We start from the raw sequence: 72089 nt of genomic DNA, 5'->3' as shown, positions 1-72089 counted from the left end.
CCCCAAGTCATCTTTCACTGTACAAAATGGCTAACAGTGCATGCATTATAGAAGGTGGACAGAAACTGCATTTAATGGTATCCTGAGCCAGGATTCTGCAGATTTTGTTTGATGCATTGTGATGTTTGGCAGACAGGCCATTGTATTACCCTCCACATGTTCTACTGGCTAGGCCTGTATCTTCTGCCTGTAAGCATGTCAGATTTATGCTGCTGCCTGCTGTTATGTGCAGCATGCCAAGCAACCCATGCCCCAAGCCAAGATTCAATAGTTGGCACTAGCAACAGCCTGTGCAGATTACCAAGGGCCAGTTGAGTGATGTGCACAAGCATCCAATGGAAAGTGATGGGAAGGGCAATTCCTCCAGGAAGCACATGCAGTGGCGTCTCAACATCACTGTTTACGTGCAGTGCCAAGAGCCTGGTCTCAGTCATCTGTTATTTCTTGAGCCAGCTTCCTCAAGTCTGTAAGCTATTCATTTGCTGTGTTTATAGTTTCAACAATCACCTGGACTTGGACTGCTCATGAGAAGTATGGTATCTTGAGGATTAGTTCAGAGTGTGTTTCCACATGTGGTGTACTGTCAGTGTGATGGTTCCTTTCCCACAGCAGCCAGATCCCAGGATATAAAAGTAAAGTTGGTGATGAGGTACTTTTCATCCACAGTAGGTCTTGCCACACAATCAGATTATGAACAGTTGTTGTTGGTGTTTACAATGGTTTGTTTGGCTTGGTATGTTTACCTTTCTTCCATTTTAGAAACTTGTGGATAGCTGTTGTTTCACTAACTGTATGGTTATGAGTTTCCATAGTCACAGTGCATCCATTTATATGTGGTTGTGGTTGTTATTCCCCATGGCTATTCTGATGCAAGAACTGTCCCTAACTCAAATTTTATAGTTGCAGAGGCTGCACATACAACAGTCACTTGAAGGTGCTTTACAATTGATCCAATCCAATGTATGACACAGCTTCACAACAAGCAATGTTGGTGTCATCAACCAAATTTATAGAATCTGATGTCCAATGGGAAGTCTGGGCTGAGTACTGTGCATAATTATAGGCACACTTTTCTGTGCATATCATTACAGGTATGGATTGCAAAGCACATTTTCTCTCAACTGTGGGTGTCGGTGTGTACCAGTTGTGTTCCAAGCTATTGCTGGATTCTTATCCAGAAAACATTGATTATTAACAGTTAGCGGCACACTTAAATGACTATTTTGAAATGTAAATTCATGTGTCACCTGCTACGTACAAGTTTTACATACTACAGAAGCAACCACACCAATCAAACAGACAGTGAATAATAGAACTTATGGGTCTGATGAATCGATGTACATTCAAGTGTGTTTGTGGAAAGCCTTATAGTGATTCTATGTTGCAAAATTTAATTATGCAAAATATGCTGGACACTAGAGTTTGAGCAGACATCCTACAGCTGCCAAACACTAGCTTAAAACAAGTGCTTCAAATTATAGAGTCACACAACACATTTGACAGAACGCAGGTCGATTTGAACACTCCAGCCATTTCAAACACTGAGAATAATGGTAACCGTCAGTTTCCATGTCAACCGAATGAAGCACAACTAGCCATGCCCAAGCCCTATTTCAGTCAATGTCAAGTCATGCCATCAGCATGCTAGTGCCCTGGCACACAGTGGGAAATCCTATGCACCTTTGGTGTTCAGTGTTGTGTTTGCCAAGCTCTCCAAAAGAAACTAACAGTGTGTTTGCCAGAATTACAGTCACAGCAATCATCAGTAACTCAAAGGTAGTCAAATTAACTTTTTGTAGACTTGCAGATTGCTAATCACAGTGTCAACTGCAACTGGATACCAGGTCTTCAGTTATGCTCCTGAACGGATGTGAATAAACCTAAACTTTATAAACTGCAAACTGTTCTCTCTGTACATTATGGTAATGAGGCTCCAGCTCTAGGTGTTTGTACCTCCTAACAAAATTTCATGATATGATGAAAACAGTATCATTCACATGTTGTGCCCACATGACAGTCAGAATATTTTTGGTATAGGCTACTTTAATTTGTTTGGACTGTGTATTCAAGATAACATTCTGCAACTGAGCTCTTCTGTTCCCCATGACATTGTTGCAAAATCATGTGAGGAGTATGGCTCCTTGTTTCAGGAAGGGCTAAGTAAAGCCTAGGTTTCTCAGGGACAGACCTGTTCATGGAGTCCACTACCAAATGGCGACTGAACTGCAGTGGTGGCAAGATAGTGGCATTATTACCCTCATTTCTGTGAGTCAATGGACCTCACCCCATATGATTACTACAAAACCATCAGGCAGGCTGTGTCTTTGTGCAGATTTTAAATCATCTATTAATCCACAGACAGTTGCAGATTCTTGTCCACTCCAGTGGCCTGATGACCTCATGGATAAATTAGGTGTGGTTGGTTCTTCTCGAAGATTGATATATGAGATGTTTACCCGCAGTTGCCATTAGATAATCACTCCAAGCATTTCATCGTAAACACCCAAATGGAGTTCAATGGCAGCCTTTCAGCTACGCATCTGCTCCACCAATATTCCATTTCTTACACCAGCTGACTGTACCTGCCCCATCAACTCCCAGTCATCTGCACGACGTTGTGGTTTCAGGACGTACTCCAACCAAACATTTAGTAAACCTTGAGTACCTTTTCCAAGAGCTTTCAGACACCAGCCTCTATTGTAACAGGGATAAATGTTATTTGTTTCAGATGGAAATAGAATACTTCAGGAATGTTATCAATGCTCAAGGCATTAATGTCAAAGTCACATTTATCTGCTATTAGGGATCTCCTCACACATCACAATGCAAGTGAGCTACAGACAATAATTGGCAAGCTGACATATTACATTAAATTCATACCTAAAGCAGTGCAAATAGCATTGATACTGCACTGGCTGTGCCAGAAGAATGTCCCTTTTGTTTGGGTTCAGGATTGTCACCACACTTTTCAACAACTTAAGGATTCCTTGTTTAGTGATAGATGTCTCACTCATTACATTCCCAATGAGCCAGCTGTGCTAACGATTGAATGCATCTTTGTGAGAGATTAGAGCATTGCTCACCCACAGAGTAGGGATCTACCTTGTAGACCTATTTCTTTTGCTTCAAAGCTCAGTGCAATTCTAGTCGAGTAAAAAGAGAGGCACTCACTGTTATCTACACCATGTCAAAGTTTAAGCAGGATTTATGCGAGTGGAAGTTCTTCCTTATCACAGACCACAAGGCTTTATGCAGTCCATCAAAGCCTGTTTTACAATACATAGTGCAAAACTTATGGCAGCGAGCACTAGTTTTGTCTAATTACCTGTATGAAATCCTTTACTGGACCACAGCCCAGCATTCTAATGCTGACATGTGAAGATTCAGCTTTTGACCCTTCAGAGGAGTCATGTTGTCAGATTGACATTCAATGTCACAAGAAAATTCAAGGATTTAATATTGACTACTTTTAGATAGCTCAGAGGCTGGTTGCACACTTGAACTCAGAGTGTTATTACAGTAAATTTGCAATGGTTAGCCTCACAGAATGAAAGGTATTCACAGTCCTCTGACTCACCGTTATTTTGTGTTACAGCATGCTCTCTGTTTGGCTTGGTGTTATCCTAATCCATACCGGTAATACCATTCAAAGGTTCTTTAGCTAGGTACCACTGTCCATCATCAGTCATAGATACATAGATCAAAGCATTGACCACCCACTGTGCAGAATGTGCAGTACATCAATCCACTCCTCCACTGTGATTTATTGAATGGCCGCAGCCAAGCAACCCTGGACAATGTCTACATTTGATATGGCTGGCTCTTATTGGAACTTGTTGGGTAGTTGTTAATGATGCGTTCAGCAAATTTCCTTTCATTGTTCCTATGCAGTCCACTTTGATGGAAAGTATGAAGCAGGCACTCACCTATCTTTTGCAATGAACAATTATGTGAGATCTTAGTTTCAGATAATGATCATCAGTTTATTATTGCAGACTTTGAGCATTTCTGTCAAGTTAATGGCATTCAGCATGTTACTACTGCCATGTTCCATCAGCAGGCCAATGGGTAGGCTGAACATTTTGTACAAACCTTTATGAGGCAGATTTAGAAAGTGCATTCCTTGCCCTTTCTGGAACAAGCACTTATCATGTCTCTGTTGCCGTATTGTTCCTTACCACATGATGGAGGATTACCAGCAAAACTCCTTCATGGATAGTGGGATTGCACTCTCCTGCATCTCATGAAACCACTGCAGCAGTCATATGTTCTACCGCAGTACACTAAGTTCAACCCTCAGGACAAAGTATTCTCTCTGGTTTTCAAAAGGGGTCATCACTGGGAAATGGTCATTGTAACAAGTGTTTTGGCAGGTACTTTTACACTGGGCTACATTCACAGCATCAAAATCAGTTGTGTCTCTCTTGGCTGCATAACCCTGCCACAGTTGTTTTGTTCACAGAAGCTGATACTCTTACGATTCTGCAGCACTTGCCACCCTCAACTCCCGCAGGCCCAGCACATTCTCCACAGGATGAGACACTCACGGAAATCAGCATGAAGCCCCCACCATCACCACACATCACTACTCTCTGTCCAACTGCCTTCCCAGATGCCCGATTTGTTGTGTCAGTGGCTCTGCAGTCCTTGGCATCCTTTGTCCAGTTTTTTGGCCAATGTTTCCAGTCACTAATGGGGCACATGCTAGGGTGCAGACAGGACCTGCCACTGGCTACCACTACAGTTCCTGTCTCTTCAGCTGCATCTGCATCCAGACCTTCCCTCCCTGCCATCTCCCTCACAACCTTGCCTCACTCCACTGACCCCACCATCGGTACATGCTGTCACACTACACAACAATGGTGCAGAGGTTTGGAGGGAAGAAATGTAGTGTCGTCCACTGTTACACACACCACACCAGGTAACTCATATCGAGAATCAACAGCTGGCACTAGCAAGTGCCTGTACACACCACCAGATGCCAGGCAAGTGGTACACACCAACTTCCAGTGGAAGATGACAGAAAGGACAATGCTTACAGGAAATGATGTCTCTGCAGCTCTATTTACATACAGCATGAGACCCTGATCTCAGTTGTGTCTTAGATCTCAAGACAGATTCCTCAAGTTCATGCCTGGGCCTGGACTTGGACTGGAAAATTGCTGATTGGACTAGAGTGTGGTAAGAGCTATTATATCTCTTAAAAAAAATGTAACTATTTATTTAGAGGAAACACTCTCCTAGTAAATTTGTTTGTCCTTTGATTTATTGTGATCTGTAACTGATTTTTTGTGAAGTTAGTTTTTACATTTAGCTTTCAAAAAAAAAAAAATTCAAAAGAGATATAATAAGCAAAATAATAAATTTCGTAGGTTGCCAATTACGTATTGTATCTGGTTTTACCGAGCGCCAGGCTCCCTACAAATTACTGTAAATGAATTAGTGTAGTATTACTCAGCTCTGAAATTATTACTGTCACAGGAAATAGACAAGTTTTAATAAAATTATTTCACTGGACTCCTTTAATTAATCTCACTGAATATTTTAACATAATTTCTTCCACTCCGGCTATCAGACACTGTGCTGCGAAAAAATATTTTTAAATATACCGCGTTGTTGTTGTTGTTGTTGTGGTCTTCAGTCCTGAGACTGGTTTGATGCAGCTCTCCATGCTACTTTATCCTGTGCAAGCTTTTTCATCTCCCAGTACCTACTGCAACCTACATCCTTCTGAATCTGCTTAGTGTATTCATCTCTTGTTCTCCCTCTACGATTTTTACCCTCCACGCTGCCCTCAAATACTAAATTGGTGATCCCTTGATGCCTCAGAACATGTCCTACCAACCGATCCCTTCTTCTGGTCAAGTTGTGCCACAAACTTCTCTTCTCTCCAATCCTATTCAATACTTCCTCATTAGTTATGTGATCTACCCATCTAATCTTCAGCATTCTTCTGTAGCACCACATTTTGAAAGCTTCTATTCTCTTCTTGTCCAAACTATTTATCGTCCATGTTTCACTTCCATACATGGCTACACTCCATACGAATACTTTCAGAAATGACTTCCTGACACTTAAATCAATACTGGATGTTAACAAATTTCTCTTCTTCAGAAACGCTTTCCTTGCCATTGCCAGCCTACATTTTATATCCTCTCTACTTCGACCATCATCAGTTATTTTGCTCCCCAAATAGCAAAACTCCTTTACTACTTTAAGTGCCTCATTTCCTAATCTAATTCCCTCAGCATCACCCGACTTAATTAGACTACATTCCATTATCTTTGTTTTGCTTTTGTTGATGTTCATCTTATATCCTCCTTTCAAGACACTGTCCATTCCATTCAACTGCTCTTCCAAGTTTTTTGCTGTCTCTGACAGAATTACAATGTCATCGGCGAACCTCAAAGCTTTTATTTCTTCTCCATGGATTTTAATTCCTACTCCAAATTTTTCTTTTGTTTCCTTTACTGCATGCTCAATATACAGATTGAATAACATTGGGGAGAGGCTACAACCCTGTCTCACTCCCTTCCCAACCACTGCTTCCCTTTCGTGTCCCTCGACTCTCATAATTGCCATCTGGTTTCTGTACAAATTGTAAATAGCTTTTCACTCCCTGTATTTTACCCCTGCCACCTTCAGAATTTGAAAGAGCGTATTCCAGTCAACATTGTCAAATGCTTTCTCTAAGTCTACAAATGCTAGAAACGTAGGTTTGCCTTTCGTTAATCTATTTTCTAAGATAAGTTGTAGGGTCAGTACTGCCTCACATGTACCAACATTTCTACGGAATTCAAACTAATCTTCCCTGAGGTCGGCTTCTATCAGTTTTTCCATTCGTCTGTAAAGAATTCATGTTAGTAATACGCAGCAGTGGCTTATTAAACTGATAGTTCGGTAATTTTCACATCTGTCAACACCTGCTTTCTTTGGGATTGGAATTATTAAATTATTATTGGAGTCTGAGGGTATTTCGCCTGTTTCATACATCTTGCTCACCAGATGGTAGAGTTTTGTCAGGACTGGCTCTCCCACGGCCGTCGGTAGTTCCAATGGAATATTGTCTACTCCGGGGGCCTTGTTTCGACTCAGGTCTTTCAGTGCTCTGTCAAACTCTTCACGCAGTATCATATCTCCCATTTCATCTTCATCTACATCCTCTTCCATTTCCATAATATTGTCCTCAAGTACATCGCCCTTGTATAGACCCTCTATATACTCCTTCCACCTTTCTGCTTTCCCTTCTTTGCTTAGAACTGGGTTTCCATCTGAGCTCTTGATATTCATACAAGTGGTTCTCTTATCTCCAAAGGTCTCTCTAATTTTCCTGTAGGCGGTATCTATCTTACCCTAGTGAGATAGGCCTCTACATCCTTACATTTGTCCTCTAGCCATCCCTGCTTAGCCATTTTGCACTTCCTGTCGATCTCATTTTTGAGACGTTTGTATTCCTTTTTGCCTGCTTCACTTACTGCATTTTTATATTTTCTCCTTTCATCAATTAAATTCAATATTTCTTCTGTTACCCAAGGATTTCTACTAGCCTTCGTCTTTTTACCTACTTGATCCTCTGCTGCCTTCACTACTTCATCCCTCAAAGCTACCCATTCTTCTTCTACTGTATTTATTTCCCCCATTCCTGTCAATTGCTCCCTTATGCTCTCCCTGAATCTCTGTACAATCTCTGGTTCTTTCAGTTTATCCAGGTCCCATCTCCTTAAATTCCCACCTTTTTGCAGTTTCTTCAGTTTTAATCTACAGGTCATAACCAATAGATTTTGGTCAGAGTCCACATCTGCCCCTGGAAATGTCTTACAATTTAAAACCTGGTTCCTAAATCTCTGTCTTACCATTATATAATCTATCTGATACCTTTTAGTATCTCCAGGGTTCTTCCATGTATACAACCTTCTTTCATGATTCTTAAACCAAGTGTTAGTTATGATTATGTTGTGCTCTGTGCAAAATTCTACCAGGCAGCTTCCTCTCTCATTTCTTAGCCCCAATCCATATTCACCTACGTTTCCTTCTCTCCCTTTTCCTACACTCGAATTCCAGTCACCCATGACTATTAAATTTTCATCTCCCTTCACTACCTGAATAATTTCTTTTATTTCATCATACATTTCTTCAATTTCTTCGTCATCTGCAGAGCTAGTTGGCATATAAACTTGTACTACTGTAGTAGGTGTGGGCTTCGTATCTATCTTGGCCACAATAATGCCTTCACTATGCTGTTTGTAGTAGCTTACCCGCATTCCTATTTTCCTATTCATTATTAAACCTACTCCTGCATTACCCCTATTTGATTTTGTGTTTATAACCCTGTAGTCACCTGACCAGAAGTCTTGTTCCTCCTGCCACCGAACTTCACTAATTCCCACTATATCTAACTTTAACCTATCCATTTCCCTTTTTAAATTTTCTAACCTACCTGCCCGATTAAGGGATCTGACATTCCACGCTCCGATCCGTAGAACGCCAGTTTTCTTTCTCCTGATAACAACATCCTCTTGAGAAGTCCCCCCGGAGATCCGAATGGGGGACTATTTTGCCTCCGGAATATTTTACCCAAGAGGACGCCATCATCATGTAATCATACAGTAAAGCTGCATGCCCTCGGGAAAAATTACGGCTGTAGTTTCCCCTTGCTTTCAGCCATTCGCAGTACCAGCACAGCAAGGCCGTTTTGGTTATTGTTACAAGGCCAGATCAGTCAATCATCCAGAATGTTGCCCTTGCAACTACTGAAAAGGCTGCTGCCCCTCTTCAGGAACCACACGTTTGTCTGGCCTCTCAACAGATACCCCTCCGTTGTGGTTGCACCTACGGTACGGCTATATGTATCGCTAAGGCACGCAAGCCTCCCCACCAACGGCAAGGTCCATGGTTCATGTGGGGGATATACCGCGTAGTGGCAGCTAATTGTTAACAGTCAGAGATCACTGTTACTTGCTCCGCAGCAGCTGGAAACATGCTGAATAATTTTCATTAAATATTCTTCTCATAAGATAAATGTGGCGCAGGTTCTTGAAATAACACACGGAGATCACTTTATACTAATATATTCTTACTACAACACAGTTTACACCATTAAATATTTGCAATTACGTTACGACAGAAACAAATGCTAGCACAGCACAATAGCTTGCTTACCTTATTCCAGCTAACACCAGAACGAACAGAACAAAACAGACTAGACAGAAGAATGAGCATTGCATTGTATTTTATACTCTTACAAAGATAGTCACATTATAATCTCATACAATAAAATAATGTCTTTTCTGCATTTATCGATTTATATTGTATATTTTTACAGTTAGTGTTATTACCTTTTGCAGATAAATTAATGTTTGTAATTCATTTTGAGTCACATACAGTCATTTTTATTTATGCTTCACCTCGATAATGGTGAATATTGCAAAAGGGACACTACACGGTCCCCTGGGCTACAAGGAACACACTACTTAATGTTTGGTTCTTGTAGACCATGAGTGTCACTTTTCTTTCGCTCGTTGGTCATTTTCAGTTCACTTTACCGTGTATTAGGTCATGGGTACACATTCATTTTGAGTCTTTTTACATAACATGACTGGGGACAGTTACAATATAATAAGCTCCTCCATTTGGACGAGGGCCACAGGGAAACCCCAGAAAAACCACGGCAGAGCTGATAGATTTAACCCTTTGCGTTACTTACATAAGTTGGTTCTACATGTTTTGGTATTACAAGTATTTACATCAAATATAAAATTTTCTGAAAAAGAAACAAACATACAGTTTTTATATGAAAGTGTTCATCAAATTTTTTTATATTGTGTTGGTTATATTTTGAGTTTCTTTTTTTTTATTTTTGTCGGCACATTTCTCGTCATGTGGTGTGGATGACGCTGTATGTCGCTACCGCCATGCCTCGTGCCCGTTGCCATGGAGCATCGGCTGGAAACTGTTGTCTTCTTTCTTGTCAGTAGCCGGCAGTCAGGATGTGGAGTACAGAACGACGTTATTTTGTCTGCGTGGTGCGTCTGCATTGTTGCGCACTGCTCGTTAAAGTTTTCAGCACGGGAGAGGATGTTGACTCATACAAATCATGAAACAAATGCACATTGTTATAGAACGGATTTTGTAAGATGTTATGGCTGTGGGTAAGAATTGATTAGTCAACATTATTGCATCATCGAGGCACAGGCTCAGTTACTTGGTATTTTCATGTTCGTTTGCACGTACTGGTGCTGAATGATGCAGGAGATATGATGCTGAAGTAAGCACTGCACATCCCTGTTGTCATCACTTCGTACGGAATATTTATGTTTCACAATTTTTGTTTGACGGCATTCCACCGTAGTTGCCATTGCAGTAACGTCCTACTGCGTGGTCCGTGACGTCATATTAATTCTTTTTTTTTTTTAGTTGTACAGCACATAAGTGTTCACTGTCCAAGTGGATCACTAATACTAATACAGTTCTCAAAGTTCACACTTCCTCCGCGAATACCAACACACTATTATAGTTCCTGTTAGAATTGCTTACAGCATGACTTTGATACAATTGTGTTACATGATTACTGGTTTTTTTTATATCACATAGTGACACAGATGTCTGTTCGTTTACACAATATGTTACAATGAAATTTCACAGATCAAAAGCACTTTTGTTCTGTTATTGCATACAATTAAGTGTTACATCATACATGCAACGGATTCTGGCCTGACTTGCAATACTTTTATATTTGAGCATTAATAAATTTGTCATAGAGTATATTCATTTGGGAATTAAGACCGCTGTGCATGTGCTTGCTCCATAAGCTGTTAGCGTAATTGCGTATCCTATAAAAGGTTTGCAACTGTCAAAAACAGGCTCTAAAGTAGAGCTCTTATTTAATCTCAAATATTGTGGCTAGATGCTTATACTTTCTCTTTTATGGTCAAAGCACAGCATCACAAATGTCACATGGTATGTGCATAGTCTTTTACATACACCATTCTGTTCACTTTTCATGTGACAGATTAGAATATTTCGTGCATTCTTTAAATAAACATATCACACAGCATAATAAAATTTATAGTTACTAATTCTAATAACCACTGAAAAACATCTTACACTTACTGATTATGTTTCTAAACAAATTCTATCATTAGACTGATGGTCCTTTACCTTCTTTTTACTCATTTTTGAAGGCTGGTGTGTAAATCATTCCTTGACATAAAGACAAAACATCTTACATACTAAGCACAAACAAAACATCAAATTCTTACAACTACACAAAAACATATATTGAAGTCTGTGCAAAACCTACATATTACACAAAAATACGGTAAACCATTCATGTCCTATTGTCAGGTACCACAAATTTCTTTAAGTCCTTATAGGGATACAATACTTTGATCTTCCCGCTCATCACATCAGCTATAAGGTAGCTACAACCGTGCAGTATTTGTATAATTTTAAAAGGTCCATTATACAGCATTTGCCATTTCTTGTTCTTCTTTATTATGAGTGACAACTTAGGATGGTTTCTTATCAAAACTAAGTCGTTTATCTGATATGGGACTGTCCGTTTTATTGACTTGTCATATCGACTCTTTTGTTGACTAGCGCAGCTCGTCATGTTGCTGATGGCATCCTTTATTTTATCCTCTTGCCTTTTATCTGTGCGCGGAAATTTTGGTGGCGGCGTGATCCATTCATTTAGTTCTGCAGTACTAAATAATAACTCATTGGGCGTGTATCCGGTAGCTGGATGAGGTAGATTGTTGTGTATATTTTCAAAGAAGGGTAACATTCCGGCCACTTTGTATGTTGCTGATGAGTATATGTTCGCATAAATCTGTTGAGTCCCCGAAAAATTCTCTCTATGGGTCTTGCTTCTGGGTGGAAATGTGCAACTAATATATGCTTTATGTTTTGGTCACGTAGAAACTCCTTCCACAGTTGACCAGTGAAATATCTAGCATTGTCTGTTAGAACGTTTAGTGGTTTTCCTGTTTTCGGTATGAATTCTTTTGATATGCGTTGTATCATCTGTTTGGCAGTAGTGGTTTTCATTGGAAACAATTTCACATACTTAGTAAAGGTATCGTAAACAGCTAATATATATTTCATTCCACCGCGAGCCGTAGGTAATGGTCCTGCGATGTCCATTGACACAATTTGAAGTGGCTGTATCGGAATAATTGGATGCAGTTCTGTTTTGTTGCTTCTATTGTTGGCTTTAGCTTTCTGACAAACGTCACACGTTCGTAATATCTTTTGGACCATACATTTACTATTTGGGATGTAACAATACCTTTGTATTATTGATACACACTTCTGTATTCCTACATGTCCCCATGCATAATGCGTGTACCAGATAAAATTTTGTATGTATTTGTACGGGATGCACACGCACCAGTTCTGAGGCAGTGTCATTTCTGTGGTACAATATGTTGTTCTCCACTTTGTACCGTGAATTTTTGCTGTTAGCTTGCTCTAATATTAGTGATCGTTTCACTTTCGTCCAGGTATGATCTTCGTCTTGCAGCTGTCCTACATTCTTGCACAGGTGCAAATATTCGTGACGGTATGGTTGCGACGTCATTAATAAAACTTTATATTCTGATGCTCGCTTGATCATTTCATCTAGCTGTGACATGCCTACTGGTAGACGTGATCAAGCGTCCGCAATGACATTATCTTGCCCTTTTATGTACATAATTTTTGAATTGTAATCCTGTAGTACTAATGGCCAACGGGCTAGTCTGGCATGTAATAGTTTGCAGGTTAATAGGAAGCTTAAGGCTTGGTGATCACAGAACAATTTAATTGACTTGCCATAAACATAATAATGAAATTTTTGCAGAGCCCATACAACACTGAGTGCTGCCGTTTCGATCACCAAATATGCTCTTTGACAATGAGTAAGCACTCGGCTGGCAAAAGCTATAACTCTTATTTCCCTGTTCCCATTGGTTTCTTCTACTTGAAACAGACATGCTCCTAAACCTTAGGATGAAGAGTTGGTGGCTATACAAAAATCCCGGGTGATATCCGGATGGTAGAGCATTTTTGCATTCACTAAGGCTCCTTTGATCTCTTCATAAGCTTGCTGACACTCTGAGGACCAGTTCCATGTGACATTTTTTCGCAATAAGGTGAGCAAGGCTTCATTGTTGAGCAGCTGATTCAGCACAAAACGTCGGAAAAAGGAGACTAGTCCGATAAATGATTTTAACTGTTTTTTGTTTGTGGGCTGTGGGAATTCTTTGATCGCTTGTATCTTCTTGGTATCAGGCATTATTCTGGAAGGTGATATGATGTGTCCAAGGAATTTAAGCTGATCCCTCCCAAATTTTGATTTTTCAAGATTTGCAGTTATTCCTGCTTCTGCGAGCTTATTTAACAATCTTTCCAGGATTTCTATATGTTCTTCCCATGTGCTTGTGGCCACTAGAAGGTCATCCACGTAAAGAGTAACTTTTTCTAGCAAGTCTGCGCCTAGCGCTTGGTCCAATGCCCTAATGAATACGCCTGCACTTACGTTGAGTCCAGAAGGTAACACTTTGAATTGATAACTCCTTCCATTGAAAATGAAGGCGGTGAATTTTCTAGATTCCTTGGTTAGCGGGATTTGCCAGTAACTACCTCACATATCTATCGAGGTGAGATATTTGACCCCATAGAATTTCTGTATTTGTTCTTCTAAATTCACCGGTCTCATCCTAACGGGTGCTAGAATTTTATTAATGTTCCTGGCGTCTAGGACAAGTCTGATTTTTCCATCTGGCTTGGCTACAACTACCAGCGGACTGCTGTACGGCGAAAGGGATGGTTCTATTATACCCCATTGCAGCATTTTTTGTATTTCTTTCTTAACTGCCTCCCTTTTCGTCCACGGTACTGAATATGATGCTTGGCAGAATATCGCATGGGGAAACACATCTGTATTATACATATACCCTATGATGATTCCAGGTTTTTCAGAGAAAACATCACTGTAGTTATCCAATAACTGTGCGAGCTGCTTTCGTTGGGATTCAGTTAGATAACATGATTCTTGTGCTTTATTGTTAAGGGTTTTGGCCCAGCGAAGCGTTTCGTTGTGAGCTATGTCCAAATAATGTTCTGCCTGACCCCTTAAATTGCTGCTTAACTGAAATATGGGCATCTCTTCGCTTTTTACTCGTACGCTCAGGTAATCTTTACCGAGTGTACTTACTGTTTGTGTTAAATCCAGTACAATCTGCTTATTTTCATTCAGTAGGGAGATCTTTCCGCTGGAGAAATCAATTTTTGCTTTCTTCTCGCTCAGGAAACCTCCCCCCAGGATGCAGGTTACTCTCAATCCTTTGACTACGAGAAAGATACATTTTACGTTATCTTCCCCTAGGCACAAATCTACCAGCACCTGATACTGAACGTTTTGTGCTTGTGCTCCCATGGTTCCAATGACACAGCAGTTTTGTACAGGAAATGTCGGTAAGTTGCGGTTTTGGCTCAAGGTTTTGAATAGATCATAGCTCATAACATTAGCAGTGGCACCTGTATCTATATATATTTCTACTGGCAATTCATTAATTCTAGCTTTTATGATGGTTTGTACTTCAGTTATTTCTTTTTTGTTACATTGGTTTGATTCCATAAGTAAATCATGTTGTGTACTGTTTCCATCTTGGTACCTCAGTAATAATATATTATCTTGTGTATTGTTTCTAGGTGTGCCCCTTGTTTTTTCGCCGACCATCAATTGGGAGCTTATTGTGGCCATTGTTCATTTGACGGTCTTGAACTATGGTGGTTTCCGTCAGTGGGCATTTCTACTATCCTTACGCTGCTATTCGAGTCTATCCATGTTTGTGGTATTCTATTAGTATTCTGCATAGAATTCCTATTGTCACACTGGTACTGGTTACCGTTAGGAGGCGGTGGTGGTGGTGGCATAGAAGTTTGCATCCACTGCACTGGGTAAGTGCGGTTGTTGGCACTACTGCTTTGTTGTGGCCATTAGCCTTCATTTCGACATTTATTACTGTAATTATTATTACTGTTACAGTAGCCGGGATGTCCTCTATCTTCCCACCTACGTTTCTGATTGTAAGATGGTTGACCGTTTCCGTTCTTCCTGTTTTGTTCTGCGGATTGATCTTCCTTTCCATTTCCGTGGCTTCCAAAATTGGAATTGTTGTTGCAATTTTTAAACTTGCGTGGAGAACCATTACTGTTCTCCTGGTCTTTATTTATTCTATTTTCTTCCTGGGAGAGATCGATTTCGTCCAGCACAGACAAGTACCTTTCCAGGTCATTTTTGGGTACATTTATTAATTTGTCTCGTATATGACTGGGCAATTGTAATTTTAAGATTCTGATCACATCACGGGCTGATATAGGGTCATCCCAATATCTAGTTTTGTTGATATATTTTTCAAAATATTTACGGAGTGTACCCTGTTTGTGATTGTACATTTGCGGGCTGTATACTTCAGTCCTCAGGCGTTCTTGAATAGCCTTAGACCAGTATCTGTCTAGAAAAGATTTTTCAAATTGTGCCGGGCTATGGCAATTTTCTATGACTTCATTTGCCCATAAAGCACCGTCGCCTTGTATGTGTGCGATTATGAACTGAATTTTTTGGCGCTCATTCCAGGCACTCGGTAATACATTTCGGAATCCTTTTATGAAGATTACCGGATGCACTGTCTTCTTTTCCGCATTAAATACTTGAAATTGTCTGTGTTTTATTAAACTTTCATCAATGTTATAGCTTGTGGAAGTAGAGGCTGCCCCCACGGGGTTATGAATAGGAATGCTTCCTGTAAATTGTATGTTTTCTCTTTCCGAATTGCTTTTTTGTTGGTACGAACTGTATGTAATGTTCTCATTACCGTACACGTTCCTAACAGGTGTGCCAGTTGTTAAGCATTTGCAAATGTGCACACTCGAGTTCAGCAATTCTGTGCGTCATTTCTTGCTGCCACAACAGTACTGGCAATTTGTATCTCACTTCGCTTTTTTCACCTGCGAGTGGTAGCGTGTCTACTGTGGGTTGTTTACATACAGCTGCTCTGTTAGTTACTTTTTGCAGAGCAGACTGTATTTTTCTTTCTACACGTTATGTGATCTGGCTTTCTTTTTCAGTGAGCCAGTCATGGAACTCTTTTTCTACTTTCTGGGCTTCATCATTTAAATGCGTTTCTATGGTTTCTTTTTGTGTCATTTCTAAATTGTCCATTCGGTTCGCAAGCTGTTCTACTTCATCCCGGATGACTGTGTGTGCCGTCTGAAGCATTTCCACATCTTGTGCTATGTTGCTTACAATGTTCAGCAGTTCGGCCTAGGCTTTCTTTATTTCTGTCATTTCTGAATGTATCTTTTCGAACATTGTACCTATACTTTCTATTAAGACCTTTTCTCTTTCTTCGTTTTGCTCCCTTATCTGATCAACTAGCTGGTGATTCCTATCTTCCCTCAATCTCTCTCTTTCTTCATTTTGTTCCCTTATCTGATTGACTAGCTATTGATTCCTCTCTTCCCTCAATCTCTCTCTTTCTTCGTTTTGTTCCCTTATCTGATTGACTAGCTGTTCGTTCTTTTTCTCTAATTTCCGTAAAAATTCAGCAAATGGATCCGGTATTGGTGAGCATACCGGTGTGGTAGTTGTTCTAATCATTGGAAAATTATCACTAGCCCTGCTAGTAGCACCTATCGGTTTTACTGTTTTCATCTGCTGGCTACTTCCTGACATATCAAACTACATTGTTTACATTTTCTCCTCCCCCCCCCCCCCCCCCCCCCCCCCCGATCATATTAATATTTAGTAAGTCAGTGTCACTATCCATATCGCTCAATAATTGCACATTATTTGTAACATTCGACACATTATCTGGTTGCAAATCTAACACACGTCCAACTTTTCCCATAATGACGAAAACTTTCACTGGGCTAACTACAAAAATTGTTTCAAACTACAAATGCGGACTAAGTTCACAAGTCAAACTGCTTATTATTTCCAAAATCACAAAATATTAATATCTACACCACTGTACACCATGTACCATCTATGATACTATACTTTGATGATACGGGCCTATGTAGCAAGCTTTTATGCATAGTGGTCCTTACTTTGATTTCTTTTTTCTATCTCGTCCTCTCAGGGTCTACACAGTTCTTCACCGCTTTCCTCGTTCAAGTTTATACATGAAATGGAATTTGATAGACATTAGAATACATACAATACATGTTAACAATTACATACATACAAACACTAAAAAAAAAATTTATCTTTTCGGGCCCCACGTAACAGGGCGCTATTTTATTATATCTCTTAAAAAAATGTAACTATTTATTTAGAGGAAACGCTCTCCTAGTAAATTTGTTTATTTGTTTGTCCTTTGATTTATCGTGATCTGTTACTGATTTTTAGTGAAGTTAGTTTTTACGTTTAGCTTTCAAAAAAAAAATTCAAAAGAGATATAATAAGCAAAATAATGAATTTCGTAGGTTGCCAATTACGTATTGTATCTGGTTTTACCAAGCGCCAGGCTCCCTACAAATTACTGTAAATGCATTAGCGGCATTAGCGTAGTATTACTCAGCTCTGAAACTATTACTATCACAGGAAATAGACAAGTTTTAATAAAATTATTTCACTGGATTCCTTCAATTAATCTCACTGAATACTTTAACATAATTTCTTCCACTCCGGCTATCAGACATTGTGCTGTGAAAAAATATTTTTAAATATACCGCGTAATGGCGGCTAATTGTTTGCAGTCAGAGATCACTGTTACTTGCTCCGCAGCAGCTGGAAACATGCTAAATAATTTTCATTAGATGTTCTATTCATAAGATAAGTGTGGTGTAGGTTCTTGAAATAACACACGGAGATCACTTTATACTAATATATTCTTACTACGACACAGTTTACACCATTAAATGTTTGCAATTACGTTACGACAGAAACAAATGCTAGCGCAGCACAATAGCTTGCGTGCCTTATTCCAGCTAACACCAGAACGAACAGAACAAAACAGACTAGACAGAAGAATGAGCATTGCATTGTATTTTATACTCTTACAAAGATAATCACATTATAATCTCATACAATAAAAATAATGTCTTTTCTGCATTTATCGATCTATATTGTATATTTTTACAGTTAGTGTAATAACCTTTCGCAGATAAATCAATGTTTGTAATTCATTTTGAGTCACATACAGTCATTTTTATTTATGTTTCACCTCGATAATGGTGAATATTGCAAAAGGGACACTACAGAGCCATATCTCGAGGGCTACTGTGTTCATGCATCTTGGTACTGTTTTTATCACTGGGTTAGGTACACTACTGTAATAAAATTCAGCAAGTGTTTCTGTTAAGTGGTGTCCTGTAAGCTTGATGGTTCGTTTCCCACTGCAGCTGGAAACCAGGGTATAAATGGATTTCTTTCTCAACACATGTTCTTCTTGAATATCCTTAAGGTTGTTGAGTTCCCTTGGTAGGCATCTTCTTTCAATACTGCACTGACACTGAAGACCAGTGTGTGTAGCAACACGCAACTCTGATCAATGGCAGCTGGAGAAGTGCAGTTACAAATCATTGTGGGTGGCTTTTCTGTAAACACTGCATCCCATAGTGTCATCTGTTCCATATTCTTGGTGAATTTAGTGCTGTGCTACAAAGTGTTCAAATGTTGTAACTCCTGAAGTGTTTCATACCCATGTTGACTCACCACACATGTGTCATAAGTGTATCTGAAAAGCATGTGGGTATTAGTACCACTTTTTCCAGAGCTCTCTCCTCAAAATTTTCCATGAATAAATATGACACAATTTGTAACAGACACCATCTCTTTGTTTGTAAGTCACCATCAAAGAGACTGTAGATGTGAGAACCGATTCAAAGAGGTTAGTCGTTATGGGGCAGAACTTCCCCCTTATCAGCCTGCAGCCTGATGGACTCAGGCAGTGGTACTCTGGTGAAGAGGAGGATCACATCACAGTTCTCCATAAGGTTCTGATTCCAAAACAATTTTGTTACAAATAATTTTTTTTCAGCTGTCATCTGCAGGTGCCAAGATGGGGAGTAATAAGAGCACAATGGAGGTAAAATATAGCAATCTCTCTACTACTTTTACCTTAAGGTGACAGCGAGATGTGCTGTCCAAATATCATGTTTCATAAATGGCTGCACCATGATAGACACTAGAGAGCATTCCACAAAGTATAATTATATCTTTGTTGTCCCTATTGGAGTAATATATGACAGATGTATATTCCTAGATTCCTCACTTAATATTGGTTCTGGAAACTTTGTAAGTAGGTATCAGAACAAACTAGTACAGCATAACCTGACTAAATGAAGAGGTGTGTTGTAGGATCTATCCTGAGACACTGAGAATTAAATTGGTAAAGGAATGTGGGGTAAAAACTATAGAGGGAAACTAAGACTTAACTACAGTAAGCAGACTCAGTTGTAAGTAAGGTATAGTAGTTATACATATATAAAGAGAACTGCCCATGATAAACTAATGTGGAGAGCTAGGGAGAAGTATAAAAGCTACAAAAAACGCCAACAATAATAAATGAAGGTTTGTCAGTATGAAGATTTATGTTAGATTCAAACACTGACATAATATTTTAACACTACTGAAAAGTTCAAAACTTGGATTGCATGTTCCAATATTTTATCAATAATATATAATGTAGGACAAAATCAGATATTTTTAGAGATCTCTCATCAGTGTTTGAGCACCTTTAAATCCAATGACACCTTAATAGCATTCTTTAGGATTTGCTCTGCATATCTTTTGGAAGTCATCAGTAAAGTTCATTTCAAGTGTGTCAATTTTGGTTAGAAAACTCTGTGTAGCTAGTAATTGCTGATGGAGAATGTTTTGGCTCCAAATAATGTTTCTAACCACACCACATTGTGTATCAACATATCTCAGAACTCAACCGCCATGCAGGAAATTGTGTCCGCATTAGTTTCCTCATCAGATGTGACATGACTTTACTCTGCTTCACTATATGAAGCCTATTCACAATCCCTTTCAATAAAAGTGAGAACTGCCTGCACCAGTGTATCCAAACATTAACTTCCTTTGCCTGTATAGTTAACTACATATGAAGAATTCCAATTGATATGCTAGGAAGATATTTGGCCTACTTCAACCTCATAAATGATGCTTGACTTTGAACATCAAGTTCTGCACTACTATGCAAGTTCTTAGTTTTACTTCCTGCAACAATATGGTAAGTAAAATGTGCACTATCATCCTGTTCTCATACTCTTGCAAATGATTTCTAATGCAGAACAGGGCAAGTTTATATCTCCAGCTACATTTATGTACAAAATATGACAGTGCACACTGCATATTTTGAAGCAAGAAGACAGTTTTCAAAGAATATGCAGTATCAATGCTTGCTCACAGATTTGTTGGTGGAAGAGTTTTCAATCTTTATTTTGCAAACTAAAATTACATACAAAATACTGAATGGAAGCAACAAGGATTTTTCATTTCATTAAAATATATATAAACACACATTTCAATCTAAAAGTTCCTTTATTCTTTCTTTTTCTATCCTTTACATGAATGTGTTGGAAACTGTTTTATATAATATGGAAAAACTTCAGATTTAAGTGCAGATTAGCCACATCATTCAAGTTGTCAAAAGATGTCCATTCAGGAAGTTATCAAAGCCAATGTTTTTAGAGTTATGAAGGATATTAGGTTGACTTCAGTACCATCCCTGGAAAATAAAAAAAAAGTTTTGCACAATTTTGCAAAGACAAAATTGCTTTGGGCTTCTTAAACGCTAGGAAAAAGCGAAGAAGAATGTGTAATAAAATTATCCATCAATCACAAATAAATTTTTCGTTTCATTTGGGTACAAACAGGAGGCAATTGCTTTATACTTCTGTATTTTTTTCCTTAACTTACAACAATTTTAGCTTTGTCAGGCATAACTACCGCGCACAATGTGGTGGACCATTCTCTTCTATGGTAAATCAATGCATTACCAGTTCTTAGGAAAACTGTGCAATTTGATTAATCCATTTGGTTGACAGCAGAATAATTAAAATACTTGCAGTCAACCTATGCTTCACATTAAGGACCTTTTTTTAAGGAAACTGTTTATTACAATGTCTGCACAGTGGTCTGAATTGTGTCTCAAAGTGTAAGTCCATAAATATCTGGAAGAGCTACTTTTCATTCAGAGCAATGCATGGCCCTTATGGAGCTACAGGAAATGTATGATAAAACTGAACACATTTGAATAAAAAAATCTGACCAGATATATGACTGGACAAGTCAGCAGGTCATTATTCCACGTGGGAAAAATATATCTAAAAACAAAGATGATGTGACTTACCAAACAAAAGTGCAGGCAGCTCGATAGACACACAAACAAACACAAACACACACAAAATTCAAGCTTTGGCAACCAACGGTTGCTTCATCAGGAAAGAGGGAAGGAGAGGGAAAGACGAAAGGATGTGGGTTTGGGCCAAAGCCTTCTTCAGAAATGAAAGAAAAGCACACACATTCACACAAGAAGGTACACCACATGCACACTTGACCACAATCTCTGGCCACTCTATCTGGACAGCAACTGTTGTGTTGAACAAAAGCAGCACTCAGAATGAGATAGAAGAGTAAAGTGGAGGGAAGAGAGGGGCACTGCCTGGTGGAGAGTGGAGCCTACTGTAGGAGGTGGCAGAACAAGGATGCCAGGAGCAACGTCAGGAGGCTGTGGGTGATGGGATGGGGGGGGGGGGGGGGGGACAGGTAGCAGGAAAGGAGAGGAGCAGAGAAGGAAAAAGACTGGTAGGTGCCTAAGCAGAGAACAAGCACAATGAGAGTGAGAGAACGTGAATTGGGAAAAGGTCATAGAAGAGAGGGGGCAAAAGCAGTTAGGTAGAGGGTGTGGGGACAGTAGGTTGTCGTAAGTTGAGGCTGGGATATTTTCAGGAGCAGAGAATGTGTTGCAAGGATAACTCCCATCTGTGCAGTTCAGAAAAGCCAGTGGTGGAGGGGAGGATCCAATTGGACTGGGTCGTGAAGTACCCATTAAAATCAAGAATGTTGTCCCACAGGGTCATCTACTTTGCTCCTTTGCTCCTAGCCACAGTTTGGCAGTACCCATTCAGCCTGGTAGACAGATGGTTGGTAGTCAGCAGCCATGTCATATACAGCTCTGCTGCAGTCATTGCACAACTTTTTATATTGATATGACAGTCAGCTGTCTATGAAGATGAATGGCCACCACCAAACTGTGACTACAGGCAAAGTGGACCCGTTCTCCTCTCCAACAGCAGCTTCTTTGAACTGTGCAAATGGGAGTTATTCTTACAATACATTCGCCATTCACTCGGCCTCACCCTATGACAACCTACTGTCCCCACACCCACCATCCACAGCTTCTGCCCACTCCTCACAATTCACATTCTCTCACCCTCACTCTCTGCCAATGCACCCGCCAGTCTTTTCTCCTCTCTGCTCCTCTCCTTTTCTGTTGCCATTTCCCCCTGCTCTACAGCCTTCCAACAGTATTCCTGGCAACCTTGTCCTGCCACCTTCTACAGAAGTCCCTGCACACTCCACCAGATAGCGCTCTTCTATACTCCACCCATACTCTTGCTGTCGCCCTCCCTGGACATATAACTCTAGTGCCATTGCAGAGACAGATGCCAGGTTGATCTACTGGAAGGATTCTACAGAAGAGTAATTCAATAAGTAAGATGTTGCTCACAACAAATTCTTGGGTACTGTTCATTCACCTGTAACTTATCAAGTCGGATTAACAATCCAGAATAAATTCAAAGAAGAGCTGTACAATTCATCAAAGGTTCGTTTCATCAGTGTAAGAATCTTACCGAAAGCTTTAATAATTGTAATTAGGGACATTTCAAGAAAGGCATTATGCATTGTGGAGAGCAGTACAAAATTCTGAGTGGCCCCCACATTCCAAAATGAGTCAAGAAACATACTATATATATTTACATATATCAGGTAATGGCCATACCCCAACATTAGAGAAATTTTGCATAGAGAAGAGTGCAGTTCGTGACATAAGTTCATGGTTTGTAGAAAATAAACTAACACTAAATCACAGTGAGACTCAGTTTTTACAGTTTCTAACATACATTTCAACAAAACCTGATGTTTTAATTTAACAGAATGGGCATATGATTACTGAAACTGAACAGTCAAATTTCTAGGTGTTCAGATAGGTAGTAAGCTGTTGTGTAAAGCCCACATTCAGGATCTTGTTCAGACTTAATGCTGCCATTTTTACTATTCAAACGGTATCTCAAGTGGGTGATGGTTCGACATGAAAATTAGTCTACTTTGCTTATTTTCATTCGCTTATATCATATGGTATTATATTTTGGGGTAACTCTTCCCATTCTAAAAGGATATTTATGACTCAGAAATGGGTGGTTCAGGCAATAAGTGCTCTTGTCCAGAAAGTTGTGCAGTATACTGCTGCATCCATAGAATTCAAAAATCTTAGTAGTAATCCACGTGCTTCCAAATTAAAACTGAAGAGTTACCTAATGGGTCACTCCTTCTATTCTGTCAAGGCGTTCCTTGAAAAATTATGCTGATTCTTGTTGTATTGTTGATTGCATTTACTTAAACTTATGGCTTGACTGTTTTGGGGTTCATAAACATTTTATTTTTCTGTTATTACTTTTATGTCCCCCCCATGAACCATGGACCTTGCCGTTGATGGGGAGGCTTGCGTGCCTCAGCGATACAGATAGCCGTACCGTAGGTGCAACCACAACGGAGGGGTATCTGTTGAGAGGCCAGACAAACATGTGGTTCCTGCAGAGGGGCAGCAGCCTTTTCAGTAGTTGCAAGGGCAACAGTCTGGATGATTGACTGATCTGGCCTTGTAACAATAACCAAAACGGCCTTGCTGTGCTGGTACTGCGAACGGCTGAAAGCAAGGGGAAACTACAGCCGTAATTTTTCCCGAGGGCATGCAGCTTTACTGTATGATTACATGATGATGGCGTCCTCTTGGGTAAAATATTCCGGAGGTAAAAAGTCCCCCATTCGGATCTCCGGGCGGGGACTACTCAAGAGGATGTCGTTATCAGGAGAAAGAAAACCGGCGTTCTACGGATCGGAGCGTGGAATGTCAGATCCCTTAATCGGGCAGGTAGGTTAGAAAATTTAAAAAGGGAAATGGATAGGTTGAAGTTAGATATAGTGGGAATTAGTGAAGTTCGGTGGCAGGAGGAACAAGACTTCTGGTCAGGTGACTACAGGGTTATAAACACAAAATCAAATAGGGGTAATGCAGGAGTAGGTTTAATAATGAATAGGAAAATAGGAATGCGGGTAAGCTACTACAAACAGCATAGTGAATGCATTATTGTGGCCAAGATAGATACGAAGCCCACGCCTACTACAGTAGTACAAGTTTATATGCCAACTAGCTCTGCAGATGATGAAGAAATTGAAGAAATGTATGATGAAATAAAAGAAATTATTCAGATTGTGAAGGGAGACGAAAATTTAATAGTCATGGGTGACTGGAATTCGAGTGTAGGAAAAGGGAGAGAAGGAAACATAGTAGGTGAATATGGATTGGGGGACAGAAATGAAAGAGGAAGCCGCCTGGTCGAATTTTGCACAGAGCACAACATAATCATAACTAACACTTGGTTTAAGAATCATGAAAGAAGGTTGTATACATGGAAGAACCCTGGAGATACTAAAAGGTATCAGATAGATTATATAATGGTAAGACAGAGATTTAGGAACCAGGTTTTAAATTGTAAGACATTTCCAGGGGCAGATGTGGACTCTGACCACAATCTATTGGTTATGACCTGTAGATTAAAACTGAAGAAACTGCAAAAAGGTGGGAATTTAAGGAGATGGGACCTGGATAAACTAAAAGAACCAGAGGTTGTACAGAGATTCAGGGAGAGCATAAGGGAGCAATTGACAGGAATGGGGGAAATAAATACAGTAGAAGAAGAATGGGTAGCTTTGAGGGATGAAGTAGTGAAGGCAGCAGAGGATCAAGTAGGTAAACAGACGAGGGCTAGTAGAAATCCTTGGGTAACAGAAGAAATATTGAATTTAATTGATGAAAGGAGAAAATATAAAAATGCAGTAAGTGAAACAGGCAAAAAGGAATACAAACGTCTCAAAAATGAGATCGTCAGGAAGTGCAAAATGGCTAAGCAGGGATGGCTAGAGGACAAATGTAAGGATGTAGAGGCCTATCTCACTAGGGGTAAGATAGATACCGCCTACAGGAAAATTAAAGAGACCTCTGGAGGTAAGAGAACGACTTGTATGAATATCAAGAGCTCAGATGGAAACCCAGTTCTAAGCAAAGAAGGGAAAGCAGAAAGGTGGAAGGAGTATATAGAGGGTCTATACAAGGGCGATGTACTTGAGGACAATATTATGGAAATGGAAGAGGATGTAGATGAAGATGAAATGGGAGATATGATACTGCGTGAAGAGTTTGACAGAGCACTGAAAGACCTGAGTCGAAACAAGGCCCCCGGAGTAGACAATATTCCATTGGAACTACCGACGGCCGTGGGAGAGCCAGTCCTGACAAAACTCTACCATCTGGTGAGCAAGATGTATGAAACAGGCGAAATACCCTCAGACTTCAAGAAGAATATAATAATTCCAATCCCAAAGAAAGCAGGTGTTGACAGATGTGAAAATTACCGAACTATCAGCTTAATAAGTCACAGCTGCAAAATACTAACACGAATTCTTTACAGACGAATGGAAAAACTAGTAGAAGCCAACCTCGGGGAAGATCAGTTTGGATTCCGTAGAAACACTGGAACACGTGAGGCAATACTGACCTTACGACTTATCTTAGAAGAAAGATTAAGGAAAGGCAAACCTACGTTTCTAGCATTTGTAGACGTAGAGAAAGCTTTTGACAATGTTGACTGGAATACTCTCTTTCAAATTCTAAAGGTGGCAGGGGTAAAATACAGGGAGCGAAAAGCTATTTACAATTTGTACAGAAACCAGATGGCAGTTATAAGAGTCGTGGGACATGAAAGGGAAGCAGTGGTTGGGAAGGGAGTAAGACAGGGTTGTAGCCTCTCCCCGATGTTGTTCAATCTGTATATTGAGCAAGCAGTAAAGGAAACAAAAGAAAAATTCGGAGTAGGTATTAAAATTCATGGAGAAGAAATAAAAACTTTGAGGTTCGCCGATGACATTGTAATTCTGTCAGAGACAGCAAAGGACTTGGAAGAGCAGTTGAATGGAATGGACAGTGTCTTGAAAGGAGGATATAAGATGAACATCAACAAAAGCAAAACAAGGATAATGGAATGTAGTCTAATTAAGTCGGGTGATGCTGAGGGAATTAGATTAGGAAATGAGGCACTTAAAGTAGTAAAGGAGTTTTGCTATTTGGGGAGCAAAATAACTGATGATGGTCGAAGTAGAGAGGATATAAAATGTAGGCTGGCAATGGCAAGGAAAGCGTTTCTGAAGAAGAGAAATTTGTTAACATCCAGTATTGATTTAAGTGTCAGGAAGTCATTTCTGAAAGTATTCGTATGGAGTGTAGCCATGTATGGAAGTGAAACATGGACGATAAATAGTTTGGACAAGAAGAGAATAGAAGCTTTTGAAATGTGGTGCTACAGAAGAATGCTGAAGATTAGATGGGTAGATCACATAACTAATGAGGAAGTATTGAATAGGATTGGGGAGAAGAGAAGTTTGTGGCACAACTTGACCAGAAGAAGGGACCGGTTGGTAGGACATGTTCTGAGGCATCAAGGGATCACCAATTTAGTATTGGAGGGCAGCATGAAGGGTAAAAATCGTAGGGGGAGACCAAGAGATGAATACACTAAGCAGATTCAGAAGGATGTAGGTTGCAGTAGGTACTGGGAGATGAAAAAGCTTGCACAGGATAGAGTAGCATGGAGAGCTGCATCAAACCAGTCTCAGGACTGAAGACCACAACAACAACAACATACTTTTATGTTGTAATTTCATGTACCGACATGTTCCATGACCTTGGAGATTTGCTCCTCAATTTGGTCCAATGGAACTTGATGAGTAAATAAAAACATAAATAATAAAAAGTATTGACAGTCTCTCTCACCAAGTACTACCAGCAAAAGGAATAGGAAGGGTAGACAATGACACTGGTACACGCTGTGTGGAGGTCTTACATGAAAAACACACAATAGGTTTACAAAGGGAACATTTTTCTCTCACAGGTCTGATACACAGTGATGACTGGACACCTGAAGCTATCACTCTTTCAGAATAGTTTTTACCTTTTACCACAACTGCAGCCTATGAACTTTTAAAAATGTTACCGATAATGGTACCACTAAAGCGGAGTTAATAATACAGTTTTCTGTAATTCCTTCACGAAAGAAGATGAAGTAAATATTCCAGAATTCAAAACCAGAACAGCAGTTAGCGTGTGTGACATAAAAATAGATAACTTAGGTGTTGCGAAACAACTCAAATCACTTAAGAAAGGCAAGTCTTCCGGTCCAGATGTAATACCAATCAGGTTCCTTTCAGAGTATGCAGACACAATAGCGTCTTTCTTAACAATCATATACAACCACTCACTTGACAAAAGGTCTGTTCCTAAAGACTGGAAAGTAGCACAGGTCATGCCAATATTCAACAGAGGAAATAGTAGTAACCCACTGAATTACAGACCCATATCACTGACCTCAATTTGCAGTACGATTTTGGAGCAATACTGTACTCAAACATTATGAATCACCTATTCTATGACTTATTGATACATAACCAACACGGATTCAGAAAATATCATTCTTGTGCAACACAGCTAGCTCTTTATTCCCATGAAGTAATGAGTGCTGTTGACAAGGAATCTCAGATCAATTGCATATTCCTAGATTTCCAGAAGTCATTGATACCATTTCTCACAAGCGATTATTAATCAAATTGCATGCATATGGAGTATTGTCTCAGTTGTGTGACTGGATTCATGATTTCCTCTCAGAGAGGTCACAATTCGTAGTGATAGACAGTAAATCATCAAGTAGAACAGAAGTGCTATCTAGTGTTCCGCAAGGTAGTGTCATAGGCCCTCTGCTGCTCCTGATTTACATAAATGACCTAGGTGATAATCTGAGCAGCCCCCTTAGATTGTTTGCAGAAGCGCTGTGGCCAACAGCCTTGCTGTAGCGGTAACACCGGTTCCAGTCAGATCACCGAAGTTAAGCACTGTCAGGCTGGGGTAGCCCTTGGATGGGTGACCATCCGGTCTGCCGAGTGCTGTTGGCAAGCGGGGTGCAATAAGCCCTTGTGAGGTAAACTGAGGAGCTTTGATTGAGAGGTAGCGGCTCCAGTCTCAGAAACTGACATACAACCAGGAGAGCGGTGTGCTGACCACATGCCCCTCCATATCTGCATCCAGTGATGCCTGTGGGCTGAGGATGACACAGCGGCTGGTCGGTATCATTAGGCCTTCATGGCCTGTTTGGGAGGAGTTTAGTTTTTTTATATACTCTTGTAGAGTTTGCAGTTGGAACAAGTCAAGTGGCCACAATATTTTGGCTGACCAGCTGGCCGTCATCATCATGCGAGATGTTGCAATTGCTGATTCAATCACTGGCTTTCGTAATCTGACAGTGACACAACAAATAATGCACCATGTATTTCAGGTGACAATGAAAGGAAACACAGTAAGCACTCTTTACTATTTTCTTACAGTTTTTCTTAATTCAAGATGGTGACAGGTGAATGTCTTCATGCAGTAACCCATAGGAGCATAGTCCAAATAACAAATTGCGGTACCAGTACTGAGCAATGTGATCCAGTGGTTACTACATTATCTTCACATTCAGAAGGATGGAAGTTCAACTCACAGTATCATACAACTTTAAGTTTTTTGTTGATTTCCCAAATTTCTTTTAGGCAAATATTAAGACGATTTCTTTGTAAAATACATGTCCAGTTTCCTTCCACAATTCGAGCTTGCGCTCCATCTCTAATGACCTTGCCATTGTTGGTTCATTAAATCTTACATTTTTTCTTCATAAATCTTCCCATCACTTATGTTATGAAGAATTATGTATGTAAATTAGCCAAATTCTAAGTTTGGAATATTCCATTAAAAAATAAGGAATTTGGAAAATACCAACTCTAATGAACCCCCCCCCCTCCCCCCCTCCATAGACTCTTTGAGCAAAGTTTATGCTGTCACACTGAGACTGCTATGGAAAGCCTGAGGACACAATTCTTAACTTCAAGCATGACTTGGCATTGTTAAAAATGGAAGGTAAGAGAAGATCTGTGTTGTTGGGATACATTGCCAGATTTTTTCGTAAAGTCCATAAGGTACATTGATTAGTAGGATTTTCAAGCAGCACATTTCATTCCTTAATTCCCACAAGGAGTGTAATTGATTACCAAAAATATTTGTGTATTTGCATGAGACTGTAACTAGTAAACAAGAAATTATTAAACAAGAAGTTGTTGAGTGCAGATGTTTACTGTGTGAAAAGTAACTAATTGGACAATTCTGTAATCCTAGTTGTTTATGTTTTTGGGTTCCAAGCTTGTAAGTGTCTTCATGGACACTCGTCAGTAGTTACTTGATGTTGACACAACACAAAGACTACCATCTAGTAATAAATGATTCTCAGTGGAAAAAATTACAGTCATTTTGTTTATAACCCTTAAACAAAAAATTTTTTCTACTTAGAAGCTACACAAGAATCCACTATCACATTGTAAATCAGATACTCAGTTATTTACCAAACAAATTAACAAGAAATTTTAAACTAAAGGAAAACACTGGTGCTTGCTCCTAAGTTGATATGGGATGACAGATTCAGCGAGCTTGGTAGTCACAGGAATCTAGAATATCTGCTATGAGAAACAAAAGCAGATGGGTAAATTTAAGCAATTCTACTGCTAAACTGGTGGCAGTGAAGCCACAAATGAGTTGTTTTAGTGACTGTAACTAACCAGGGCACATCATTATATCAGTTTGGCTTGACATCAGACCCACTGCACAGAACCAAGACAACCTGCAGCAGTGATTTGTACCTTATCAGCTAAACAAAACAAGGGCGGCCCACATTTTTATGTTGTTTTCAGGTGTGAAGCAATGCAGCTACACATTTTTGATCATTTTATCTCCATTCATTTTTTGTATCATCATTTAGCAATAGGTAAAAGAAAGAATGTGTTTAATGTTAATGTATGTCCAACAAGAATACAAATTTTTGAAACTGTGTAATAACAATAACAATGAGTGTGTTTACTGCACACTATTAATTGGAGAATTTTTGGTTGCAAATAAAACAAATGGCGATAATAAGACCAAATGAAAACAGCTAAATATAGAAGTACTACTAATAGCACTGCTTCATAAAACATTATAATTTGTTTGAAGAGGAACTGGATTGTGAGTGTGATGCTAAAGATTTTCCATATACATTGATGTGCTGTATGAGGAAGGAACACTGTTGAAACACATAATTCAGTTTTGAAAAAGTCTCAAATACTATTGAAAAGAAGTTGACAGCAATTTTTAACGTATTTCAAAAGACTGATATTTCATGCTGCAATGTTTCTAAAATGATTTGAGTTTGTTGATATCTTTGCCAGTGACATCTGCCCCAGTTGAGGGAGTTTTTTTTTTTTCAATTATGGCGAACTTTGGTCTGCAGAAAGGAGTAAACTTTCAGTATCTACTGTCAAACATCTGCTAAATTATAAAACTAATTCAAAACTTTTTTGTTCTGAATGTTGTGGTGTAATTAAAACAAACAAACCATTTAAAAAAAGTCATGTCTAGTGAAAAATACAACTCAATACAAAGTTAATGTTTCAATAAACTGTTAGGACTTTAAAGTAATTTCAAAACTGTTCTGCATTGGACCGAAAAAAGCATGGTAATATGCCCTGAGTTGGACCCAAAGAAATATGGTAAGCCTGTCTCTGTAAGACCTAACTTGCTGTACTGTGAATGCATTTCTTGTGTTCATAGAGAAATCATGACAGCACTAGTAAGGTTTGTAATAAAATGCTAATAAATTGCCTGCTGCATGTTTGGTTCAAGACCATAAATCTGACAGGGTATTAAGACACACCACTGTAAATGCTTTATTAATGTTGTCTTACTTTTACATTCAGTCTATATTATTCCTCCTTGAAGGAGAGCCTTCAGGGGTGTGGAACAGGTGAAACTGCACATTGGCTGCAGTAGCTAATGTGGGCTACTTACTTACAGTATACTCATACCAACAACTAATTGAGACAACAAAAAGTTATTATTCTTCCTTGAACAGTATACGGCTGCAATTTGTATCTAGCAGTTAATACTAAACATTGAACAATACTATTACTGACAAAGTGAAAAAATGTTTAATATGAACATTAGTGTAAATGAAATTCGCACTCTCAACCTATTATAGGGTCATAACATTCTGATAAATTGTATAATATTTTTTGAGAACAGGAGTGCAAGAGGCCTCTAATTACAGTGCATTTGCTTATATACTTTTCTAAATGGGTTTTTCCGTAACATATTCCAACTTTTTATTAAATTAACCTTGAATCATCAACTGACTAGAGAGGTTACACAAGGAAGAGAGGGAGGGAGGGTGTGGCTACCAAGTCAGCACAAGAATTTAGTGCTTTAGTTGAAATAGTGACATAATTAGAGGAGTTAATTGTTTACAGTGACCTAAATATTTTGGTTTCAATGGCCCGTTTTTCCCTCCTTGTTTCAGCTACTGTCAGGAAGAATTAATTGAATTTCACAGCAGTGATCTGAGTCTATCATCAAGCACCCCATAGCTACTACCCTCTGAGAGTTCACTACCATTTGCCTGACCGAGTTCACTAATTTCATGCTTGGCCAAGAAGCCAATAGTATTTGTATGTGAAAAGTCCAGAATGGTGGATAAAATTTTATACCTATCTATGAAGCAGGACTCATGACATAATACAATTACTGTTAGTTTTTACTTTCCTGTGCAACAGATGAAAGGAGAAAAAATGCTCCTTCTTTCAAACCATTTAATATCTGGACTGGAAGTAAATATTTTGCAAAGAAGTCCAAAACTCACCTATGATTTCTTCTTCTGGCTTTCTGACTTTGGGACACAATTTATGTTTGAAGCCTCAAGTATATTTTCCCATTGCACTTCCAAGACTTGCACACTGCAGATCTGGTTGTTCTAAAACATCAAGTACAGGAAATGAAAAATTGCTGTTATTATCAGTATACCTGTAATTAGAAAGTTACTTCAAATCAGACTTGCATGTATCACAAAAACTTTACAGCTCCTTATTAACAAATGTGTGAGTGCTCGCTGCATTTATTCTGTAACAAATTATATGTTATTACTTGAACCAGTAATTAACTGCTTCAGTTGATTACATTAAATTGTAATAATTTTGACCAAGATCAGGGGTACAGAGTTAGAATATGGGACAGGTTCTGAACACTGAGCAAAATCAAAGGTGGATGCACACTGTTTGTAGGGAGGCAGGATCTGCAGTTCCAAATGTGGAGCCTCCTCATGCTACCCGACACCACTTAGTTGCACAGCAGACTGGAACTGTCAGATGCTGCACAACTTGCCTCCCCACAGGTGTCTTACTTAAGTCATCTTCTGAATTGCTCCAAACTGTCCCACCTTGAGTAACACCATTCCACACCCAGCAGACAGTAGTTTCATTACTGAAGACAGTGGCTGAGACAGTTGTTGAAAGCTCTAGAAATTTATTTGAAATTATACAGCTACAATACAGAGATTAAGTCCTACAGCCAAGAAAGTCTCAGAGGACAACAATTAGTGTTTTCTACCAAGTCCAGTATTTTATCACATAATTTCAATAAAATTTGATTGCATTCGAATCATACAACATAAACGAAGTTTGACTACCCTGAATTTCATGGATTTCAGTCAGTTTGCATACTCTACTCAGCACAGTTGCTGTTATAGCAGAAATGATGAATTTTCCATTCTTTATAGCAAAAATATTGCCGAAAGAATAATACTGTCTGAGTCAAAACATCAAAAAAGGAAAACAGGGATGAATTCCACACCACTGCAAAAAAATGATATCGTTCTTGACTGAAGCACTGAAAGCTTCATAAGAATATCTGTGGACAATGCTTTTCTCTACAGTGGGGTTGCAATATAAGAAGACTGTTGCAAAATGCAGGAATACCTGCAGAGGATCAACAGTTCATGATGTCGTTAGGAGCTCTCACTTCCTCTCAAAAACAAATCCCCACTTTCATACACCACTTTAAAGTTAGCGATGAACTATTTCTCAGTGGAAAGACTGTCTTGTGAACTGCTGTCCATTTCTATCACCTTAAACCATAACACAAGATCTGCTTCATAACATGGAGAAATGCATAAAAGCAATAACAATGTCCTGTGGCAGCATACATTTTTGCCTTTATGCAAAGTACTGACAGTTATACAGTACCATATTTTAACCACAATTTATATATGAAACCTGGACTCATTTTGAGTCAGAATAGCAGAGGCATTTTGACTGGCATAAAGCACAGACTATTCTCCACTTAGTGCAGCCAGAGACCTAAAAGGATTATTACTACTTTCGGTGGCGCATCATTAGTTGGAGGCAGGAAGATCTTGTTTGTGTAGGACTGACTTTTACTATATGTTGACTTTAGAATCCGATAATGTTAATAGTATTATTACACAGCTGGCTCAAAGGGCTGCCCAGAGTCAACACCAGCTCATCGCCAGCAACAAATTGTAGTTTATACCAACCCAGGGGTAAAAATAACTGCAAAATAACTGTACCTTCCCATGAGGCAATGTGGAGAACTGTTTCATCTGGACAATATGCTGCTGTCGCAACATGGGGAGTTTGGTTTCCAGATAACTATATTAAATTTATAAACAGGAGATTAGTGGTTGGTAGCTATGAATTTGGAAGCCCTAGCCATGATCTACCTTTTCTTGTTAGTATTGGACCATTATTCCTCGTAACCCAAAATCTGCTATCATCTCCCTGTTCAAACTGCACTAGTGTCTTCAAACAGTGTATTTTATGGCCACTCACTGCAAAGCAACATTTCAGTCCGCCACAGTCCAGACTTGTTCCTACACTCACTCATGTGATAATATTGTGATTCCCACGTTAACAGTGTGACAGCGGGCTTGTCAAGTGTGCGCTACTATATTCTGAATTCAGTATCAGTGTTTTTACTCAACTAAATATAGCTGTATAGTGTCCATATCACTCTCATGCACACTCATGACAGTGACTTCTGTTCTAGAATACTCATGCAAAGAGTGTCTTCGAACAGTGTATTTTATGGCCACTCACTGCAAAGCAACATTTCAGTCCGCCACAGTCCAGACTTGCTCCTACACTCATGTGATAATATTGTGATTCCTACGTTAACAGTGTGACAGTGGACTTGTCCACTGTGCGCTACTATATTCTGAATTCAGTATCAGTGTTTGTACTCAACTAAATATAGCTGCATAGTGTCCATATCACTCTCTTGTACACTCATGTCAGTGACTTCTGTTCTAGAATACTCATGCAAAGAGATTAGCCCTGTCACTGACTACTTCAAAATAGTCGCATGTAAATGAATAACATCTGTTTAGAGAGAGCTTACCGAGTTCTGCTGGACTATACATTCTGTGGTGGCAACATCATTTCCTTTGGTACAGTTGCTCTCCCCAATTTCTAGTTCCAAGTAGTATATTGTTCCTGAAACAATCTGGAAATAAATGTTATGTTTAGTTACATGTGCATTGCTGTGAAATACCTGACATTTTGACACGGTAGTCAGCAGTTTATGATTGTAATGAGAGATGTCTAGAGCTTGTTAATGACACTGGTGTCACTTGTGAAAACAGTTGATATCCAAAACTTAACTTGTTGCTGTTCTGATTAAATATGTTTCTTGGTATGTAAGAGTAAATAAAGAAGTACAAACACATTTGCATATATTGCAAACTTACTTTTACACTTATGGAAAAGGACTATACACATCACATATTGCACATACAGAAGACGGAAGAAAAATACTTTTAAAAATTCTGAGCTTTAGAGCTATAAGCCACCTAACAGTGACTTCACAATGTACCAGCTCAAGCTCAGTCTTCCTGGGTTGTTGTCAATACATGATCTTTACTGATGTACCTGTTTTTGCTCCTATACTCCTTATTGGTGCTATGACAAAATAATTTAATTGGATAGATAAAAAAATCTACTCACCAAGTTGTGGCAGAACACACATAATAGAAGGCTGTAACTAGGCAAGCTTTCAAAGACAGTGGCTCCTTCTTCAGTCAGAAAAGTTGAAGGGGAAGGAAGAGGCATGAAGGAAAAAGACTGGAGAGATCTAAGAAAAGAGGTAGATTACGGGAAAGTCACCCAGAACCACAGGTCAGGGTGACTTACCATACAGGATGACAAGGAAAGACTCCTTTTATGAATCCAATTACGTTATTTCATCAAAACTTTATTGGTGCTATGGACATTTTATTTAGCAAGTTTTATAAATTTGACAAACCATTGAGAAGCTGTATGATTATAATCAGTGCACTTTCTCTGTATGTCAATGAGACTGACATGTAATGGTATTTCTGGAAGGTATATATAATTTTTATTATTCAGATAATATGGGTCCTTGTGTAGATTTGTTATAGGTTCATGCAGGTTACAACCTTAATGTTAATCTATCCATACATTGTAGATCTGTGAATAAGAGCTAGTTACTGCCAAAACTGGCAATGAAATAAAGTATTTCATATCAAGAGATCTTGGCTTTTAGTATTGTAAATTACAGTTATCGCAGTTTGAATGCAGACATTAAGTGTACATCATAGATACACAATATTTATAATAAAAGGCGTCATGTAAACTTTTTCCCATATAAAAAATTTTGTTGCTGGGAATCATATTGGGCCAATATAAAGACACTATAGAATGCAAAAGGAAACAAGAAAACTGAAAAGGTCCCTATGGTCAAAAACAAAAAGGCGTAACTGTTTTCATTCAAGTACATTGTTAATAAATTCTGTACTCATTAATCGTGACTCCTGTTAGCTTCATTTTCTGTTGGTACTGAAATTTCTCCATAGACAGATTTTCATGCATTGTATGCATTTAAATATGCTCTAATTAAGCTTTGCATCTGAGGCTGCTTGACATTTAATGTAAAATATCCATGACAATTCCTAACTATCTCTACACTTTCACAAGCAGGAGATTTCATGGAGACAAGGGTGCAGTCAATAGCACCTACATCACCAGGCAAATGCACTATCGGTATTTGATAAAAATCACACTAGGTTTTCTCACATCATTTTCTTTCATAGGCATTTAAATGAATACTTTCTTCAGTGAGAAAATGCAGGCTGATACCTTGCGCACAGTTCTCCAAGCTGTTGCTACATCTGCAGTTTTTTGAACAAATCGCCAACCACCATCTGAAAGCTTCCTTGGCATAAAATCTTAATGTTAAAAGTATCATGCACATTGTAAACAGTGACTGGTTTCTTTTGTATGGTTTCAGCAGATACTCTCGATGTTCCGTGCTCTCAATCTTAGTTCTAACTTCTGCACAGTAATTTTGTCGAAGCAAAACCTTATTTTAAATCATTTCTCATTTAATTTCAAAAACAGAATTGTCCTTTTTCATCATCAATACACACATCAGAATAGTCAGATATCTGTAAAGTAAATGAAAGGAAACCAATTAATTCACATCATGTAAGCATACAGAATGCTGCCTACTACACTGTCCCACAACATTCAGGAAAAAAAATATAGTACAGTTTCAAGACTTTTTTTTCCATCATTATTCTCATCATTTGGTCTGAGCAGATGTCACATTTCACCCCTTCAAGTTCATCATTTATTTTAAGTTTGTTTTTATCATAGAGGGCAACCAGCCAGCTCTTTGTCTGAACACAATGAGCTCTGTGCTGGCGTCTTCTGAGCTACAATAATAGTAGAAGGCCTAAAAAACATTGCCAAAGAGCTTACTTATGCTTGCCTACACTTCATTCACCAATGTGCATTCAGTTGTCATAGCAGCCTTGCAAGTGTTTGGTAGCTAAAAAAAAAAAAATTAATATGTGTTGTATTGTTACTGCTTTCGAGCTGAGAGAGCACATTTCAGTGATGCTGAATGTTTATAGGCTGCTGTCATAGCCAATTTACTTAACTGTGGCAACATCGCAGTTACACCTCCCGTGTGTGTGTGTGTGTGTGTGTGTGTGTGTGTGTGTGTGTGTGTGTGCACGCGCGCAAGCCATTGTATTTTTCACAAACTCCTGAGGTTCGATCGATAAAGCTACTGTTGATTGTTCAATAAAGCTTCTGTTAACTGTTCAATGGAGTTTTTGTGTAGTCTGGTTCTGTTGTATGAAGTATACGCAGGTTCTAATACTCGAAAGCAGATTGCACTGGCAGGGTGGTGACCCCCTACACAATTTAGCAGTGTAGTGTCATTGAATTAATGAGCACTTATGACAGAAATTTGCGAACTGGCTGATACTAGTCCTGCCGTGTCATGACTTGCTGTAAAACTACCATCTTTCTGGCCACACAATCCAGTTCTGTCGTTTGTGCAGGTGGAGGTCAGATTTTTCTATTCTGGAATTTCATCACTTGCTACCAAGTTCCAGCGGCATTGTTACACAACTATAGTTATGCACTGAGCATGCAGTTACTTTTAGTATCCTAGACTGTTCTGGTAGTAAGCCAGTTTGATCAACAGTACACTGCGGAAGTGCAAGATATATTTACCCCACCACCAGAGGCTAACTCCTACGACTGGCTAAAAACAGATAACAACTGTTTCATGTGCTGATAATGATGCCTTGGTGGCCAAGATAGATCTATTGATAAAGCAGATTGGTGAAATCTTATCTCAGCATGACCTAAACAATGACACAGGCCAGAACTGATACCACCGACACTCTTTTGGAACTAACCCTGAACAGCCAGGTATCTGCTGACATTGCTGAAAATTCAGCTAGCAAGGGTGCAGACACACAACCCCCTACACTTACCAAAATGGCAGTAGCAGTCAGAAGTAGGCCCACCCTCCGACTGCCAGTCAGTGTCTCCATATCCGTTTGCTGGTGATCGATGGTCCAGCTAGAAATATCTAATATAGGCTGGATCTGATTTGTCCATTAATCCATGGACTATACTGCGCAGAAAGCGACCACCCATGGTATTCTTTCTAACTGCTGCCGGAAACTTAGTCGTAACTACAAGCTCACTCTATGCTTGGAACTAGAGCCGAGTGTACGACGATCCTTCAGATGCAGATGTTGCCCCTTCGGATGCAGATGTTGCCAAAACTATCATCAGAGTGGACTTCCTCACCCATTACAATTACTGCCAGGCATGAGGGGACGCACCTAAATGACAACACCATATGCTTATCGACATCCTGATTTAAGTGTGGCTGCAGCAATTCATACCACCAAAGTAATTTGGGTGACGGATGGTGTGTACTTGGAGCTGTTGCATGGACTTCCAACTCTGACATGATACCCTGGAGCATCTAAGGAAGTGAGGCATGATACTATACAATACAATGAGATGACTGACGGTCCCTCCATGTCTTGCACTCCATGAAATTTGGCTATAGATCATCTTAAACTTGGAAAGGCAGATTTCGACAATTCGATTTGTGAAGGTTTAATGTGGCATTCCAACAGCCGCTGGTTCTCACTACTACATTTGTTCCTGAAGAAGGGTGCTGCATGGCGGCCTTATTTTTAGCATCTTACACTTTGGAAAAGCACACACACACAGATCCCTGTAGCTGAGCGACACATTAGGCTTAATGCGAGCAAATTTGTGACTTTTGGGCTTAGAATCACTGCTCTAACATGGCAACACTTCACTGTCTCAGTGCTACAGGGCCTAACTTACCTGGATAATACGGTACTTTAGTTTTTTCGTCATTGTCTGGGCAACATCAACAGCAGTTGGAACTTCACAGTATCATCCTAAACACTGCTAAATGTGTCTTTGGCCAGTCCCAAGTGGATTTCTTACGATACAGGATAACAATGGCAGGATCGCTACAGCTACCATAGTGGGTGGAAACCATCTGACAGATTCCGTGCCCAAATGTGCCCAAGAAACTGAGTCGATTCTCAGCATGTTAAATTTTTATTACCATCACTTGCCACACTATACCGAATTGTGGGAGCTGTTAACTGCAATGCTTGGCCTGAAGAAAAACGGTAACATACTTATAGCATAGACTGATACGATGCGTATGACATTTGAAACAGCCAAAAAGAGCACTGCAGACGCCGCACTACTGGTCCACCCTGAGCCTACTGTACCTTTGGCACTAGTAGCTGATGCTAGCCAGACAGCGACTGGTGCAGCATTGCAGCAACTAGGCCTATGTAGTTGCACATGGCAACCACTCAGGTTTTTCTCATACAAACTATCGCCCTGTGGAGCATATATGACAGATAACTTTTGACTGTTTGTGAGTCTTTAAATATTTCATGCCTCGCCTATAAATAGAGACTTTATTATCTACACCAACAACAAACAACTAGCTTATGCCTTTCACCAGAACAATACAAACAGCTCACCTAGGCAACTCAGACAGCTGATATTCACTGCATAGTTGGCACGGACATCACGCACATCTGCAGCATTGACAATGTGGTAATCCATTGTTTGTCTCAGGTCAGAAGCATTATTGGCACGATCAGTTATACCTAACTCGCTGTTGCTCAACTGTAAGATCAAGAACTACATGGAATTTTAGCAACTGGAATACTGATGTCGGATCTCCAGCTTATCCAAATTCAAGGGAGTTATGTCAAGCTGTATTGTGATACGACCATATCAAAATCATGACCATTCCTACCAATTGCCTTCAGAAAGGACGTCTTAAATATGCTACACAACTTGTGTCACCCTAGTGTTTGATCGACTACTTGCCTAGTGTTGAATGTTACGTGTGGGCGGGAAAACAGACAATCGTGAATGGGCAAGGTGTTGTCTTAAACACCAATGCACCAAGATACACTACCAGGTGCAGGCACTGATAGTAATCTTTCCAATCACTACAGCCCATTTCAATCACGTCCACATCAACATTAGTCCATTGCCATCATCTGGCAGCCAACTTTACATACTTACAATGATAGATCTTTACACCCACTGGCTAAAAGTTGCACTTGTAGACCATGCTACAGCTTAAACTCTGGCTTTCACTTTTATGTCACATTGGGTGTCATGTTTCGGCTGTTGTTACGCATGACAATTTGAATCCAATGTGTTTGGCCAACACCCGAAGTTTTGCAGCAGAACTCATCACAAAACAACGAGCTAACATCTGGCCAGCAAACAGATGATCGAAAGATGGCACCACTCACTTAAGGCAGCTGAGTGGGCTTCCCCTTCCCACAGTACTACTTAACACTCTAGCAACCATGGGATGCTCAACCAGAATTCCCACACCACCTGCAAGAAAATGTGGTTCGAATCTGTCCACAATAGCCTCACAAACATGGTGTAGCTACCAACTTCATGCATCAAGACTTGAAAACTCGCTCACATGCCATGCTGCACACGGAAGGCATCAAATGGTTATTGCAGCCACCATACACAGGACCCTTCCATGTAGTCACAGTTGACATTTCAATTAATGGCAAGATGACCGCTGTTTCTACAGATGGGGTTAAACTGGCTTACGTCTTCCAAGAAGCAACAATGCCAAAGCTACCAAGACTATGGCCCTACTTAACAACTGCCTCACCACACCAACTCCACAGCTACCAGTACCGATTACATGACAGGACCTGCCAACAAGTACTACAAGTTCCAGTTGACATGCCCACTTCCCAAGCCGCTGCTATTGGAATAATGCTCTGTTTCCACCATGGTGGTCGATATGGCGACATTGTGCAGTTGTGTAATGCTGTCATGTGTGCCCTGTGCGGCTGCTTACAAACACTGGGCTGTCAAACACATACGCGGCATACATCAGGGGTGCTGTGTTTTGTATACAGTTTTATTACTCTTAGAGTACGTATCCTTTTTATAATTTGTATCTTCCATGCATGTAATTAGGTTGTGCATAGCTACGTGATAACTCATATTTTTGTTCCATGCATATTATATGATACTGAATTGCAAGCTCGGATTGATTGAACAAGCCATGGCATTTTTCATCTTCTCCCATTGCTGTAAACAATAAAGCTACCATTAATTGTTCAAGGGAGTTTTTGTGTACACTGGTTCCATCGTATCAAGCACATGTGGTTTTTAATAGCCAAAAGGCAGTCTGCACAACTAGTTCCAATATTAACTGTTCATGGCAAATATTTCCAATTTTCGTTTCTTACTGTGCCACAGAGTATCTACAAAACTATGAGGCATCTCGAAGAACTGTTGAATTATCTGCAGTCATTATGTAAATAGCTGACAATTTCCTGAACCTAACCCTACAATCGAAAAATATAGCTACTTTGAGCTTCATCAATGTGGAAGTGACACACATTTACTTGTTCACAATAACTTCTTTATTATTTCACAATGTTTTTGCACAAAACGGAAGCATTGCTCTGTAATGTTGCTAAATTGTAAACTGATGATTACATTTTAACACGACTTTGACCTATGAATTTTCACCAGTCAAAATTGATCCTACTTCACAGCGACATAGTCTAGGATTAACAATTATAGAACGCAGATTTCCGAGTTAAACTTGATCAGAGATCACTTTTTGTGTTAATCTAAGGTCAAGTGTTTTATACAATTGGTGCTAAAAGTTCTTCTTCATGACTTTTTAATATTTTTGTGGGATCTAAAATCTAAAAACCTCTCTCACACGGGCCTGATTTAGCTTCAGGATAGTAAAAAACATGCGTATATTAAGGGAATTTTCATTCACAAAGCAGGCTTATCACATTCACACAGTTCAATACTGTTCTATCCTGATTAAATGGAGCTTAACTTAAATTCCATAAGGCAGTGAAGCAATTTCGAAGTCTCGGTGCGACGAAAATTGTCAGTCGATCTCCTAAAAACATTTGTAATAATTATTAACTTTCGGTGATCACATGGGGAAGACCGGAGATCTGCTGGTAAGACCGTGTTAGCCTATTTATTTGAAGTAATAAACCGGATATCTTGAGCATACAAAACGGCAGGTTCGTCCAGTGTAAATTAGACGTTCCCCACTGATCCCGTGCAACACAGCGTAGTAAGCAGACACTGTCAATAATAATCAGTTAAATAATACGCGAACACACTTACTTTTGTTTAGTTCATGTATGAAATTCCTTATCATACAGGATCTCATCAAGATGGCGACTAGCTCAACAATACTTACATATACATCTTCATTCTTTCACGGCTCATCGGCAAGCACTCCCATATTCTTTTCATAGGAGAAAACAGATAGCAGAGAAGCTATTCCATGGAGTGAATGGACGCTCCAAGGAATAATAGGGCTTGAAACTACTTTGCATTGATAATCATCGTATATTAAAGTTTAGGAATCGGTAAGATAAAAAGAGATATTTCGAGATATGTACTGAGTTATATAATTTATAAAATTTCTGAAAATATCGGGGATAGACCGCTGCAAGAGACATTACAACTTTTTTATTTGAGCTGTTAAATATCTGACAATGGCCAAAGCAGAGAAGACATAAAACACGTTGGCAATAACAGGAAAAGCATTTTTTAATAAGAGAAATCTGCAACAATCAAATGTACATTTAAATGTTAGGTACTGTTTTTTGAAGGTATTGGTCTGGAGAGTAGCATTGTAGGCAAGTGAAATAAGGATGATAAACAGCTCAGAGAAAATGAGGCTATTAGCTTTTGGAATATAGTGCTACAGAAGAATGCTGAAGCTTAAATGGGTTGATCAGATAATAAAATAGGAATTACTGAATTGAGCTGGCAATCAAAGAGATTTACGGTGCAACTTGACCAAAATAAGGGATCAGTTGATAGAACACATCCACAGTTAGCAAAGGATCATCAATTTAGTACTGGAGGGAAGTGTGGGTTCTGTCATTACAGTCTCTTAGCTAATTCCATATGACACTCAGCTTCCTGTTCACAAGCTCTTGTGCTCCATACAGTGAAAGAAGAGCCCTGAAAGTTGGCAGCACTGTTGTCAGCTTTCAACTGCTAAGTACAGAAGAATGCTGGTGATACGTCACTGAGCTGCAGTAATGCTGAGATGCAGCCTACACAAAATCACATTATGTGCTTGGTACTGGTAGACATGTGAAGAATTCACACCACATCCCCTTTAACTGTCAGGGCTCTTCTTTCGGTGTACTGACAAAACAGTTACCGTACTCTTTGCATCATATTTGACTACATACCAAATTGAGTACGAGGAGACAATTATTTTAGTGGCATTGATGGTGGGGTGCGGGTGGGGGGGGGGGGGGCTTAATGGCATAAGCAGAGCTCAGTGTTGTTGTGTGAAATATTAAGGAAATTGGTACATGTGTTGCTTATTAGTTTGGAGGGGGGGGGGGGGGCAGCTTATGGCTATGGATATCTCTCGAACCAGTATGAGTCAACTGACATTAAGTGTGGAAGCCAAAACTCCAGGAGTCACTAGGCTGAGTGACATCGATCTGTTTTCATGACTTTTCACCCCTCCATAAGATCGGTATAAATAAGTAACTGGGTAATCAGATAGTTTTCTATAAAGTCAATGGTAGGCTCATACAACAACATGTGTAATTCCCTCGAAGGATCCACTATGGCAGTCCCAATCTCTTGCCTCCATCTGTATTTGGCTCTCACTTTCTGGTATATGAACCAAGCTTGGCCAACCTTAAACTGCCAGCAACCCTGCCTCCGAGCTGATGTAATACTCAGTTGCATCTCAAAATAACGTGTCACCTTTCCCACCACTATTGTCCTCTAAGTGTTACCAGTCTTACCCAAAGTACTCATACCTGGCCATATTCCCAAACACCTCTTGGGGCCTCCTTATGATGATGTATGTTACCAACCGACACTGAACAGATTCGTCGGTCATCTTATGTTGATCACATGTCACTCACCCACAACCATTTCTTGAAGCCTACCAGGAATATCAAAAATAAAATTTTGCCTTTCTGTTCTTCCTTATATTGCGTAAAACAAAGAATTTATGTTTACTGAATCAAGTTGTGTGTACCTGATTTAAAGTGACCTCCCCATCAACAATTTCCAGAAAATATGATGTTTAAAAACCCAATGCCTGTATGCATGAAAACAAAAAGCACCTCTGTCAGCTGTCTGACAAAGAGACACAAAATCTGTTTCTTGAAGAGCTGAAATCTCTCTATGAAAACCAACACATGTACTTATAAATCACTTATACAAACAGTGAAATTTTACAAGATATGACCTATACGAGGTGCGGCTAGAAAAAAACCGGACTGATGCTGGAAAAAACATTTATTTACAATTATTTACAATTTCATGTTTGTTCATCTCCTTCAATGTACTCTCCTCCTCGGTCTCTACACCGCTCCATACGAATTTTCCACTGTTCATAGCAATGCTGCAGATCATTTTCGGTAAGTCCATACATTACTTCCGTCGCTTTTTCTTTTACTGCTTCAACAGTCTCAAATCTAGTTCCTTTCAAAGCTGACTTGACTTTAGGGAAAAGAAAAAAGTCACAAGAGGCCAAATCAGGTGAGTAGGGTGGATGATGTAAGATGGGAATGTTTGTGTTTTGCCAAAAACGTCTTCAGTGACAACGCACTGTGAGCTGGGGCATTGTCTTGGTGAAGGATCCATGACTTTTTTTCTCCACAAATCGTTCCGTTTTTCTCCGTACTCCGCTCACGTAGGGTAGCCAGGACGCTAATGTAGTAATGCTGATTCACTGTTTGTCCCTCTGGTACCCAATCAATGTGCGCAATCCCTTTGATGTCAAAAAAAAACAATCATCATTGCCTTGAATTTCGATTTTGACATTCGTGCTTTTTTTTATCGTGGAGAACCAGGAGTTTTCCAATGCATCGATTGGCGTTTAGTCTCGGGATCGTAAGTACAAAACCACGATTCATCGCAAGTAATAACATTTTGTAAGAAGGTGGGATCACTTTCATGTTTTCCAGGATGTCAGAACAAATAATTCTTCGGCGTTCCTTCTGTTCAACTGTGAGACACTTTGGAACCATTTTTGAACACACTTTGTTCATGTTTGAAACTTTCATGAAGAATCTGCCTAACACTTTCCTTGTCAACTCCTGTTAACTCAGACACTGCTCTGATTGTTAAACGGCGATCTTGTCGAACAAGTTACCGATTTTTTCAATGTTTGCATCAGTTTTTGCTGACAATGGTCTGCCAGTGCGAGTGTCATCACTGGTGTCTTCGCGGCCATCTTTAAATCGTTTTAAACCACTCAAACACTTGTGTTCGCGATAAACAATCATCGCCGTACACTTGTTGTAACATTACAAACGTTTCACTTGCAGATTTTCCTAGTTTGAAACAAAATTTGATGTTAACACGCTGTTCTTTCTGTACACTCAACATTTTCCGACGCACAGACAAAACGTCAACTACTTAAAACAGACGCCACGGGCAGACTGAGTGCAGGAGGCAGATGAAACTCGAGCAGTAGGGCGGAGCGAGAGTCACGTGACAGGCCACGCGACTTTCAGCCTTATTGCATTCGTTTTATTGTTTCACCAGTACTAGTCCGGTTTTTTTCTAGCCACACCTCGTATAAAGATCCTGAGATTGTAGCAAAAATAAAAGCTGAAAGGATAAGTAACCCCATCATAGAATGAGATCACATGCAGACAGATTAAATTTTTGAAAATAATTGTTTTCTTTTAATGCTTTCTCAGAATAGTCGGGCAAATTTTTATTGAAAGTGGCGCACAGACCTTACACAGCCTGTAGCTGTTTCCTAATAGTAATAAATATTACTAGTATTAAATATTCTTACCTGCGTCTGAGCACTAATAATCTCAACCAAGACTAGCTTGTGCTCCGAATCTTGTTGCTTATCTATTTCACTGACTGCAAAAGCTGCAGCATTCTTGACGGCTTCGTCATTTACATCCGCGTCTTCGAGACCTCCTGGAGGAGGAACCTGAGAGAAAAAAGAACGAATGATGAGGCTAAATCCTGAGTTCCGTGGGGGACATCGAAAGAAGTAAGAATCTTTAATCGAATACATCATATTCCATATTTACCAGACTTCCCCAATTTGTTACTTGAAAAATGGTCGTGTTACATTCATAGAGTAACAAGTTGAGGCTGCCAACAGGCACAGGAGAGGTTCTAGTCTGAGCCATCTCCCCCCCCCCCCCCCCCCCCCCCCCCCGCCCTACGGGCCCAAGCCGGCGACAGCCCTGTGCTCCACTATGTTTATTGCAGTATGTCTGTAGTACATTAATTTGTTGTTTCCTGGCTGTTTTGATGCCAGCATACAGGAAATCAGGTACAGTACTTCTTTTTTTTTCAACTTAATCTCCATCCAAAGAAACAGTACACTGTACTTCAGAGAGTGGTTCATGTGGTTGCTGGCAGACGCATGGTGTCAGGTGTGAACCTCTGCTGTGTCCACTGACGGTCTCTCAGTAGTCAATGTCTTAAAAGTTAACCCTTTACTGCGTTGCTTTCCAGATGTGCAAAGCAAAGTTTCAACTCTCTTTTCATCATAGTCCTTGAAATTTAACACTCAAAACTGCCTTGCAAAGGGGCAAAGTTGTTTTATAAAGGTAATTTGCCACTAGAATGTGCCACTAAGCTCCTGATGTGACAATGAATGTTGTGTGTAGCGTTCTCAGTCTGATACACATTGTTCTCTTTTGATTGTGACTGCTGGCGTTGTAAGCAAGAACATGTGACCTAAAAAATATATAGTGCTTCTCTAACCTGTGGGGAGTATGCTGTTCAGTTTAGCTTGTATTTCTGTTAATAAACGCATACCAAAAGATACGGAAAAAACAAATCATTGGGAAAGAACAAAGTGCTCCATTTGTAAACGACCTCTTTAGGTATAAGGGAAATTTCGCTCTGCCCCAATCAATGCTGGAGATGTCTGTGCCATATCAGTCTTTATAAATATTTTTACTGGCGAATTAATGGCAGGAGTTGTAGATGAAACCAACCCTTACAGCATACAGAAAAAAGCGAACAAAACATTTAATTGCAATGTTTATGACACTCATAGATTTATTGACACATGTGTTATTAGCTCTTTGGCTCCTCCTATCACTGTTTGTGATCTCTGGAATGATTTTACTGATGTTGAGCTAGTACAACAACGTTCAGAGATACCTGAAAGTCTGATGATCACGTTGCATTTGACAGTATGAAACGACCATACCCTGAGAGTCGAGTTCATGACAACTTGTACAAAATTAGACCTATATTTGATCATGTGAGTAAAACATGTCTTTCAGTTGCAATGAGCGAGCGTTTTTCAATTGACGAACAAGTATGTTCAACCAAAGCAAAGCATCACATAAACGTGTACCATATATGAAAGACAATCCACGTAGTGGGAGTATAAACTTCTTGTTTTATGTGGAGAAAAGGGGTTTGCACACAACACTGAAACCTACAACGGGCAAGAAAATAATTCCAAATTCAGATTAGAGAATGAACCAGATATTGGAGTATCTGGAAACGTTGTCATTCGCCTCGAAATGTGTAAATAATGACAAAAATTGCTTTATTGGATTCCACAGTATTTTAAGACATGTCCCATCATTATATTTTCGATAATACCGTTAATTATATCGTAACTGTTGTTCATTTGGAGCTTAAAACTACTTTTTTATACCACACAAATGCTTATTAATCACGTGAATTTCACACGGTTTTGCATAAACGCAAAGTGTAAAAAAAAAAAATTTTACTGGAATTAAGAATGCAGTATTTTTTAAATCATTTTTCCTGATATCCTTGAAGAATTTCAAACACAAAAAAAGAAAATTATTTGGTGTTCAAAAAAATGCGGACTGAGGTTTAAACTACTGCTCTTCAGGTCCACATTTCTATGTTTGTAATAGCTTTTAACATGGGGGCTGTCGTAGGCAGCGTCCACACTGAACGCCACGCGCTGTGTAGCATCGCGCCGAACGCAAACGCGTGGAGCAGAGCAGCGCACAACGGAGCAAAGCATTCGTTGTGGTACGCAGCCGTGTTCCAGTACGCGCGCGTGATTAAAAATCGAAAACGAGAAACGCTGGCCGAGCAGAGCCGCGCACGAACTAACCATTTCCTTTGATGTACCGACACTCTGTGGAACTTAAGCCGGGTTCACATAAGCAACAAAAGTGTCGCCACAGCTAGTGGCATACTGCAGTTGCATGTATGAACTCCCGATTTTCAGTGGGGCAACTTAAGAGACGCAAGTTTTGTCACGGGCAACTTAAGAGACGCAAGTTTTGTCACGCCACAGAAAGTTCAGGTTGCGCCACTTTCCTACCACCACTGCTCCCTGGCGGCAGTATTGCGAAACACTAACACTCTGTCGCAGTAATCATGCAGTAGCTGTACTCATCTGATTGCAGTGTGTTTTTATTTTTTTTTTTTCTGAAAAAAGTGGAAACAATGGTCGGCAGATACAATTTCGCAGCTTCTAGAACTACGGTACAAGAACAGCAACCTATATTTGATTTTCTGCAGCAGTGTGAGTGTGTGTGTGTGTGTGTGTGTGTGTGTAAACCAATGACATATCCCATGAAGGAATAAATAAATCAACTTAATATATGCAACCACAAAAGGGAGTCGAATAACCTTTGTAATTTGTGAGACTAAGCACTGCATAAATTATGGATGATATGCAGGAAATAGCTCCAATGTGTGACGTCGCAGCTGTCAAACTAAAAATTAATTATTCGAAATGCCTGTATCAATGAATACAATAAGATTCTAAAATTTTGGAAGAGTGGCATGTCTGCAGATGATATTTACATTCCAACTGTTGGGTATTTTCCCATTGCAGTCAGTATTTTCGTCTCTAAATGTTATTTCTTTTATAAATGTGTTTGTTTCCACTTGATTTATTCCTGTGCGTAATCTATTTTCGGGTCCAACATTTGGGTTTCGTCTTCCTTGTATTAAGTCTTGTAACAGCTCTGAGGCTGTAACCTACAGTATAACTTTCATACCCGCCCACATGATTTCAGATGACGCCATATTGAAAGCTGTGCGACTACACAGAATTTGTGGCATTCTACCGTGAACGGCAACTCACGATGCCAGTACAGCAAGCCACATTAGACGCATGTGTGGACCCGGCAATATTCATTGCGTAGAGCGCCGCAGTTTGCCGCACACCTGACACGAAGCGTTGCGCCTAACATCTTTTGTCGGTTACGTGCAGCGCAGCACAGCTAGTGTGGACGCGTCTTTTAATGCAAAATGAACGCCTTGCTCGAATAGTGCAACATTCTTGTCAATACGCCGATGCTATACAGCGCAGCGCTGGCCATGTAGCAGTACGGATTGGGTTGCTCCAGGGACATTCGTCTCTACGAGGGTAAGTCAATTACTATCCGCAAAGTACTTTTAAAATTTTATTGTAATCAAATAGGAAACTTACACGAACATCATTTTTCGACAGTCTTGGTCTATCGTTGTACAAAGAAGGTTCTCAGTTGAGCTGCGAGCCAGGAATGCACCGCTTCTTTCACTGCTCCGTCTGAGGCAAATCGACGGCCCCTTAATGACTGTTTGAGTGGACCAAACAAATGATAGAAGTGGCAAGATCGGGACTATATGGAGGATGGTCCAGTACTTCAAATTTGAGTTTCTGGAGCGTTTCAGCAGTGTGGACAGCAGTATGCTGTTGGGCATTGTCGTGCAACAACACAACACCTTTTGACAGCATTCCTCGGCGTTTGCTTCGAATTGCAGGCTTTAGCCTGGCAGTAAGCATCTCACTGTAACGTACACTGTTTATTGTTGTGCCCCTTTCACCATAATGTTCCAGTACTGGACCTCTTGCGTCCCAAAAAACCGTAAGCATCAGTCTTCCTGCAGACGGTTGGGTCTTGAACTTTTTCTTGCATGGCGAATTTGGATATTTCCATTCCATACTCTGCCGTTTAATCTCCGGCTCGTAATGATGGATCCATGTTTCGTCACCAGTAATGATCCTGTCTAAGAAGTTGTTACCATAGCGATCCAAATGTTTTTTGCAGATGTCCAAGCACGTTTGTTTATGGAACTGTGTGAGTAGTTTTGGGACCCATCTTGCACAAACTCTATGAAACCCAAGTCTGTTGTGGATGATTTCGTAGGCAGAACCGTGACTAATTTGCAGACGATGTGCCACTTCGTCAATAGTTAATCGTCTGTTAAGAGAATCATTTCACGTGAACGCTCAATGGTTTCTTCATTTGTAGCGGTAAACGGTCGTTCGGCTCCATCATTGTGCGTAACACTTATGCGACCATTTCGGAATTTTTCAATCCATTCCTAGACACTCCATTGTGGCAAAACACTGTTCCCGTACTGTACCGAAAGTCTTTGATGAATTTCGGCCCCGATACGCCTTCCGGCCGCGAAAAACGGATCACTGAACATTGCTCTTCTTTGGTGCAAATAGACAGCAGAGCAGCCATGATTAACAGCACGGCACAGATAACAAAACTAACCTAGCAGCTTGAAAATTGCAAAGATATAACAACAAATAAACAAAGCATGCCTCATCAACGTAAAACGACAGTACTACCAAAATAAACAAAAATATAACTAAATTGCGGATGATAATTAACTCATCCTCGTATAATAACGTGATTACTATTCTCTGTGCAGTGATATTGTTTAATTAAACTTGTGATTACTGCCGGTATTCTAACAGTTGCAATGTTATCTAAGAAGAGTAAATGCGAAGAAGAAAACAGACTGTTTAATAAAGAGTGGAAGGAGAAATTTCTTTTTGTATAGAAGAATGGTAAAACAATGCACCTTTTATGCCAAATGACATTGTCACAGTTCAAGGTCAGTAATCTCAAGAGCCATCGTGAAAGTAACCACAGTGGTTCCAGGAAGGAGTTTCCTCTCAGTTCTCAGTTAAGGAAAGCCTAATTATCATTAAAGGAAATATTTCAGTGGCAGAGCAAGGTCGTGACCATGGTTACCAGGGAAACAGATTTAACAAGCGAAGCCAGCTTCGTCTTGGCTTTAAACATTGCAAAATCAAAGAAACCTTACACAGATCTGGAGTTTCCAGAAATCAATTCTGCGCGAATTGTTTCTGTTTTAGACCCCAAAAGTAAGAAACTATAAAAACTGGTTGACCAAATACCCGCTTCTAGACATACAATACAGAGACGAGTTTCTGCTATTAGTGATGATATTGTAAGTAACTGGCAAAAAAATATAAGTGACTTCCTAGCAATGAGTCTGGCTTTGGACGAGTACAGATATCCAAAATAAACCGCAACATGCAGTATTTGTATCAAATGAAATGGAGGTTGTGGAAGAGCTCTTTAGAGCTTGCTACATCGAAGGATACTGCTTGAGGTTGTGTCATTAAGGGGGCTCTGGATGGTGTTTTAAGTGAAGTGTCTGCTGGGAATATTGTCATTATCGCGACCGATGACACACCGTCTATGACAGATAAAAACCAAGGCTTTTCTACATGTTATGTAGGTGCCGCTAAAAATTGTGAGCTAATTGAAGAATTCAACAATGACGACCTTCCTGATGATGTGTCTCCGTATTGCGTTAGTGAGATGGCTATTAGCAGTTACTGGATCGAGTCACGGAATCCAATCAAGGAATTTCTGCTATAAAATGGGAAATCTTTCCCTCAGTTTGATGAGCCACACTGGCTGCAATGGCCTTTCTTACTGATGTCGTTCAGCATTTGCAAACATTAAACACATCATTATAAGAAAGTGATAAACTTATTTCTGATTTAGCGCAGTCTGTGTTCGGTTTTCATAACAAACTAAGACTCTTTCGGAAGGACCTTGAGACTTAAAAATATGTAAGTAGAACGCTGCTCTTGCTGAAGAAAGAAATGTCAAGTTCAGTGGTGTGAGGGCGCTTAAAGCTTCACCTCCAGTTTCGGAAAAACCTGTCCTTGTTGATGTTGTGGAAGGTGGCTGTCCCGTTTCACCGCCAATTATTAAGTATTCAGCAGCTGTACAGTTGGCGCTACTGGAAGTTCAAGAGGACGAATGGTCTGACACGTAGTGGTCGTTCAACTGCTGAATTTTGGAAGAATGTTCCACCAAAAAAAAAGACCACTAACAAGAGAGTGTGACAAGAGATTGATCTCTATTTTTGGTTCCACTTATATGAGCGAATTACTGAACTCAACACTCACGTTTATCAAATCTAAACAGCGATGTGTTCTATCTGATGAACATTTAAGTGAACTTGTTCACCAATCGTTAGATATATCACAGCAAAAGTAAACACTCGAGAAAGCACTTCACAGATGAAACTTTCAATTTCATGTTGTGTAATGAAACAGTTCAATAAAGTTATTTTTAAAACAGTGTTTCTTCCCTGTCGTTAATTATTAGTCCCTAAAATATGCGACTCGCTTCGAAACAGCATCGTAAGTTCGCGGCTCCCAAAGGTAACGTAAGTGGTTACCTCTGTTACAGAGTTTAATGTCCGTCGACAACGAGGTAATTAGAAATATATCACAAGCACGAACTGGGTAGAAAATTCCCTTTCCCATCCCGGAAGCTAAATCTGGGTCCCCAGACGGGGTTTTGAACTGTTGTGCTCCCAGTCGCGAGTCCAGTTCAAATGGCTCTGAGCACTATGGGACTTAACATCTGAGGTCATCAGTCCCCTAGAACTTAGAACCACTCAAACCTAACTAACCTAAGGACATCACACACATCCATGCCCGAGGCAGGATTCGAGCCTGCGACCGTAGCAGTCGCGCGGTTCCGGACTGAAGCGCTTAGAACCGCTTGGCCACCGCGGCCGGCCGAGTCCAGTGTACTAGCCACTACCCTCCCTCTCTCGACAGCGATCAGAAAGAAAATGTCTGTGTGCTGCCAACAAACGGGAATGTATATTGCATACCTTGACTTTTTATGACCATCTACCACACCTAAACAGCAGTTCGCCTAAATTCCGCTGTAATTGGAATTGAACTGATTTTAAAATTGGACAAATACCGGTACTCAACAACAACGTACGTCTCTAACGATACAAGTTAATGCTAACAAAGTCTGTTTCTGATTTTTTTCACCAAGTTTACCTAGCTAAAGTTCTCTCAGCTTCTGTATTGGAGTGTGGTGGTGTTAACACTGAAAGTGTTAATGAGACCTCCGTAAAAAGATTTTCGCCTCCTGCATTATTGCACAGAAAAACTAAATCATGAGCTCCAACAACGGCACTAAAGCTGCTGTTGCTCCACAGCACCGTTGATTTTTAAAGTCTGCAACATTTTTTTAACTCGAAAGTGGCTTGACCTTCTGTCACAATGCTGCAAGTTAGCCATTTTATGGTTAGCTCTAGTCTTTTTGAAGAGGCAACTAGCCACTACTTTTGAGACAAGCTACTGCTGGCATTCCTGGTCATTTTGGAGACATTATCTAACCATTTGTATTATTCGACAATTTTCACAATAAGAAAGCAAAAATAAACCAGCTCTACATTTTATTTGTACTTTTTTAACATTCCTTTTCCTCCGTGACAACAGATAGCAAGCATGGGTTGTGTGTTAATACTGGATATCCCTGCAGGCCCGTGCCAATGCAATGACCTCATAATATACGCAGTCCTATCTCCTATATTATTTGGCAGCTAACTTCGTGTTCCTGCCTGTAGAAAGCTGAACACCAGAGATATCAGCTATATATCTAAGAGCTTCCAGTAATATAGCAGCACTTTTCTGGAAACACAATAAAGTTACAACTGTGATTTGCAGAGTTTCTTGTTTTTAACATATGTGAGCAGTGAGTGTCAGACGAATGTAGTGTACTTTCTAATTGTGACAGTTAATTATCACATCATGCTGAAAGTATAATACAGGGTGTCCCAAAATAATGTAAACACTCTTTGAAACAGATATCTCTTTAATTAAAGGAGACAGAAATACAATTTTTATGGGTAATAATTGAGAAGGCGGTGAAAACATAAAAATGCTTTCTTTTGTTTCAAGATTGTCAGCAAAAACATGGCGTTATCGTTTGAACAAAGGAAACGGGTGCTAAAGTGTTACTATAAAACAGAGAATGTGGGTGAGGTATGCCGCGACGTTGGAGAGTTGAATTTGGAACACCACCACCAACAAGAGTAACAATTATAACAATCAGATATAAGTTTGAAGTCGAAGGAACGGTGCACGATATGAAGGAGGGACATAGCGGACGAAAGAGAAGTTCAACAGAAATGAGAGTGTTGATGCAGTAATCCAGACATACACACGATCCCCGAAGAAATCTGTGAGACTGGGATCTACAGAAGCAGTGTTCATAGAATTTTGCGGTCTCAGAATTTTAAGCCTTACATTCCAAGACTTCTTCATGCTCTTAACGAGGCTGATCCTGATAGGTGAAGAGAATTTTGTGAGTGGTTCATTAACAGACGTGAAGAAGAGCAATGTTTCCAAGATCGAATTCTTGGTCAGATGAAGCAACGTTTAAACCTGATGGAACAATTAACCACCATAATTGCGTGTACTGGGCCAGGAAGAATCAATACGTAACCGAGCAAAGGCATGTTAATCTACCAGGAGCAACAGTCTGGTGTGGTCTGTCTTCTAGAGAGTTAATCGGGCCATACTTCTTTGACAACACTGTCACGGGCGACTCTTACTTGGAAATGTTGGAAATGATAACACCTGGTCGTAGCCTTGTGTTTTGGAAATGAAGATTATTACTTTCAACAGGATGGGGCGCCACCTCACTTTCAACTGGATGTGAGGGCATTTCTCAATCTATATTTCCTGCCAGACGGATAGGACGAAGAGAGAGAGTGGAGTATCCCGCTCGATATCCAGATTTAACTCCTCTAGACTTTTTTCTGTGGGGTACTGGTCTTAGAGAGCAAATTGAGCAAGCCTTTGATGCTATTACGTTGGAAACAATAAAGTTGGCATGTCGCTCAGTCGTAAGTCGTTGTCGATGGTGTATTGCGATGGACGGACAGCAGTTTGAACATTTACCACCTTAAGTCGGACCATGAGGCACCTAACACCACTAAAATTGTAAAATTTTTTGTTTATTTTTTTTACAAAATAATCAGTCACTCACTCCATAGACAAAATCTCGATTTTTCCAAAACCACTAAATTGTATTTCTAATCCCTTTCATTAAAGAGATGTTTAGTTTCAAAGAGTGTATACATTATTTTGGGGTACCCTGTATATAAAACTAAAAAAAGGAGTGGGAGAATATGTTGGACTTTACGATTTAAAACATCATTTAAGTTCTAAAAAACTCATTTCTGCCTGTGTTTGTAATGTGCCCTCTTTCTTCCAGTATGGATAAGCATTTTAAATTTATTCTTGAGAGTAAAATGTTGTAGAGAGGAAGGATACATCACATCGCCAAAATGAAAAGAAACATGCAATCAGAAAAATGTGTAATACAGTATAGGCATGCTTTAAACTTCTCTTACGGCATGAAATGATTTTAGTTTCAGACCCAGCAGTTGTCGGTGTAAATCAGCGAGCTTAGTGACATATTGTCCTGTTGTTAACCATTCATTCAAAAAGTTAGTTTTGCATCGTAAAAATTATCACAGTCGAACTTTCTTAGTTATAAATACTGAAATGAGAACACGGTAGCCTGCTTGTGGCGTGCGATTGTTGTGTCACCGAACTAATTACTTCCAATTAATTTACAGGCCAAGAGTTCAACAAAATATTGTCCATTTGTACAGGAACGAAGGGCTTCGTACTATGTTCCCAAAATAACGGGAAAATGGTTTAAATTCCATTATTCTTTAATGTGAAGTACAAGCTACAGGTATGATACATCCTTCTAGTACCTAGGATCCAAGAACAAAAAGAGCTAAGGAGCATCAGTTCAATTTGTTAAACAAAAAAAGCTCGAAAATGTGTTTCATATGTGGTCAATATACGAAGATAAAGGATATTGCGGAGACATGGCTTAGCCACAGCCTGGGGGATGTTCCCAGAATGAGATTTTCACTCTGCAGCGGAGTGTGCGCTGATATGAAACTTCCTAAAAGGTTAAAACTGTATGCCGGACCGAGACTCGAACTTGGGACCTTTGCCTTTCGCGGGAAAGTGCTCTACCAACTGAGCTACCCAAGCATGATTCACGCCCCGTCCTCAGCTCAGTTGGTAGAGCACTTGCCTGAGAGAGGCAAAGGTCTCTAGTTCGAGTCTCGGTCTGGCACACAGTTATAATCTGCCAGAAAGTTTCATATCAGCGCACACTCCACTGCAGAGCGAAAATCTCATTCTGGAAACATCCCCCAGGCTGTGGCTAAGCCATGTCTCCGCAATATCCTTTCTTTCAGGAGTGCTAGTTCTGCAAGGTTCGCAGGAGAGCTTCTGTAAAGTTTGGAAGGTGGGAGACGAGGTACTGGCAGAAGTAAAGCTTTGAGGACGGGGCGTGAGTCGTGCTTGGGTAGCTCAGTTGGTAGAGCACTTGCCCGCGAAAGGCAAAGGTCCCGAGTTCGAGTATCGGTCTGGCACACAGTTTTAATCTGCCAGGAAGTTTCATATCAGCGCACACTCCGCTGCAGAGTGAAAATCCCATTCTACAAAGATAAAGTTGATTTCCTGAGACGTAATCTTATCTCTGATCTTCCCTCAGTATCTAAATGTCCTTTTGCCAGAGTGCCCACTTGAAATAAAATGCATGTTGTATTAGTGGCAAAAGTCAAACTAAGAAACTTTTAAAAGAGATGATAAAATCACGGGTAGCAAAAAGGCTGAAGCTAGATTAGAATTATACTTCACGCACAAACTAAGATGGCACTTGGCACGGTGGCTGATAAAAGCGACTGTAAATGGGAAATGCCTCTGCAGTCGCTCCCACCAGCCAACGCGCCGAATGTCGACTTGGTATAGCCGGCCGAAGTGGCCGTGCGGTTAAAGGCGCTGCAGTCTGGAACCGCAAGACCGCTACGGTCGCAGGTTCGAATCCTGCCTCGGGCCTGGATGTTTGTGATGTCCTTAGGTTAGTTAGGTTTAACTAGTTCTAAGTTCTAGGGGACTAATGACCTCAGCAGTTGAGTCTCATGATGCTCAGAACCATTCGACTTGGTTTGCGCCTGTAGTACACTGCAACACATTCCGCAGTAATGAGCACAGAGCATTCGTCGCAATTACACAGGACGGTAACACAGTTTCACTGAGTGACAGTAAAACAGTCTATCTTGGTCTACCTGGGACAAAATGTAAGGGAATAATTGCGAATAAACTCGCCCCGCAATTCGCTGATCTATTAGTGGGAGATACAGGCGAACAGAAATTCAATCTTATTAAAGATGAATCGACAGACACTTCAGTTGCGGTGCGACTGTATAGCATACAACTGAACTAAATAACGCCACATTTTTGGGTACTGCTGGGCTAGAAAAATTTGATGCTGCGTCTATACTTTTAGGAATATAACAGCTTTTGCTGAATTTGAAACGTGGTCCTAAAAAAATCCTGCGGCTCAACAGCCAACGATATCGTGGTATACGGTCTCAAGAATGTGTTATATGCCCAGATGAAAAAATAATTTGCCAACGTTTCTATTGTTTTCATGTGATGCATCTGTCATTAAATACAGCAAGCACATTCTCATTCTACGGAGGAACCACTGCCCACAAACAATGAAATTATAATTCGTGCAACACATAAATAGTTCTCACGTTTCTTCTAAGTGCCGATTAAGAATATAGGCATATATACAACACAATTAATTGTGAATAAGGTGAACGTCTATCCATGAAAAATTTCAGAAAATTATAATACTCACAGGAGCTCCACTGAACCTGCTGTTAATAAAATTTTAGAACAGTATGCAGATGATGCTTGATTTGTGGGGCTCTCAACTGTGCGGTCATGAGCGCGCTTAGAAAGTCCCAATTTTTACATAGTCCAATTTTTACACAGTCCAATCTAGCCATTGTCACGAATGATGATGATGATGATGATGATGATGAAATGATCAGGACAACAGAAATACCCAGTCCCCGGCCAGATAAAATCTCCAACCCGGCCGGGAATCGAACCCGGGACACCGTGATCCAGAGGCAGCAACGCAAGCCACTAGGGCACGAGCTGTGGACAGAACAGTATGCAGAAGTAAAACTAAATTTTTAATTAGTCCGCCGTAAGGCACATTGCCTTGCTGCAGAAAAATGGCTCTGAGCACTATGGGTTAACTTCAGAGGTCATCAGTCTCCTAGAACTTACAACTACTTAAACCTAACTAACCTAATGAAATCACACACATCCATGCACGAGGCAGGATTCGAAACTGCACCCGTAGCGGTCGCGCGGTTCCAGACTGTAGCGCCTAGAACCGCTCGGCCACTTCGGCCGGCCTTACTGCAGATCTTTTGTACAATATGTACAATGATACAGCCAATAAGGTGTATCTACGCTACATTAACAATACTGTGAATGAACTACGAAATCCAATAAACTCTTTGAATGCGAGAGTTCGAGTCCCACCACGTTGTTAGATAGCTGGTCAACTTAGTTTGGTCCATAAGCGGCAGAATATTAAATTCATAAGCGCAGAATATTAAATTCCACTACTAAAACTGATCCATTAAGAGCAGCATTGAGAATTACACTAAACCATCTCCATATTTCGGCTACACTCGCGAAAATGAACTAAAACTCTCCAATGTGTCTGCGTATGCAAAGAAAACTTTACGAGACACACGAGTGAATTTCACAAAAAAGCGGTGTCAGGATTTTTAAAATCAACTTTTAGGTAATTCTGAAGTATTCCACCACATGTCGTTGCTAAACGTCAAAGAAACAGTGAAACACCCTGTTACTGTTTGGTGTTAGCTATGGGTTTTGGGCAAAAGACTGACAAAATTGAAAACCATTATTTACGTAAAATGGTTAAATCAGACATACACTTCTGAATTCCGGCAAGAAGTTAGTCAGTGCAGTAATACAGGAGGCGAAAATCTTTTTACGGAGGTCTCATTCACACTTTCAGTGTTAACACCACCACACTCCAATACGGAAGTTGACTTAATTTTTAGCTAGGTAAACTTGGTGAAAAAAAATCAGAAACAGACTTAATACGGATACACTCTCTGCTATTCTGAGTGTAAGGTATGAACTGAGACGTCGCCATAGGCGTTTTTCGTGCTAGTTCCTGAGGAAATACTAAAGCTTGTTGGTACATGTGCTGTATACACATGGGAGACCAGGGAAATCTGCAGCATCAGCAAAGGAAATGAGGCAGAGGACGATAATGAGGATCGTTTTCATTTTTGGTAGGAGAGTGTTTTTTCTTCGTTTTTGATTTTTTATGTATTAAACATACAAATTAAAATTTAATGTGTTCTGCCGATTCAGCTGTATGGAGACAGAGATGAAAACGTATTGTTGTCTTTAGTATGCTTATATTATTAGCGCTATAAGAGCTACAAACTATCGCAATCGATAATTGATGCAAATCACACAGGGTGATTCTAATGAAAAACATCGCTCTACGATTTCACGGTTCACAACTGGTTCAGGCAGACAATACGACGCTAATACTGAGTAAACGGCGATTCCTGAAGCAGAGGCCACAATTTCAGTTTGTTGAACCACCTGTAATCGTTGTATATGCTATTGATGCTGGCACAGTTTGAATAATGTAAATAACGCTATCTGTTAAAGATCCCAATGCATGCTAGAATTCGGTAAAATGGAGGCTGATAACAATAAAATTACACGAATTTAGAAACAATAGGAGTCGAAGTATATGGTCTTGTTCGACATGCTTCATGGATTCTTAACTTAGTAATTTCGTTTTGTAAAGACATTTTTGAACAGCTTTTAAAGAGTCAGTACTAATAATGCTTGTGTATGTGAGGTGTGTGTATGGCCAGGCAATCACAATTATTTTGTGTTTTGCTAGGTCTAGAAACAACGTGTAAACTCCGTTTTTCGTTTTGACATTACCCCAGATAAACTTACGTTACCAAATAATTACTAAAGCATATACAAAACTTGTTGAGCAACAACCTTTAAACCACCTCTTTTACTTTCTTTTTTATCCATATTAAACGTTGTTCCCTAAATACTTACCAATAATGTAAATACAAAATAGAATACCGATTTCAGTAATTTTTGGACTTACCTCGGTCGGTTCCGACACAGGGTGTGCATTTAATGAAATGCATAAAGAGAGTAACGCCAAGAAGTAAACAAGTTTCATGGTCTACCGATTTACAGATGCAGCTGCACTCCTTCACAACCTGCTTCAGCCTCACTCGTGACAAGTAACGATACGAACAAGCCGCTGCTCCTTTTAAAATGTGTGAGGAAGGGGAGGGGGGGACGGCTTGACAATCGTAGGCGGCTATTGGCTGTACTGTACTCCCACTTCCCAACACCTCATGCCTAGATGGCGCTGAGTGTATTTGGCGTACTTGGTAATTGTGTGTATAAAAGGAAGAGTGAGATTACGTCGAAGAAAGCCTGCTGCGCTCGTAACAACTGTACAGCAGCAGGAAAGAACACAAACAAGGAGACGAAAATATTCACAAGTCTAGAAAGAACGAAGTTAAAACCATCCATGTAGTCACTCTACCATCGATTACATCAAGTTAGCAAACTCACTCGGCAGTGGATATTTTTCATTAACGTTTTTTGCCGTTAGCCTGACATGCACAGCATGTCAAGAATAATTTCTTACAGATCTCCGTGCGAACTATCAATAATAATTTCGTGTTCTTTATCTCTAGATTAGCGATACATTGATGGCCTGGAAAATATTCATAGATTTCACCCTCAAGATCGATTCTTATTTCTTCTTTGTTTGTTTTCGAATGCGATATTACTCGTATTTTACCAGTGTCTGTTAACTGCGATGTTAAAGCCCTTAACATGTCGATATTTTATCCAAATTATGTTCGAAATAATATTTTTTTAATTAATGAAGGACGTCCTATAATGTATTACATTACTTACACACATATAAAGACACATTTAAGGCTGAAAATGATGAGTCACAAATGTTTGACGATCACCATTAATAAAATCCTGAGTATAGTTGTGCACTGGACTTTGACTACAATATCCTGAAACTAGAAGTCATTTTTTTAGTTTATGTGTAGCTATGTAGTCTAACTGCTTATTTGACAATGATTTCCTTTGATATTAATCTTCGAGTAACTGGCGGAAGTATAGTGGATATATTTATCTCAAATGTTCAAATGTATGTGAAATCTTATGGGACTTACCTGCTAACGTTATCAGCCCCTAAGCTTACACACTACTTAACCTAAATTATCCCAAGGACAAACACACACACTCATGGCCGAGGGAGGACTCGAACCTCCGCCGGGACCAGCCGCACAGTCCATGACTGCACTGCTCGGCTAATCTCGCGCGGCTATATTTATCTAGTACCACTGACGAAATGTTGTCACTTTCATCCTCTAATGAAGTAACATCACATTCTTCTTCACTTACTCTGCCGGTAAATTCAATGCCAATCTCAGGATCACTACAGCCATCCTTTTTCAAAAGCACTGCCCAAACAACAACACAGGACAGAGGCTCAAGGCACCCGTTTTGTTATCGAATATCCAAAGCTGCGCACACTACAGTTGATATCTAGTGTCAACCACCCCAATCAAAATACGATATCCAGGCTAAAAATATAGGAATGGCGTTCTCTAGTCTGAACACTTACAACTACCCGTGCTACAACGGATATAAACGAGGTTTTATTTTTACAACGGTCTGTTCTTAAGTTGCCTCAGTGTACTCCGGATTCTAAGTTTCAAAACGAGATAACTCGGGGTTTTATGTGAAGGGTTTAACCATTTATGCAACTTCTGTGTGAAATAAACAAGTCAGTAAAAAATTCACGTTGCCCATCTTTGTGTTCAAATGTGTGTGAAATCTTATGGGACTTAACTGCTAAGGTCATCAGTCCCTAAGCTTACACACTACTTAACCTAAATTATCCTAACGACAAACACACACACCCATGCCCGAGGGATAAGCGCTGTGGGGCGTGTCTGGCACTTGGGTGGGTAACCATCCCTGCTGCCATGTACTGTTGCCATTTTTCAGGGTGCACTCAGCCTCTTGATGCCATTTGAGGAGCTACTCGACCGAATAGTAGCGGCTCCGGTCAAAGAAAACCATCATAACGACCGGGAGAGCGGTGTGCGGACCACACACCCCTCCTATCTGCATCCTCATTGAGGATGACACGGCGGTCGGACGGTCCCGCTGGACCACTTGTGGCCTAAAGACGGAGTGAGCTCTGAAAAATAATACCTGATAGCGAAGACTAGTGCAAAAGACTATCGTAAAAATTTTCGGTATGTTATATTTTTCGCTGTCAATGGTCATTGTGAGTGTAAACTAACTCGTTATATAATAGAGTGATAGGCTCCGTTTGTGATCAATTGAACAAGGAAGAAATTGACCATTTTCTCTGAATAACTCGTAAGAATGCTGACAGATAACGCTGGAAACTACTGATATCTTGACGGGTAACTCTCCCTGTCCTTTAAGGCATTTTCCAATTCGTGCCCTGAAAATGGCAGAGGTTTACTTGTCGAAATAGCGGAGTTTCTGACGAATTTATCCGACCGCATTCTCGCGGGTAATTAGAGCATACAACTGACTAGGAAAAGCTTAATTCTCCTTGTGCATTATGTTGAACATTACAGTCTGCACACTTCATAGGATACAAATTCCTAATGAATAAAGGCTATGAAGTTTTCATTTACTATGTATGCAACTGATATGTTGACAAACACAATTTTGAAACCATGAGTCTTTAAAACCAGGAAATACTTTACTGTGTTCCAGAGTCTGCATCACAATACGATTGTCACTGCTATCTGAGTCCACGCCCAAATCATCTGATTGTAAATTTAGGATGTTAAGCTCAATGCTTACATCCAGCTTCACTTCCCTATCAAAGCCGTCTTTCTGAGTTTTTCTGCGTGTCGCATACAGTGTGCATATTCTGAATGGGCAATGTTGCCTTTGCTTCAAGCGCAGTTGATTCACTGTCTGTTATTTTGAATGTTTTTTTCTTTTCCCCCATATAGTCTTTAACCAGTGTCCACATTAATTATCTCGGGTTATACTGACAGCGACATGTGGATACACGCAAAATTGTGTGACCACATTCACGTGCAAGAAAACCAAATTTTAAATTTTGTCAGCGGGACTTGTATAAATTAACGAACTGCAGAAGTTCAGCACGAGTCAGGCTTATTCCATGCAGAACATTTTTATTTTTAAGCCAGAGCACAATGTCCGATTTCCTAATGTTTTTACTTGGTGCTTTCTCTGTAACAACTGAATGATTATTGGCTCCGTAATTACAATGACCGAATTCGAAGCACGGTAAGAATTATTCAGTGAACTAGTTCTTGAAACTGTCAACGTTAATTTCTAATGGAAGTCATTGCTGTTTTTCTTACACTTACTTGCAAGCTTACTTTCAGGAACAAATCCAAGAAGACGGGACACCATGGAGAACAATTATTCGAGAACATTACCCTATGGAAACTTTAAAATTTCCAGTACCAAAACTCATTTTCCAGAGGGTATTCATAGAATGATTCTTATTCTTATTTCATCAAGGCAATACATTGTTGAACTACCTCCTTCCCTTGTATCGTGTATTTTTTTTATAAGGGATGTGGTTCTTACTGCACCTGTGTCACTTCTTTCACTTAAAAACTCTCTTCTTAATGTACCTGAAGCCAATGTGTTATTAAATTCTTTGCATGGACGAAGCACTAACTTTGAAGTCAATTTTCTCATGCATAATTGCAACAAGTTTTTGTGATGTCGGGTATTCACTGTTTACATCGTTTCAAACACGGGAGCGTTTTAAAATATCCATTTGTGTTAGAGATTTCTTACGATTTAGATGCTTTCCAGGTGACACCAAACCAAATTTTACTGAGGTTTCCACAGCTATTACATTTCCGTTTATTATTCTCTGTATACACTACTGGCCATTAAAGTTGCTACACCAAGAAGAAATGCAGATGATTAACGGGTATTCATTGGACAAATATCTTATACTAGAACTGACATGTGATTACATTTCCACGCAATTTGGGTACATAGATCCTGAGAAATCAGTACCCAGAACAACCACCTCTGGCCGTAACAACGGCTGTGATACGCGTGGGCATTGAGTCAAACAGAGCTTGGATGGCGTGTACGGGTACAGATGCCCATGCAGCTTCAACATGATACCACAGTTTTCAAGAGTAGTGACTTGCGTATTGTGACGAACCAGTTGCTCGGCCACCATTGACCAGACATTTTCAATTGGTGAGAGATCTGGAGAATGTGCTGGCCAGGGCAGCAGTCGAACATTTTCTGTATCCAGAAAGGCCCGTACAGGACCTGCAACATGCGGTCGTGCATTATCCTGCTGAAATGTAGAGTTTCGCAGGGATCAAATGAAGGGTAGAGACACGGGTCGAAACACATATGAAATGTAACGTCCACTGTTCAAATTGCCGTCAATGCAAACAAGAGGTGACCGTGACGTGTAACCAATGGCACCCCATACTATCACGCCAGGTGTTACGCCAGTATGGCGATGACGAATACACGCTTCCAATGTGCGTTCACCGCGATGTCGCCAACCACGGATGCGACCATTATCATGCTGTAAACAGAACCTGGATTCATCCGAACAAATGACGTTTTGCCATTCGTGCACCCAGGTTCATCGTTGCGTATACCATCACAGGCGCTGCAGTCTGTGATGCAGCGTCAAGGGTAACCGCAGCCATGTTCCTACAGATGGTTGTTGTCTTGCAAACGTGCCCATTTGTTGACTCAGGGATCGAGGCGTGGCTGCACGATCCGTTACATCCATGCGGATAACATGCCTGTCATCTCGAGTGCTAGTGATACGAGGCCGTTGGGATCCAGCACGGCGTTCCGTATTACTGTCCTGAACCCACCGATTCCATATTCTGCTAACAGCCATTGGATCTCGACCAACGCGAGCAGCAATGTCGCGATACGATAAACCGCAATCGCGATAGGCTGCAATCCGACCTTTATCAAAGTCGGAAACGTGATGATACGCATTTCTCCTCCTTACAGGAGGCATCACAACAACGTTTCACCAGGCAACGCCGGTCAACTGCTGTTTGTGTATGAGAAATCGGTTGGAAACTTTCCTCATGTCAGCATGTTGTTAGGTGTCGCTACCGGCGCCAACCTTGTGTGAATGCTCTGAAAAGCTAATCATTTGCACATCACAGTATCTTCTTCCTGTCGGTTAAATTTCGCGACTGTAGCATGTAATCTTCGTGGTGTAGCAATTTTAATGGCCAATAGCGTAGTTATCTTGCCGTCAGATTCTTCTGTAGTTCATTCTTGTGTCTTCAAACTGTCAAAAATAGGAGGCTCGCTTTGAGATTAGCGTTTGAGAAAGTTAGAAACGCGGTAAATAAACCTACTCACCTCCTTATGAAGCATTTCACGCTTGTTGTAGTCACATGACATATTTATTTGGAAAACGCACTCAAACATTTACGGATACACATTCACGACTATGCTGCTAACATCGACAGCTAAATGAATAATTCGGTCGCTCAATGAAAGAAACTGCATTGTCGCAAAATATCGCAACGGCGCAGCATGTGGGAGAGAAAAAATGGTTCAAATGGCTCTAAGCACTATGGGACTTAACATCTGAGGTCATCATTCCCCTAGACTTAGAACTACTTAAACCTAACTAACCTAAGGACAGCACACACATCCATGCCCGAGGCCGGATTCGAACCTGCGAACGTAGCATTCGCGTGGTTCCGGACTGAAGCGCCTAGAACCGCTCGGCCACCAGGGCCGGCTTGTGGGAGAGAGATACTCCCCCCGAGTACCGGACTGCTCATTGTCGCCCACCAATCGTCATCTATTGTTTCGAAGTTGTTGATTGCATTAACTTATTTGTCATTTCTTTAATGCCTATTACATGTTTATCCATTCTGCTCGTAGCGGTCAACAAATCGTGCGTAATTGGCAAGCAGTCTGTACTTGGGGCCGGTTTTTAGTGCACCACCTTATGTAATTTCACTGAGATCAGCCACATAATGCTACAGTTGGCTAAACGAGAGGTTTTGCAGTAGAGATCGGCAAAGTCGCTCATCCTAGGTAACTAGTTCACTGGCGGTCTCTCTTTTTTGGGAATCGTTCTTTTACTCGTTTACCGTTCATTGTGCTTGGTAGGCCTATATGGTTCTTATGAAAAACTGAAAATTAGTAGCATAGGCGACTGAAGATGGAAGGCGCCAAGAGGGGGCACTTGCCTCCCCCCTGAAGTACAGAGTTTTTATTCATTACAGAATTCTCACACACTTATAATTTTCGTGATACTGCAAAACATCTCGTTTAGGCAGCTGTAGCTTTATGTAGCTGATGGCAGTGAAATAATATAAGGTGGCGCACGAAAAACCGGTCCCGAGTACAGACCGCTAGCCAATTACGCACGATTTGTTGACCGCTACGAGGAGAATAGACAAACATGAATAAATTAGGCACTGAAGAAACAAAAAATAAGCTATTGCAAACAACTTCGAAACAATAGATGGCGACTGGTAAGCGACAGTGAGCAGTCTAGTACTGGGGGCCGATTTTTCGTGCTTTGCAAAATGTGGCACCATACACTCGATAACGAAGCGCGGGCTTCGTTCGGTTGTAAGTCGGTCTGCCTTCCATAACAATGAATATGCTGTTTCACCTTGGATCAAAAAGAGACGGAAAATGGCCACTCGTGTGTGCCGTGCCGATGTCCTTTGAATGTCTGATAATCTTGCCTTTTTACAAATATTTCTTCTGCTGTTTATCGGAATAGTGAGTAAGCTGGCCCGAAAAGATGTATGTATTACATACCACGTAATTTTTATGTAATTTATGTAATTATAAAACACATTTTAGTTACCGGTCATGGACGCTGAATAGAATACGAAAAGAACCAGAAGTTCAGATTTAAAAAAAGGTTTGAAACAGATCTAGAATGGGCGTGCGAAGCGAACGTAACGAACAACTCGATACTGAACTGACTATGAGCAGTCGGCAGTGGAACTGCGACGAGTGGCAAAGGACGAGTCCGGCCGAGCGAGACCGAGACCGGCACAGACGGGAACGGGACCGAGGCTGGAACCAGACCGGCCGACGTGCCGTTCGCGAACGAGACCGACCGTATCCCGTTCCCGGGAACTATAAGTAGAAAGCCGCGACGTAAGTGAACTATGAAAGACCGTTCCTTAGAATTAGTTACTCGCTCATTCCGTTCGACTTGGTGAACCATTCCTTTGGATCCGTAAGTTCACGAACGACCCATCTCTATCTAGTAACTCGCAGCTAGACACATAGAGAGAGAATGAATCCTATTGGCAGCTAATATGGCTAACTGTCAATATTTAATGGAGGGGTGTGCGCAGAAAGGCTGAAAATTAGTCCGCCTTCCAACATGACGTTAACTATAAACTCATGCCACACTCACCACCAACAAACGAACAGTTCTGTTTTTGCTACCTACTATTATTTGCCTCTGAGAGCGATAATAGCAATTAATATAACCCTCGAGAGGCCACGCCTATATATAAAGTTCGTGAGTCACAAAATAAATGTTTTGTACCAGACCATTGTTGTTTTATGACTGCTAGCTTCTCTGTCAAATATAGGAGCCCCACTTTCAGATTCACATTTGGGAAAGTTAAAAATGCAGTAAATAAACCTATTCGCTTGCTTGTGAAGCAGCCACCATATGGCATATTTATTTGGACATCGTATTTAAACATTTACAGATGTACATTCAAAGTATACTGCTAACATCAGCATCTAAATGAATAATTCAGTCGCTCCTTCATTACTGGTTCAGCTAACACAGTCATAAATTGTATTGCATATCTCGAAGTGGGCAGCAGTAATACACTCCTGGAAATGGAAAAAAGAACACATTGACACCGGTGTGTCAGACCCACCATACTTGCTCCGACACTGCGAGAGGGCTGTACAAGCAATGATCACACGCACGGCACAGCGGACACACCAGGAACCGCGGTGTTGGCCGTCGAATGGCGCTAGCTGCGCAGCATTTGTGCACCGCCGCCGTCAGTGTCAGCCAGTTTGCCGTGGCATACGGAGCTCCATCGCAGTCTTTAACACTGGTAGCATGCCGCGACAGCGTGGACGTGAACCGTATGTGCAGTTGACGGACTTTGAGCGAGGGCGTATAGTGGGCATGCGGGAGGCCGGGTGGACGTACCGCCGAATTGCTCAACACGTGGGGCGTGAGGTCTCCACAGTACATCGATGTTGTCGCCAGTGGTCGGCGGAAGGTGCACGTGCCCGTCGACCTGGGACCGGACCGCAGCGACGCACGGATGCACGCCAAGACCGTAGGATCCTACGCAGTGCCGTAGGGGACCGCACCGCCACTTCCCAGCAAATTAGGGACACTGTTGCTCCTGGGGTATCGGCGAGGACCATTCGCAACCGTCTCCATGAAGCTGGGCTACGGTCCCGCACACCGTTAGGCCGTCTTCCGCTCACGCCCCAACATCGTGCAGCCCGCCTCCAGTGGTGTCGCGACAGGCGTGAATGGAGGGACGAATGGAGACGTGTCGTCTTCAGCGATGAGAGTCGCTTCTGCCTTGGTGCCAATGATGGTCGTATGCGTGTTTGGCGCCGTGCAGGTGAGCGCCACAATCAGGACTGCATACGACCGAGGCACACAGGGCCAACACCCGGCATCATGGTGTGGGGAGCCATCTCCTACACTGGCCGTACACCACTGGTGATCGTCGAGGGGACACTGAATAGTGCACGGTACATCCAAACCGTCATCGAACCCATCGTTCTACCATTCCTAGACCGGCAAGGGAACTTGCTGTTCCAACAGGACAATGCACGTCCGCATGTATCCTGTGCCACCCAACGTGCTCTAGAAGGTGTAAGTCAACTACCCTGGCCAGCAAGATCTCCGGATCTGACCCCCATTGAGCATGTTTGGGACTGGATGAAGCGTCGTCTCACGCGGTCTGCACGTCCAGCACGAACGCTGGTCCAACTGAGGCGCCAGGTGGAAATGGCATGGCAAGCCGTTCCACAGCACTACATCCAGCATCTCTACGATCGTCTCCATGGGAGAATAGCAGCCTGCATTGCTGCGAAAGGTGGATATACACTGTACTAGTGCCGACTTGTGCATGCTCTGTTGCCTGTGTCTATGTGCCTGTGGTTCTGTCAGTGTGATCATGTGATGTATCTGACCCCAGGAATGTGTCAATAAAGTTTCCCCTTCCTGGGACAATGAATTCACGGTGTTCTTATTTCAATTTTCAGGAGTGTATAAATAAAGAGTGGGGTAAATATTAAAAAAAAGGACCATCTGCGCTAGGAAATGGCCTCGATTTCAAGATAGCAGCACAATTCCACAGTGAGGCAGTTATCTACGAGACAATTAATGATCAAATAAGTTGCTGGCAGGGATCTCATGCAACTATGCTCTTCAATACTTCGAGTGGGTCATTAGTGTGGCCAATACTTGCACACGGCATAACAGTGATATAATGAAAATTCATTTTATTATTGTTTTATTAAACTGATTTAGTTAGTATAATGTAATTTTATTTTGTTGTGTAATTAAGCTAAGGTTTAACTGTGATGCTATTGATAAATCTTCAATGTAATACTGGTAGCATAAAGGACAGCTGTTCATTACATGTGTACAGAGAACGCCACGCGCCTGGTCGAGGGATTATTTTATTTCTAGCTTCTGGCCGTGGTGGAAAATAAATCGGAAGATATTAAAGCATGAATCATTGTCTGAACATCTATCAAATTTAGACAAATGGCCTGAAACGTAATAAAACCGTTGACAAAGACAATCAAAAGATTTTTAACCTTTAACTAATTTAGTGACAATCATGGGACCCTAACACCGTGATGCGTTCAGTCTGACCTCTTAATTATAGGTGGGTGTAATGTTAACAATTTGAATCCCTTTGAAATTCTCTGTTTTGCGTATGGCAGAGTCTTTAATACACTGTAAATAAACATGAAGATACAAAACATTAACATTAAATAATTATTGATAAGCTGGCATTTAGATATGTTTACTGCACATCTCGTAAATTAATACATTTATATGTTTTACATGAGCTAATAAGGAATGTAATGCTTCGATAGATTTTGTATTTCTTCTTGAAGAACTAACGGAACAAAACATGTAACGTTTTTAACCCGAGAAAATACCTCATGAAAAATCAGAACCTTCCAAATCACAATTTTTCACGACCGTGTTTGCACACCTGGGAACAGCATGCATGCATATTGGTCTCTTGCAGATGTAGCAAACATGCGAGGTCTTTCTTTTCTTGCTGGCTGGTCAGATTTTGCACGCTTTTCTATTCCTAGTACTTAATTCAGCTTCCACTGCTTCTTCTGTTCGGGCATCGGGGCTTAAAACCCGGCCGGTCATTAGCCGTAACTCTTGCGGAAGTCGTGGGTTCTGACCTCGCTTTTGCATATGTTTCAGCACAAAACTCTGGGCCAGCTTTTTCAGGAAGATATCTCAGTCGACGGAGCTTCATCTGGTCCACTCTTCTGAAGAACATATGCCTTTACTGTGCTGATGTCCAATAAACGGTAGAATAAACACATCGGCGAACGTCGAGTTCTTCGACTGCAGGAGTATATGGAGCACTTTTTGTCCAGTTCCTCAACACTTCCTTTAGTGACGTTGTAGTATGATATTACTTCTGGTTTCTGAGAAGTCAAATACTCAGCGGGGCCATGATGCATGAAAGAGAGAAGACGAACCGCTTTGTTAGACATTGGCACATGTGACAGCAGCAGCTGAAAAAGGATGTGGAGGGCTCGCGATTATGACAATGCTGCGTCACTGTCAATGAAAAGTTCGAGAAGTCAATCCAAAAACTATGTTTAGATTCTGTGGTAATCAATCCTTAAATTTTTGTGGAGTTGATGCGGTCTCATGTGTCATCTTTAGCGTCGGCTGTTTTGGAACTGCACAGAAGTTGTTTTCTTTCAGTGGCGTAGATATTTATTTTCTTCAGGATCAGTTTCTCAAAATGTAAGCAGATAAAAAATTTTAAATTGTTTTAGCACTTAGAAATGGAACTCAGGTTGTATCTGCTGAAAATTCTGATACAAATGAGTGGAAATGAAAGCACTGTAGTAGAAAAATTGCGACGCGTATGTTGACGTAAATAAGTATTTAGCGTCTATAAACTGTATGTTAAGCGACAGTCCACTTAAAATTATTTCTTTCTCTGCATAGTTGATGTGGAAAGAAAGAATTTTACAAAACATGTCACGTATCTGAATAAAGGGACAAATCATTAGTTAGCCTGAGAGTTAGTCTTCATGAAAAATGTTTATCCTAGAAGTGACTTAGAACTAAATATAAGAAGCATTAAATGAAGTACTGATGACATCCGTACCAAGTATATGTTCCTAAAGCCGAATAAATAAATAAATAATCATGGCTTAAAATAATTAAAATTACAACAAAGATAAAAGGAAAATAATAAGCATTTTCCCTATAATGACATTTCCAGTTCCTTCTTTCTCTTGGAGTGAACAAGAAGGCTAATCCATTTAGTCTTCTCTGAAATGATAAAACACAGTTATCAGCTTGATTGCACTAATACGGCAGCACATATTATTTATTTTTAGAACTTGAAAATATTAATAATTGATAATATAATAACTCTTAGATCCTATATGACTGAATGTGAGACAATAAACTTCAAAACTTTCCTGTCCTGTTGAATTTAGCTGGTATGTCTTGAGTCCCTTTTAAGTGGAGAGTGCCCTCTATGCTGAGGTTTCAGTTACAAAAAGTGTGGCCAATATCTTCAGAAGCTTATGGGCATTCGGATATATGTCTTTGTTGCGTAACTCCAGTCCTTTCATGGTAGATGAAGGTCTCGAATCTTCTTT

At 40.3% G+C, this 72089-nt stretch overlaps 1 protein-coding gene and 1 pseudogene across 1 annotated transcript; one reads left to right on the top strand and one right to left on the bottom strand.

The window, feature by feature from the left end:
* Positions 1–20589: 20589 nt before the first annotated feature.
* On the bottom strand, positions 20590–60373 carry LOC124796442 (cystatin-SA-like). Its single transcript, XM_047260642.1, has 5 exons — positions 60241–60373; positions 45957–46103; positions 34632–34736; positions 32080–32190; positions 20590–20726 (listed from the first exon to the last, which is right to left on the bottom strand). Exons 1-4 carry the CDS (start codon positions 60316–60318, stop codon positions 32080–32082), a joined length of 441 nt encoding a protein of 146 aa, XP_047116598.1. The 5' UTR covers positions 60319–60373; the 3' UTR covers positions 20590–20726.
* LOC124797078 lies at positions 28162–28279 on the top strand (annotated as a pseudogene).
* Positions 60374–72089: the final 11716 nt, after the last annotated feature.

This window comes from Schistocerca piceifrons, chromosome 4 (assembly GCF_021461385.2).
Source record: "Schistocerca piceifrons isolate TAMUIC-IGC-003096 chromosome 4, iqSchPice1.1, whole genome shotgun sequence".
NCBI lineage: Eukaryota > Metazoa > Arthropoda > Insecta > Orthoptera > Acrididae > Schistocerca > Schistocerca piceifrons.
Note: the sequence above shows the minus strand (reverse complement) of the source record. Positions and strands in the feature narration are given on the sequence as shown.

Coding starts and splice junctions, on each gene's coding strand:
- LOC124796442 (XM_047260642.1), bottom strand. CDS start 60,318: ATGAAACTTGTTTACTTCTTGGCGTTACTCTCTTTATGCATTTCATTA. Junction 46,104..60,240: donor CTGTGTCGGAACCGACCGAG/GTAAGTCCAAAA, acceptor TTTTTCTCTCAG/GTTCCTCCTCCAGGAGGTCT. Junction 34,737..45,956: donor TTATTAGTGCTCAGACGCAG/GTAAGAATATTT, acceptor ATTTATTTCCAG/ATTGTTTCAGGAACAATATA.